The 72,089-nt window shown below is 37.1% G+C and overlaps 3 protein-coding genes across 6 annotated transcripts; 1 reads left to right on the top strand and 2 right to left on the bottom strand.

The window, feature by feature from the left end:
* The first annotated feature begins 34,226 nt into the window (after positions 1-34,226).
* On the top strand, positions 34,227-39,941 carry LOC107829936 (uncharacterized). Of its 4 annotated transcripts, none has more exons than XM_016657418.2 (10): positions 34,227-34,604; positions 34,836-34,912; positions 35,059-35,188; positions 35,796-35,853; positions 35,937-36,061; positions 36,141-36,233; positions 36,971-37,243; positions 37,928-38,148; positions 38,799-39,017; positions 39,603-39,941. In XM_016657418.2, exons 1-10 carry the CDS (start codon positions 34,574-34,576, stop codon positions 39,726-39,728), a joined length of 1,353 nt encoding a protein of 450 aa, XP_016512904.1. In that variant the 5' UTR covers positions 34,227-34,573; the 3' UTR covers positions 39,729-39,941. The 4 variants fall into 4 exon arrangements, with proteins under 4 accessions (XP_016512904.1, XP_075107819.1, XP_016512897.1 ...); XM_075251718.1 differs by having other exon boundaries at positions 34,286-34,604; positions 34,836-34,941; positions 36,971-37,227; positions 37,933-38,148; XM_016657411.2 differs by having other exon boundaries at positions 34,286-34,604; positions 34,836-34,941.
* Positions 39,942-41,884: 1,943 nt separating this feature from the next.
* On the bottom strand, positions 41,885-52,539 carry LOC107829957 (FKBP12-interacting protein of 37 kDa). Its single transcript, XM_016657430.2, has 14 exons — positions 52,354-52,539; positions 52,199-52,241; positions 52,048-52,109; positions 48,910-48,977; positions 48,770-48,806; positions 47,829-47,916; positions 47,327-47,391; positions 47,161-47,238; positions 46,416-46,463; positions 44,474-44,527; positions 43,977-44,138; positions 43,694-43,763; positions 42,592-42,647; positions 41,885-42,494 (listed from the first exon to the last, which is right to left on the bottom strand). Exons 1-14 carry the CDS (start codon positions 52,378-52,380, stop codon positions 42,327-42,329), a joined length of 1,026 nt encoding a protein of 341 aa, XP_016512916.2. The 5' UTR covers positions 52,381-52,539; the 3' UTR covers positions 41,885-42,326.
* Positions 52,540-61,879: 9,340 nt separating this feature from the next.
* On the bottom strand, positions 61,880-68,854 carry LOC107829966 (notchless protein homolog). Its single transcript, XM_016657436.2, has 13 exons — positions 68,594-68,854; positions 68,237-68,318; positions 68,055-68,144; positions 67,006-67,131; positions 65,773-65,900; positions 64,704-64,903; positions 64,291-64,354; positions 63,461-63,571; positions 63,237-63,374; positions 62,980-63,122; positions 62,845-62,899; positions 62,589-62,645; positions 61,880-62,509 (listed from the first exon to the last, which is right to left on the bottom strand). The coding sequence occupies exons 1-13, from the start codon at positions 68,759-68,761 to the stop codon at positions 62,426-62,428; spliced, it is 1,446 nt and encodes a 481-aa protein (XP_016512922.1). The 5' UTR covers positions 68,762-68,854; the 3' UTR covers positions 61,880-62,425.
* Positions 68,855-72,089: the final 3,235 nt, after the last annotated feature.

Raw genomic sequence — 72,089 nt, 5'->3', positions numbered from 1 at the left:
AGAATTATAATTCTGAAAATTCAAGATTTGATGAGAGACAAATTGGGCTTATATATTGGTAGATCAGTATGTTACAGGGCTAAAATGAGAGTGATAAGACAGTTTATGGGTGATTAGAAGTTAGAGTTTCCAAGACTTTATTATTATGCTGACATGATAAAGCAAACAAATCCTGGGAGCTCATGCTAGATTAGAACTGACACAAAAACAACACCTGAAAAGAATCTATTTGTGTATTTTTATGTCTAAAAAAGGTTTGGATAGAAGGGTGTAGGAGGATTATAGGCTTTAATGGTTACTTTCTTAAAAAGTGCTTGTAAAGGTGAACTGCTAATAGCAATAGGGAATAATGGCATTCAAAAAATATATCCAATAGCATGGGTAGTTGTAGACCAAGAGACCAAATATTTTGGAGTTGGTTCATAGAGCGTCTAATTGCAGATCTGGAACTGGGCAATTGATAGAAATTAACTATCATGTTAGACATACAGAAGGTATCTTATTACCTGTATTTACTACTTATTGATTTTAATTGCTTATGTCTATTTTGATTCAACTTCATTATGTTTTGCAGGGGCTTGTACTAGCCATTAATGAGTTGATGTCATGTGTTGAACACAGGATGTGTGCCACGCATATTTGGTCCAACTGGTCTAAGAAATGGAAAAGAGAGGAGAGAAGAAAATAATTATGGAGATGTGCAAAGTCATCATTTGAGGTAAATTTAAAAATGAGTTAGTAGCTTTAAGCATGATAGGGAATAACATATGTGAAGATTTGTTGTGCTATGATAAAGAGTATTGGTGTATGGCGAATTTCACTTAGCATGCTAAATGTGATGTAGTAGAGAATAACATGTTTGAAACTTTAAATTCTTGGATATTGGGACCTAGACACAAGTAAGTCATTAGCATGTTAGAGGATATTAGACACAAGATTATGAATAGGCATGTAGAGATGAGGAAATTTGTTGAAACTTGGATTTCAGATATTTCACTAAGTGGTTAGGCTACTGTTAGAAGATAATAAAGAGTATTCAAGAAAATATAAGAGGATATGGAATAGTGAGAATGGGTTTGAGATTGAAGAGGGTCAACTTAGGTTTATTGTTGGCATATTGAGGAAGACCTATACGTGTAGGTCTTGGCAATTATGGGGGATTCCATGTGCACATGCAGTATGTGCTTATTACCACATAAATAAAGAATGTGACATTCAAGTGAAAAAATGGTACATGAAGCACTACTTTCTTAGGGCCTATCAATATGTTATTCAATAAATATCAAACTTGAAAATGTGGCATGCTACCAATAATCCCACCATTGAGCCTCCAGAGCCTAAAGTAATGCCAGAAAAACTCAAGAGGTGTAGAAGAAAATCTAAGAAAGAACCTAAAAAGAAATATGGCAAATGGTCAACGAAATAAGTAAAAATGACATGTTCAGGGTGTCATCAACAGGGACACAACAAAGCTCATTGTACTGTAGTTGTAAGTTAATCCAATTCTTAAATTGATTGCATACCATTAATAGGTTATACTTACCAAAATAATTCTTTGCAGGCTAGATTAGGACAGTCAAGCCAACAAGCACAAACCAGCCAGCAGTCACAGTCCAACCAACAAATACAGTCCAACCAACAAGTACAGTCTAGAATAATCCTAAATGTAAGTTAACAAGCATACCTTTTTTTTTTTACTAATATTATGGCAACACAAATGCATGTGACTAATGTGTCATGATATTGTGACATTCCAACCTAGTACAACTTCTGAACGACTCATCATGGGTGGAAATGTTGTGACAAGTGTAGTTGGGATTAATATTGATATTGGTTTTCAACCACACGACCTGAAATGGAGGGGCAGAAAAGCAATTACAACTGCACAATTACAACATATGAGCGCATCCAGTAGAAAAAGCCAACCATCAACAACTCCAGTCAGCAAAAAATCCTCAAGAATATTGGCACATGAAAGAGGAGCTGCTGATAAGTAGTTGATATTAGGATTGTCGTTGTTTTGAATATGTAACAAATTGTTAGATCTAGAAGGCAATTTAAAACTTTTATTTTGATAATGTAATTGCCTATGACTACTTATTGATGTTTATTTTGAAGCTCGTATATGAGCCACTTATCTATAATATTTTGGAGCTACTAGTTGCAGTGGGCATATAGTCGTTGACATTTTATTGAATTGTTCTCATAACTCATTGAAAATTATGCATAAGGACAGCTTAGAGTAATGAACAACGAATATTGAAATTCATATTAAGAGAACGAACAACTTGTTACATTACATAATTTGCACAAACATAAGGTGAAAACTCTAGATTAACAATGATCAATAGGCCAAACCAATACTAGAATAAATTGCATATTACAAATTACAAATTACAAATTACTGAACAAAACCTACCCTAAATCATCCATTAATACATAACAAATTACTAAAAACTAGATAGCCTTAAGCCAAGTCCAGCTTATGTAAAGCAACAGTAGAGCCACAACTCACTTCAACCGAGCATTTTGTCTTTCAAATTTGTTAGCTTTCTTTAAGAGACCACAAATAACCCTCATTGGTTGCTCAGACATATGATCATCATGTCACATAAAGAATTTGCATGCACCAGATGCCTACAAGGAAGAAAGATGTAACTTGAGATTGAGGATTCCGAAAATTTAAAAAAAAATTGAACAAAAATACTTACTTTTCCCAAATGGCAGCAGTAGAATCTGCGACTTGGGTATTTATTAGTCTAACAAGTTTGAAACTTTGCAACATGCCCACATCGATATAAGTATACCATATTCGGCAGAGATTATGTAGTGCAAAAAAGAAAACAAAGAAATTGAAGCTTGATTTGATGTGAGGAGAAGAAACTTGAATTTTAAATTGTAGCGAGAAGAGGAAAAATTGAAGCTTGAATTCTTCTATTTCAATTTAGTCGCACATTTACCATGGGAGAAGAAGGGGAGAAGATGAGAGGATTTAGGGTTTATTATCTTTGGTATTCTGTTGGGATAAGTTAATAAAGGGAGGGGATCTTAATTTTTACCGTTGTGGAATCCATGTCAGCGGATGTGGAAGAAGTCACGCGCTCAGTTTGGTTGTTTCTCACGTCTTGTGCCAAGTAAGCGGGCAAAATTAAATTGACACATAGTTGTGCTATTTAATGTATTTAATAGGTATATGCCTTAGTCGAGGTAGCTAGATGAAAATATTGAGTAAGTTAAAGTAGCCGTATATATATTCCGCCTTAATAAAAATATTTTTTAATCGTTATTAAAAATAATAGCTAATGAAATTTATATTTTATATATATAATATATTTTTAGCTAACAAATATAATTAATTTCGACCCATAGACTAATTTTATATTTTGACATAGTTAAAAGGTACCACTTATTATTAAAATCCAGCCAGCTCTTCCTTGAACGACAAAGGAGATCAATTTTAACAAATATGTTAGCACTTTACAACGGTGCTTCTGCAGTAACAACCTGTTGCCGAACCCCAAACCTAATCTATGTGCTTGTCAGACATTTTTAATTGTAACTCTAGTTTTGCTTCAGGATTGAATTATTTTCTATCATTTTCAATAACTTTTTACGGCATCCAAATTTATACCAAATACTTAGCTCACATTTGGATTTGCAAAGTTCCTTTTTCTTTCTCTTTTTTTTTTTTTTTTTTCCTTTGAGAACCTACAACTTTGATGTTAATTCTGCATGCAAGAGCTTGTCACGTTATTGGACTCGATTTAAATAAAGGAATAAAATTGTGGTAAGTTAAAAACGAGTCAATTTGAGAATTCTCACTATGCAGATACGGAAACTTTAAGAGTAATTGTTGTACAATTTTGACGTTAAAATTTGAATACAAATCATGAAAAAGTCTCTTCCTCATAGTAGGATCTCGTCTATGACATAGTATAATATATTGCAAACTCGTATTAATACCCACAAAACTCATCAACAACAATAACGAAACCAGTGCAATCTCATAAATGAGGTATGAGGATGATAATTTGTACGCAGATCTTACTCATACCTTATAAAGATAGAAGACTGTTTCCGATAGATCCTCGACTCAAGGAACATTGGACCCACAAAACTCATCACCACATGATATTCGAAGTTGTAAAAATCAATTTTAGATGTCTCTCTTGTCAATGGGATTATTTAAGAGAGAGGTAGAGAACTCAGTTTTAGGGATTGTTTTTGCAATTTTTAAAACATGAGAGAATCTCTGATGTAATAAAAAGAGTTGGAAAGGAATGTCTGTAAAGCCATCACTAGCAGAGGCTGGCTCGCTGGTGCGTCTGGATTTGATCAGAGTCATCGCTGACTCATGTACTTAGCCTTATTCTAATTCAGATCACCAGAATCCCAGTCTGATTTTTGTTCTTAGCTAACTAATTAAATGGATTATTTCTTCACAAATTTTGTTTTTTGTTAAGAAACGAGGCTGACTAGTCAACCAAAAGGGCATGTAACATACTAGGAGCCCGTTTGGACATAAAAAAAATTATTTTTTTTCGAAATCAGTGTTTGACTATAAAATTTTCAATTTTCAATTTTCACTTGAAAATGAATTGTGAATTTTTTTGAAATTTTGAAAAACTTCAAAAAGTTGTTTTTTAAAATGTTTATTCATATCACTCAAAAAACTTCAAAAACAACCCCAAATTATATTCATGTCCAAACACAACTCTAATTTTCAAATATCATTTTCACTTGATTTTTTTTTTTTTTTTTTTTTGGAATTTTACATTTTTTATGTCCAAACGCCCAATAAATATTTGCTTTTAAAATTTCAAAATCATTTTGAAAAGGACTTGACTTCATACCTATCGTGACAGTAAATAATTTTTACAGCTGGGATCATAAAGAATTACAATTCGAGATAAACATAGTATTAGTTTGATAGAACAAATTAGAGAGTGAGCAATTTCCTGATTGTTTATATACAATCTTGGTATTATTTTTATATAACTTCATGTGGTATAACAATCTCAAAGTTCCTAATTTTGCGATAAAATAACAAGATAATACATATGCCCTTTTCCGAAACAGTTGTCCCAAAGTATTTTAAGAAAGCTAATGATAAAATTATAAATAAAAGATTTATCCAAATTTATGTAGCTTAAACACACGCACATATTATACTATATCTCGTATATTCTATTTTAGTAAAATAAATCAAATATTTACGAATAAAAGTATATCAACTAAATAATCTCATCATTATTTAATCTTCTATTTATAATTCCAATATAACTTATTCACAAACTAAACTATCCTCAGATAATTCAAAACCTAATTAAACCGATAGTTTTTTTTGTGTGTGTATAAGTTAAGGCATTTAGCTGTGCGCGAGAGTATATTTTTAAATTTTAGTTAAGTATCCGCTTGCATGATTTTGTTATACCATCATATTAAATTGATATTTAACAAGTAATTCATCATACATATTTAATCAGTTAACCCGAAAAATAAAAATATGTAATTAAATATAAGTGGTTAGTGGTAGCAATAGTACCAAAAAAATTTACAATATATATATATATATATATATATATATATATATAATTTAAATCTGTACTTCTTTTTTATAACAGAAACCCTATATAGGAGGAAGGATAAAGAAAGGTCCGATGACAAGCAAATATTGCCTCTTAAAATATGAATTAGCACTTCTCTCAACTGCAACAACTCATTTCTCACTTATTTTTTTGATTCGCCATCCATTTAGCGTAATGTATTACTAGTGCGCTACTGGAAGAGGAAAGGGTCATTTATAAATAAATAAAAAATTGATGAATGTTTTACTTCTATGCATTATTTCTCGGTGCTCGTTTACATAATCATGTGCGAAGATATCATGTCTTCATGTGTACCCTAAATCCCAATTTTGTCCAAATACTTAGCGGGCGTTTGGACATAAGAATTGTAAAATTCTAAAAAGGAAAAAAAAAATTCAAGTAAAAATGGTATTTGAAATTTAGAGTTGTGTTTGGACATAAATATAATTTTGGGTTGTTTTGAAGTTTTGTGAGTGTTTTGAGTGAAAATTTTGAAAAACAGCCTTTTGGAGTTTTTCAAATTTTCGAAAATTTTCAAAATGTATCTTGAAGTAAAAATTAAAATTTTTATGAACAAACGTTAATTTCAGAAAAAAAAAATGAATTGTTTTTGAAAGAAAGAGAAAAACTTCTTTATGTGCAAACTGGCTCTTAATTGGTTTGACTAAAAACACCACATGTGCGCTGACATGTTTCAACTAAGACTGATTAATTAAGATGGTAAACATTTAGTATCAAATAAAGAATTAACCATGTTTAATGTGATGCAATGATGGAGAATTGATTTGTCAAAAGAGACTTTTCACCGGCCATGCTTTTGCATTGCATCTATATAAACGTCTCTGTCAAAACCCATGTTACCTCACGAATTTATCGAAAAGCTAATGTTTTCATGTATACTATTAATGAGGACCAAAAGTAGTAACATATCATCACTAAAAACACTGGCTTTTTGGGGCAACTAAAATAAGATCAACCTTTCATGTCTTGACACTAAGCAACACAAGTTTCACATCATTGTGTTCTCTGCTTTAGAGAAAGGAGGAAAATATCATTCATATTACTGTTTCTGTTGGAGTAATTATACGTGTTCAAATTTACCAGTTTTTCTTCCTAGATATTAATTGAACTTGCTCAAGACACATCAAATGCAGTGTGATTCTTATGTTAGTTGCCTAATAGGCCAGGTACGTGTCCAAAAAAAAAAAACATAGATATCCCTCCAGTAAGATTCAAAAACTTTAGATGCAAAACGAAATTAAAAGAATTTCCCATACTTGTTGCTTGTTAGATAAAGAAATTCTGAATTACTAATCTTAACCTTTGTTTTTAAATTTTTTCTTCGAAGGAAGAGTAGGATTGAAACAAACTTAAAACACAGCCGGTGTTTATATTCAGTTCATATATAAATACATAACGTACATGAATTGTTATCAGTATCACTAAATTATATTTAATTAATATGCCTTTCGCATTAAATAATATGATTGGTGTATACTCAATATGAATAAGGTTTTCTATAGAATATTGTGTCAGATTTTTCTTACGCTACCACAATTTCTCGAGTACCTATTTAATTAACAAAAATGAAATAATCATTCATATGCTTTGTCTTTATTGTCAATCCTTTCTTCATGTTTAAGTTGTTTCAGGAGTTCATTGAAATATACAAGACTATAAGAATGTGATCAAAATTGATAGTGATGATACATAACCTTGTGTTGTCCATTTTACACCTAAAGACCAGGTAAATTAAAAGTGTAAAACTCCATGCTAGGGTCCACAAAATCAGAAAACTGCAAAAGTTAAGAATAGGTCACTATCTGGCAAGGACCATTTGGTGTTGACGTATGAGAGCTCAGTCATCCTAATCTTTTTACCAAGAATGTTCTGAGTTAGTAGTAAATGCATGGAATGGAGTAGGCTGATACACGATTCTTTAATTGTTCAACTCAACCTAATAGTTTCGTTGTCAAACATAAGTATATGAGAAGATTAAGTATAATTTAAACTCATAATTTCAAAAGTGAAGTAGATCCAATAATAAAAACTTGAGAGCTGAACCTATCAATCCTTAAGTCTGAATCCGCTTTCAGTGGCGAAACTAGAAATTTGCTCAAGGATGTTGAAATTTGAAAGAAAAGGAAAAAAATTATCCGACAAAGAGTATTCAACATATGTTATATACCGTCAAAATTTAATAGTTTACCTATATACGCAGTGAAAACAGCCTCTTGCAAAATTGCAGGATAAAGCTGCGTATGATATACCCCTTGTGTCCGATCCTCCCCCGGATTCCGCGTATAGCGGGAACTTAATGCACCGGACTGCCCTTTTTTTTATATACGCATTGTAATTTTCCGACAAAAGGGGTCAATTGATCACCCTTTTAAGACATGTAGCTTCGCTCTTGTCCGCTTCTTCATAGTTTAAATGATATATTATACAAATATGGACTTAGATTTTGGTGAAGTTATACATCTAGCCGTTCGATTAAAAATATTTACAGCTGCTAGTTAATATCCACATATAATACGTATATGTATACAATATATTTATGCCTGCCATTTTTTTGGGTGAGGCTATGCAGTGTAAAAATCTATTGTAGATTTTTGCAGTTAAGGCTGGTCACTTTCTTTGTTGGCCCAAAATTTAAAAGTGGTCCTATTTAGAAAGAAGAAGCAAAGGCTAGAAAAGCCCTACTGGTCTTAGACCTTGACCCTCGAGGCCTCACCTATGATGATTAAAGGAGCCTATCATTAAATGAAAATGGTCCTCCTCAACTTGCGCCATTGTCTCAGGCCCATAACTACTCTGAAGTTGCCTACTATCTTTTGACTAAGGTCCCCCTACGTGGCTATAAGAGTAACCTCTTACTATTTCTGAAAATTGAGATGTTATTGTAGAAAACTTGGAAATGTCTACTTATGGTTGAAGTCTATAATATAGTAGTACTTAATATATACTGTTATCAGGTTTTTCAGCTTGCTAGAATTTTCTTTAATATGTATTTGTGAATGGTGTGTCATGTTATCATTTAAGAAGAGAAAATGATGGACAAATACTAAAGGTGTTTACCCTAAAAATCGGATAACAATTGAATTTATACGTGGTTTTAAGGATACGTGACATAATTTGATACAGAGTGATAAATCAGATCAATTAAAGATAAAAAGGTAAATGCAAACCACGCAAGTTTGAGCAATCCTAGCCTTGTGAGATTAAGGCAATTAAGGGCTCACTCCCCCGAGCTAGAAATAATATAATTGATAATATTATTGATGCTGCAGTACAATGAACTATAGCAAAGATAGAAATAACAGTATATAGCCTTTTGATATGAGTTACAATGTCCCTTATGAATTATCAAGTCCCCCTTATATAGTAGGGGAGATCTATATTAGGGGAGATATACCCTTTGAGATATTATTTTATTATTCTATAAAAGGCAAAAGTCCTTGATTTGCTGACCGTTAGTTCCTTTTTTGAGCAGTTCCGTAATTTCCGCCACAATGATTGGTTAATGGCGAGAATTACGGACCCCTGTCGGATGAGTTGGCAAAGCTTTCTTCCATTCCAACTCTTGCTCTTGCGTTTTAAGAAAACTTCATCATCTTCATCTTCTGTTTTTCTGGTTTTAAGCTTAAGAACTTCATTTCTTGTGAGTTCTTTGAAATTTCTTCATAAGTTACCTGCTAGTTACAACTCCTCTTTTACCAACATCTTCTTCTTTCCTCTATTTAGAAAAAAGTGGTAAAGACTTCAAAATCAGTTCCTAAAAATGAAACCCTTCTTCCTCGAAACCATCTGAAAATGTTTCACCTGCTGCTGCTGAGGAACCAACACCGAAACCCTCTCTAAAGTCATTTGTCCCTTCGAGGTGCCCAACCGGGGCCGACTTTAAGATCGAGAACACCCCCTTGGTATTGGGTCGGTGTGAGCCGGTCTCAAGGTACATATGCATTATTATTGCCAGCATCCTCGATAAGGTTAAAGAGGACTGCCACCAGAAAGATAAACTTGTTGTGATACCTAACCCCGAGGAATGATCACCACCTATGTGGAGGATTTTCTAAGTGTTTACACTTACCCTTTCACGTTGGTTCCTTTAGACCCAGTTATCGTAGCCTTTTACAAAAGGTACGAGGTAACTCTCGGGCAGATTCACCCCTCGTTTTGGAGGATTATAATTCTTCTACGTTTCTTTGTGAGCAAAGTCGAGGGGTGTCCATTTACTTTCGACCACCGCATGCGCCTGTATAGCCCTCGACTTTACCGAAGGGGGTTAATCAAGCTCGCACGTCGAGCCACTAAGCCCATATTATTGAGCATCGACGAGTATTGGGACCGGGGCTAGTTGAGCCGATTCGTTCGAGTGAGGACCTCGGACTTGATCCCTACTGCGGATATGCCATTTCCTGATAAATGAAATATGAAATGTAAGTATAACTTCGCCTTCAAGATTTCTTTTATTGCTTTTCTTTTTCATCCCTTCTCATCGATGCTATGTGATGATGCAGGTGCTGCCCAGATGCCAAATGTCATTCCTCAACTCAAGGAGTGAGTCGAGGGCATTGTGATACGGAGACCTTATTCCGAGCGCTTATGGCGTGAGCTCTCGAAAGGCCGATGTGAGGCCCGTAATCATGGTGAGAATTTTTTCTCTAAGTTACATTTGATCTTACTTTCACATCGTCGATTTTTAACTCGTTTTACTTTCCTTTCGCAAGTTTACCGAAAGATGTTGAAATGAGGCCTACATCTGGTGATGATGATATCTCCGCCGAGCCCCCTTCCTCGAAACAGGATAAAGAGAAGAAAAGGAAAGAGGTTTCGAGTTCCCCGGGCCCTGAGAAGAAAATGCCAAAGAAAAGATTAGCTCATAAACCCAAGGGAAGCACCAATGGTCGAGCATTGTCTAAGGATTCACTCCATCGACTGAGGGATGAATCCGAGGGGGAAGGTGAAACTTTTGATTTTGTGACTAGTATGCCGTCGCAGCTCGAAGGGCAAGAGGCCTCTGAACCAGGGAGAGGCGAGGCCGAATTTCATCACGTTTAGGAGACCGAGGTAGAGGCAGGATTTGAGACTCCCCGAGATTTGGGAAAAGCCCTCACAGGAAGCATTCGGCCCGATAGAGATTATTGACTGGCCCTCATTCACAGAGTCGATGTTTAACGAGGCCCAAGTTGCAAAAGAACGCCCCCTCGAGGGGTTCCATAGATCGAACTATTCTTTCCGTGGTTTTTTTGACGGTGTGGATTCGACGGCTACGGAGGACGCCATTGGATTTGGAGATATAGAGATACCAAGGAAGAGCTCTCACTCGGAAGTAAGCTGGCCTTCCTCCAGCTCGAAATTGGTTGATCGATTCCCTGCCCCGAGTGCATATCTTGATCGGAAGCGCACCATTGTTTTTTCACTTCCGTAGGATGCCCGGGTTCTCTCCGCCTCTGTAGGGGTGACTAGTTATCTTCGGTGCTTGGTGACCGATGATGATCAAGATAATATGAACGAGGTTGATGCACCGTGTCTTTTCAATGAAGCGCAACAGGCGCTAAATTGGGTAACTTCTCGTTTTTCTAACTGAATTTTTGATTTATACTTAGATTATTTCGCAGATGTTTTAGTGTTTCCCTTCTTGCTCGTAGGATTCGGTGCTTCGTCACGAGGCTTTTTTGAGGTACCGAGATAACCTGAAGCAAGTCGAAGCCGGAGTTCGATAGCTTATTGAGAAGAGATACGCCTTTAAACTTCTTAGTGAACAGCTCGAAGGGGAGACTAAGAACCCTTATGCCGAGTTGGAAGTGGCCCAGAAAGATCACGCTGACTTGGTCGAGCAGGTAAGAGTTTTTGAGGTAAGTGATGATGAATTTGGTTCAGTGATTAATGGTCAAAATCCGCAGGTCCAGCAAAAACTCGATCGGATTGCTCAGCTCCGAGCTGCAATGGACATAATCAAAGCCGAGACTGATGAATGGATAGGCAAAATGTATCGCAAAGCCTCAAAAAAAGAGGCTTTTCGGGCAAAACTAACTTCGGCCGAGATTCTGCTAAGAGCGGCAAAGGAAAGGGCCAAGTTTCAGACAAAAAGGTTGAGGAGCTTTAGTCTCGGCTCGGTTCGGTTGTCTCAGATCGAGATAATCTGGTCAAGGAGTTCAAAACGACCAAATCGGAGATCGTCGTGGCCAAGTCCGAAGCCATTGAAATGGTGGCCCAGTATAAGGCTGATGCCAAAGCTGCTCAAGACCAATCGAAAAATATAGCCGAGCATACGAAGTGGCAATCTCGAAGGCAGGCCCTCGAGGAAATTCACGCTTAGGGTTTTGACTTATCGGCCGAGATCAAGGATGCCAAAGTGCTCGAAGCCGAGGCTAGGAAGCTGGCTTATACCGAGGAGGAGGATTCTGAGGAATCAAGCAGATCCGAGGATGGAGAAGACCCCGGGAATCTAGATGACGAGGCGGGCGCCGACCAAGATCAGGCGACCTCTGTTTGATTTTGTTTCTTTTTGTACTTAGTATTTTGTGTCGAGGTTGCTTTGCCTTTGTAAAGACAACACTTCATAAATATAAATTCTCTATTTTTGATAATTTCTCGAGTTATTCCTTTGCTTTTCACTTTACGTTTTTGCAAAGATTGAAATGCCTTAGCATTAAATAGTCATATTCGAACAGGCTTTGCCTTTGATTTTATTATCTCTAGAGCATCATAGCATATGGTATGTCTAGGAACTCTTCCGAATACTCATATTTTTTGCCTTTAAATTCGGGCATTGTCAAATATGCTTTACGCCCCCGAGTGTTATTAACTCGAAACAGACTTAGCCTTTATATTAGAGAATTACCAAATAAGCTTCATGCCCTCGAGTGTTTTTAACTCGGAACAGCCTTAGACTTTAAATTCGGGCTTTGCCAAATAAACTTCATGCCCTCGATTATTTTTAACTCAGAACGGCCTTAGCCTTTAAATTCGGGCATTGCAGAATAAGCTTTATGCTCTCAAGTGTTATTAACTCGGAACGACCTTAGCCTTTAAATTCGGGCATTGCCAAATAAGCTTCATGCCCTCGAGTATTTTTAACTCGGAAGGGCCTTAGCCTTTAAATTCGGGCTTTGCCAAATAAGCTTTATGCCCTCGAGTATTTTTAACTCGGAACGGCCTTAGCCTTAAAATTCGGGCAATGCCAAAGTGGAAGTCCCCGAGTAAGAGTGAATGTTCGAACTTGGATTAAGGTGGCCCTTGGGTGTCACGCCCCGAACCTGGAGGCGAGACCGGCACCCGGTGCCTCACATATCCTTGCGTACCAACTTGCGACTAAGGGAATCTGAACATATAATTTCATACTTTGGCCATGGGCCACATTGCAAGACAATTTGCGAAGCTAAATATAAAACTGAATAGAAACCAACGCTGACTAAACATCAATATAAAGCTGAACCGGTAAAGCTGTCATAACTACTACAGCTGACAAACCAACAAAATATACATACAAGGCCTACAAGCCCAACAAATTGCACTAACTGACAGGTTATGTCTACAAGCCTCTACTGATGGATGTACCATGATCGGAACAGGGCCCCGACCTGCCCATAATCCTATATACATATATACACAAGATGTACACAAATTTTCTAGACCCGGCAACTTCGAAGGACGTGGAGCTTACCTATAGAGCTGAACTCGGGAAACACCTACTGAGGAGGTCTACCCGCCTGTCTGTCTGAACCTGCATGCATAAAATGCAGCGTCCCCAGAAAAGGGATGTCAGTATAAAATAATGTACCGAGTATGCAAGGCTATAAAATAACTAAAAGCTGAAACTGAACTGATAATATAATAACTGAAAGTAACTAGGAGTCAAAGATGATCTGGAGATATACTTACCTGTTGATATTGACTCAACTCTCTCAATATAGTAAGTAAAATAAGTGTTCGGGCCTATAAGACTCAGAACGTGTAATTGCTCCGCCGTAGTAGGCTCGCTCATAGGCGCTCGACCATACTAGCCTTTGTATCTCGGCCATTCTGGGGTCGCTCATAGGCGCTCGGCTACAGTAGGCTAGGTATATAACTTACCATCTGATTAGAGGTTGCCCAATAGGAGCCTGCCCATCGATTATAGCTCGATGGTGGGGAAAATACTGTAATACTGTATATATATAGACACTCTGCTCTCTTGACTGAAAAAAGACAATACTCAATTAAATATAAAGTCCCGATAAAGGAGAATACTGTAACTTATGTGACTAGGATAATGTATATAAATTCGGGAGTATGAACTTCTCTTTATGCCTCGTTATCAAACACATGTAGTTACGAGATCATACCAAAATAAAGGAAGGGCTTAACCTTAACATACCTGGAGTAGGGAAAAATCCGTATGATATTCTTGAGAAGGATTGCACCGTACTCCCTTAGAATCGTAAAATCCCGTTGCTATTATAATATGGAGCCTCGTATGAATTTCCAAATTCTCTCACCTTCGTTCTTGGCTTTGCCTTTCTGTATAACTACCTTACCAAATGAATTTTGATATTAATTCAAGATAAGTGTAGGGATGACTAATATAACTTCCCTTTCTAGTCTCACTTATTTATAGTTCTCTGAGAAGTATGCCACTAATTTGTAATGAACTTATGAATCCTTCTTCTTTGGATTGTCGAGACATTTTACACAAGAAAATGAATGAAAATTATCAAGAAGATGATGAGAAACAAAGGCAAATAAATGACAAAGACCAACTGTGGAGATCTCCGAGTTTAGGATATTCTGTTTGCAAGGAATGGCTAAGGACATTATCCATGTGTCCTCCTAATTTAATTGCCTAAGTCAAGAGTCACTATTAACTTCCTCCACTTGCTGCCACGTGGGGGGGGGGGGGGGGGGGGTGGGGATGGGGGTGGTGCTTCGTCCCCCACCTAAAATTATCTACAAATCCTTAATTACATGGTTAATTTTCCATTAAACCAATAATTAATCAATTACTCATGTAATTAAGAATTATCTCAAACTACTTAAAATACTACTCATTTTTAATACACCTTATACATCATACTATCATGGTCATATGGTACCTTGTATGGCACTAGTCCATAAATACGGGGTATTATATCTTGGACCGTATTTTATTCCAAATTGCCAAACTTCGACGAATCTCATTTTCTTCTATTTGCTCACCCTCTCTCCTTCACGAATTTGCTCATCACGTGTTTGAAATAGCATAATGCTTATAATCCCAAAATAACCTCATTCCCGAACTTACGTCGATTAATTTACGACGAAATTTTAACGTATGAAAATGCGAGATGTAACATCCTCCCCCCCTTAGAAACATTCGTCCTCAAATGTTTATTCTTAGAGACTTTGGGAAAATTTTGCTAGAGTCTCCTCCGTACACTAGATTAAAACCAACCTGTACGCAGCCAGAAAACATACTATACATGCCCCACATGGCCAATGACTACAAATAGCAATACTTGGCCTCACACATCTATCCATTATAAATTCTGAAAGTAAAAAATAAGAGCTTATCTGATGACCTACTGGCCTGAATAGAGATGTGCTGAGGTATCCCACTTCGAGCCATATCTTCAGTTTGAAATAGGTGGGGGTATTTAGACTTCATTTCTTCCTCCGCTTCCCACGTCATCTCTTCCACATTCTTTCTTCTCCATAAGACCTTCACGAAGGCTACCTCCTTATTTTGTAGCTTGCAGATTTGTCGGTCTAGGATGGAAATCGGAATTTCCTCGTATGACAAGTCCTCCATAATCTGTACATCATCCGTGGGTACCACTCGGGTAGGATCGCCAATGTACTTCCGTAACATAGATACGTGAAAAAACGGATGGACAGACTCTAATTCCGAGGGCAATTCTAACTCATAAGCTACATGGCCCACTCTCCAAATGATCCTATAAGGCCCAATATACTGTGGTCTAAGCTTTCCTTTCTTGCCAAACATCATCACACCCTTCATAGGTGTCACCTTTAAGAATACTCAGTCATTAACCCCGAACTCTAAGTCTCGTCGCCGCACATCAGAATATGACTTCTGATGACACCGGGTTGTCAACAATCGCTCCCGGATAAGCTTTACTTTCTCTATGGCTTGTTGAACGAGGTCTGGCCCATGTAACCTAGATTCTCCAACATTAAACCACCCTATAGGAGATCTGTACTTACGCCCATACAAAGTCTCGTACGGAGCCATCTGGATACTGGAGTGGTAACTGTTCTTATATGCAAACTCGATAAGAGGTAAATGTTCTTCCCAACTTCTTTTAAAATTTAACACACATGCTCGTAACATATCCTCGAGTGTCTGAATTGTGCGCCCAGCTTGTCCATCAGTCTGTGGATGAAAAGTTGTGCTGAGATTCACCTGACTCCCTAGACCTTTCTAAAATGACCTCCAAAAATGTGCTGTAAACTGGACCCCACAGTCATATATAATAGATACTAGTACTCTGTGTAGCCGCACTATCTCCTTAATATATAACTTTGCATAGTCTTCTGCTGTATATGTAGATCTGACCGATAGGAAATGAGCTGATTTTGTGAGCCTATCGACTATCACCCATATGGAATCGAACTTATGATGAGAACGAGGTAAACCCATGATAAAGTCCATGTTTATCGCCTCCCATTTCCACGTCGGGATCTCTATAGTCTGTATTAGCCCTCCGGGCTTCTGGTGCTCTACCTTCACCTGCTGGCAACTAGGACACTGAGCGACAAACTCAGCAATGTTCTTCTTCATATCGTTCCACCAGTACACATCCTTAATGTCATGATACATCTTTGTCGACCCAGGATGAATGGAGTACCACAAATAATGTGCTTGTGACATAATCTTGTCTCGTAGCTCTGCCACATCTGGAACACACAAACGACCCCTGTATCTAAGAACCCCATATCCCTTGAGCTCTAACAATGACTTCTTCTGCTGCGGAACTCGCTTTCTCAACTTGACCAACTCTTGGTCCTCGTACTGCCTCTCCTTTACTTCAGTTATGAGAGATGATTTTGCAGTATTTTGGAGTACAACTCCACCATTGCCAGAGTCTACTAACCGAACCCCCAAACAAGCCAATTGATGAATCTCTCTAGTTAATTGTCTTTTCTCGGCCTCTACATGTGCTAAGCTACCCATGGATCGACGACTTAAGGCATCTGCTACCACATTAGCTTTTCCTAGATGGTAGAGAATGTTAACATCGTAATCTTTTAATAACTCAAGCCATCGCCTCTGTCGCAAATTCAACTCTTTTTGCTTAAAGATATATTGCAGGCTTTTATGATCTGTAAATACATCAACATGAATGCCATATAAATAATGCCGCCATATCTTAAGTGCATGGACAACTGCGGCTAACTCGAGGTCGTGGGTCGGATAATTCCGCTCGTGCTTCCTTAACTACCTTGAAGCATACACAATTACCTTCCCATGTTGCATTAGGACACATCCTAACCCGACACCTGAGGCATCACAATACATGGCATAACCATTTGGACCCTCTGGAAGTGTTTGAACTGATGCTGAGGTCAACATATTCTTAAGCTCTTGGAAACTCTGCTCACAAGCCTCTGTCCACTGAAACTTAGTTGCTTTCTGCGTCAACTTCGTCAATGGTGCCGAAAGAGAAGAAAAACCCTTTACGAACCTCCGGTAGTATCCTGCTAAGCCTAGAAAGCTACGAACCTCTATCAGAGTGGTAGGTCTAGGCCAGGATTTCACAGCCTCAATCTTCTGAGTGTCTATATTTATACCCCTATCGGATATAATGCGCCCCAAGAATGCTACAGACTTCAACCAGGACTCACATTTAGAAAACTTAGCATATAATTTACTATCACAGAGGGTTTGGATTACCGTTCGCAGGTGGTCCTTATGCTCATACTCTGAACGTGAATAAACCAGAATATCATCAATAAATACTATAACGAACAGATATAAAAATGGTAGGAATAGGCTATTCATCAAGTCCATGAATACGGCAGGTGCATTCGTCAACCCGAAGGACATGACAAGGAACTCGAAGTGGCCATATCAGGTCCTGAACTTGGGAATATCTTTCTCCCAAACTCTGAGCTGGTGGTACGCCGACCTCAAATCTATCTTTGAAAAGCATCTAGACCCCTGCAACTGATCAAACAAGTCATCGATCCTTGGAAGTGGATATTTATTCTTAATAATTACCTTGTTCAGCTACCTATAATCAATACACATCCTCAGCGAGCCGTCTTTCTTCCGCACAAACAGTACCGGTGCACCCCAAGGTGAGGTACTGGGTCTGATGAAACCTTTCTCCAGAAAATCTTTTAACTGCTCCTTCAACTCCTTCAATTCGGCATGTGCCATTCTATACAGAGGGATGGATATTGGTTGAGTTCCCGAAAGCAAATCGATGCCAAAATCAATCTATCGCTCTAGAGGAATACCTGGAAGTTCATCTGGAAATACATCTGCGTACTCTTTGACTATTGGAATAGATTGAAGTGTAGGTATCTCATTATCTGCATCTCTAACTCGCACAATATGATAAATGCACCCTTTTGCGATCATTTTCCTTGCCTTCAGATAGGAAATAAACCTATCTATGGGTGTCGCTGTATTACCTACCGATTCAAGGATTGGCTCACCCGGAAAATGAAATCTGGCTGTCTTTGCTCGACAATCAACTGTGGTATAGCAAGCTACCAACCAGCCCATGATAGCATCAAAATCCAACATCTCTAGCTCAACTAGGCCGGCTGAAGTCTGACGACCAGAAACTGTCACCGTACACCCTCGGTAAACCCGTCTAGCAATAATCGATTCTCCGACCGGTGTAGATACCGCAAAAGGATCACTTAGTATTTCAGGCACTATACCAAACTTCCCCACGACAAATGGGTTAATACACGATAAAAGTAGATCCTGGGTCTATCAAGGCATAAGCATCGTGAGAGCAAATGGTCAACATACATGTCACAACGTCTGGTGAAGACTCCTGGTCGTGTCGACCCGCTAAAGCATAACTACGATTCTGGTTACTACCTGAACTGGAACCTATACCTCTGCCTCGACCTCTACCAGCCGAAGACTGAGACTTGCGCCCTGAAGGATGCACGGACATAGATGATCATGTTGCTGAATTTGCTAGTTGTGCCATACCCCCAGAATCTCTATTTGGGAAATCTTGCATCATATGCCCCGGATGTCCACATGTATAACAAGCATCGGAACCGGCTCGACATTGGCCTAAGTGTCCTCTACCACAGATGTCACACCGCGGCAAAAATGACCATGTCTACCCTGAACCTCGTTGTCGCTGCAAACTCGACGCCCGTGAACTCTCACCTGGTCCTGACTAAGTATAGCGGTTATACCTGTAACCCTGTAACTGAGGTGGCAGAGGCCTAGGTGGCCGTTCGAAGTACTGGGGCCTATAACTACCCTAAGATTACTCCTGAGACCTGGCAAATCTCATCCTCTTACGCTGTCCTGACTCAGTCCTCTCTGTACCCTGCTGCTGACGCCTACCCCTTTCTACATTCTGGGCGAATGCTTGAATCCGGGAGATATCAATACTATCCTGCAATGCAGCAGTGGCACATGCCTCGGTCAACTCTGGAGCTAATCCTGCTATAAATCTGTGGATCATATCCCGCATAGTAGCAACTATAGATGGTGCATATCTGGCCAATGAGTCAAAATGGAGACTATACTCTCGAACACTTATATTACCCTGCTTGAGGGCTAGAAACTGATCGACTCGAGCCTATCGGATCTCCCACGGTAAGTACTGGTCAAGGAAGACATCTGAAAAATTCTCCCAAATAGATGGAGGTGCATCAGTCCCCTGGACCTCTCCCATCCCTCATACCAAAGGATGGCTATATCTCGGAGTCGAAAAACTGCTAGCTCAACTGCCTCTTTCTTCGTGGCATGCATAACCCGAAAAATCCTATGAAGCTAATCTATGAAATCCTATGGGTCCTCCCTCTGATCTGTCCCCGTGAACTCTGGGGGACTCAAAGCAATAAATGTCGCGCACCTTTTTCTCGCAAAATCGGGCTTCGACATGTGACAACTCTTTTAAGGAGGTATTAGAAGAGAAGAGTCTCCACCTAATATTTTTAAGGTGCATTAGGGCACCTATTTGCAAATGACTCCTGTTTAACTGGTCAACGCTACCAAAGATCGGGTAAGGGCTCAAGTTACCTCAAAGAGAAGGTATTAGGCTCCTCGAGGTTCACAACTATGGGTCCCGACCGAATTTACATTATATGGATTAGTCTATGTGATCAAGTAAGCAAAGAGAGTACAAAGTCTAAGAATTTTATTACAAAGAGATCTTGAATAGGGAGGTACAACTATTTTTTTCATTCTAATAGAAAAGAAAAGAAGGGGGGTCCTAAGTTTTTTAGCCTAAAAGATCACCCCATGCAACATAAATAATATTTTGTAACTCCTTTGAGATAGGGTATTACTCATATTACCCAGCGGGCACAGACTATCATCTCCTGCTACCCGATTACTATGTTAAAGTTGTTTACCTTAGAGTGCTCTAATTCAATTCTAAGTCATGCCCTATGTGTGCACTACCCATCCCATATCTATGGTCCAGGAGGCATTGGACCTCTATTTAAGGCACACTTAGACAAAAAATGCATGCAAACAAATTCTAACATTAGGCGTTAGATAGTTTCAGAATTGAAGTGAATTAAAGCCATTTGAGCCCTATAGACATGGCTTCTATGTGACTATGCATAAAACATACAAGCGGTTTCAAAGGCTAGGCGTTGCTTATCTCCAAATAATTATACGATTGTTGCATGCTGATTTGAGATTGCAGACTTCCAGTTATTTAACCTATAGATGCTGTGTCTAGGTGTGAATCACTAAGTGACAATGAAATCTATCGGAGGAAAGCCCATAATTATTCATGCTTTCTAACAATAGCATACGTGAAACAATATTTGAGCGATTTAACATTAAAAAATTATGGCGAGTAATTATATCCTATAGGCAGGATCTCTAACGTTCAGCACTTAGAGCTGATTTTATCGTCATACCTTAATCCTATAAGCATATTTTCTAGGTGACAGTGGCAAACAGAATAGTCAAAATACTGTAGGCATGATTTCTAGTGAATGCTGATGTGAATTGAAATCAATGACATTTATTCCTATAGGAAGGTTTTCTAGTAGAATGTCGCAGTAAGCATAATTGCAGCACTTTGAATTCATGTTTGCTAGCAGATTTTTGTGTGTGTGTGTGTGTGTTTCCCCTAATGGTATGATTTCTATAGTGCACATAGTGATGGAATAACATATATATATATATAACAAGTAAATCATTGAGTACTATATGCATATTATCTACCCATTTGGTATGCAAATATTAGAAATCTACCCATTCCCCACTTTACTAACACCCCAATTGTTTATACAAAGTTATTACAGGCCCATTAATGAGTAAGATACAAATGTTATACAAATAATGACAATAGGCCCGCAACAGGCCCAAATAAAATACCCAGCACTGTCTGGGCCTTCAGCAATTCTCACACAGCATACCCAGACTTCTAACAAGGATCCGTATTCATCAACACAACCCCAAAATCCATATAGGAGCCCAAAGTCAATTCATATAACCATATTTCCAAGCATTGCATCATTTAAACCAACCGACTTAGATGTACAACAGATAATAGGAAAAAAAGGGTTTGAATGGGGGTATTTTAAGTTTCAGGGAATGACTAAGGACCCAAATCCTAGTGTGTCAGAGTTCACAAGGGCCTCAAATGAACCCCGAGCAATGCTCACACTAGGGAGTTCAGTAGTAAAGCCTAGGTAGCCTTGGCTTTCAGTCAGCTAAGAATGAGAAATTTAAGAGAGCATAGGTAACAAGTGAAGGAGAGTGGACCAAGGTTGAGAGACAGGAATTGAGGGATACAATTATAACTTAAAATAGACATGGCCAAGTTGAGCATATAGAGCGGATAATCGAACATATCACAGGATTTAAAATCAAGTTTAGTAAAGATTTAGAAGCAGGTTCAACACTTAGCGCATAGGCAGTCACATATTGGCAGAGTTAAGGAAAGAACAAGTTTGCAGGATTGACAAAGATTATCATGCACACATGCCCAATACCAAACAAGTGAAAACCTAAAGGTCCAAATTATGCTAAGTATATATCCTAGTGTCATAAAATAGCCATGTTAATTTCACATCAGACAATAGAACTGCATTAGACATGATGGGGCAACACAGATTATGACAATTACTAGTGGATCAAATGAGCCAAAAACATACTGAGGGACATATTAACAAGGAACTAGTCATGGTTGGTAGAGAAGGATCTTAACACAGACTTAAAACATACATAGGTAAGATTACCATTACAGAGATTCAGAACATAATGGGAAAACAAGCTCATGTCAGATAGTAAATGTAAACATTCAGGTTTTGGACACAATAGATTAATTAACTAAAGAAAGTACAAATTATGCAGATGAAGCATATTCAAAAAATAGAATTGACATTTTAAGCAGAACTAAACACTAAAGAGATGCTAACAAGTGCAAAGGTCACGCACAATAATAGTTCAGAACACATTGCTAAACGGATTTAAGAGAATCTAAATTGCTCAAATTAGGCAAAAGCATGTTTCAGAGTAGCCACATTATGTGAAACTAAATGCTAAAGAGACCTAAAACGGAGGTAAAGCTAGCAGAATTGCACACAAGGGCAGTCCAGAAACATATTAAGCTATGAATTTCAGAAGTAAGAACGTATGCGAATCACAGACACATAAGAATGAAATTGCAGAAGTCCAGTAACTTACCAGTTAAACGAATGACAGTAAAGAGCAAAAATTCCACAAGAACCCACACTCTCAATGCGTCAAAGTTCCCAGGAACTTCGAAAGAACTCCGGGCAATGCTCGCACCAAGAGAAGGCTGAATAATAGAGTCTTAGTGGCCTTGGCTTTCAACCGGCCAAAAACAGAATACAGAACAAGAGAATAGCATAACAAAGCCTCAATTTCTTTAGCGAAAATATGTCTATTCCAGTCTGACCTAAAAGGGGAATGGGGATGGGTTTATATAGCAGTAAAAATTGAACGAACAAACAAGGAAACAAAATAAATCAAACATAGAATAAGGAGAGAAGGCAAGCAAAATGAGTTCGAAATCAATTAAGGAGAGAATCCGGTAAACCCTAATTTTTTTAGGGAAAGTGTAAATCACACAAATTCAAATGAAATCAGACTCACATGGTATGGTATTGAGTGTATATAGACGGAATAATGCTCAAAATCAAAGATTTCAACCACTTTGGTTCAATCTCGAGAGATCTTGCTTGCCAAACGCAGGCAAGTACCTAAGTAACACCACAAATGGATAAATAGTACCAAAAGGTTCCAAACATGGTAAGAAAATAATGGTCGAACCCCAGTGGCATTAGGAGAGGGATTAAGGAGGGAGGCGGCTAGGGTTTCTCAGAGAAGAAGAGAGAGTAGAGAGGATTTAGGGGCGGCGGAAATTGGGAATGAGTCTTTGGGGGTTGGGCTTGGGGATATAAGGAGAGATGGGGATTTATTATGGGCCGTTGATCATTCAAGATCAACGGCCAGTATTGAATAAGAAATGGGATGGGTTAAATGCAATAGGTCGCGACCGAATTTTTAAAGGGTTCATTTGGTTGGGCTCCTGAAGAGTGAAGTGGAGTGGGCCAAAGGTTTGGGCCTGATTTTGGTCCGGAAATAGCCTTGTATTGGGCTGTAAATTAAATATGCAAAATTATTTTAAAAATAATTCATAAAAGAGATTAATAAATAATAAAAACATCATTTATGCAGTAAAATAATTTAGAATACTAGCTTGACATTATAAAAAATATAAAAAATTCTTTTTAGCACAAATAATACAATAAAATGTAATTATGCATAGAATATAGGCTATTCTTTGCAAAATTATGTAAATAGCCTAAAAATACAAAATATAATTATATAAAATAAAGTAAAATATTATGAAGCATATATATATATAGATGTAGAATAATAAACTGAATGATTGGGTCATTATAAAAATAACTTAAAGGATAATTTATAAATATTGAATGATTTAAATGCAAGAAAAATTGATTTTGAAGTCTTAAAATTATGAAAAATTATGGGAAAATATTTGCATAAATCTTGTAAATTAAATAATAATGCAAAAGGATATTTTGAAAGTATATATATTATTTGAAAAATATATGAGGGCAAAATTAGGTATTAACAATAAACTCTCGGACCCTTGAACTCCCAGACCCCTTAGAAGATCCTACACTAGCGGATGCCCTAGCCTATTGCTGGGTAGCTACCAACTGTGTCAACAAATGCACTGCACTCTTCCCTGATCCGATGGAAGTGGAGGGGGAACTGGATGTGCGGTCTTCCTAGGAATCTCCTCAGGTGGTAGAGGAGTCAGTAATGGCTGGGTAGGGGTCTCTCCCTGGGCCTCCGATTGGGACCCATCCACTAGGGGTACCCTGTTGGTCCCCTCACCTACTATTGTATCTCTCCTCTGACTAGCCGTAGTCTTCCTAGTCACTGTCATCTGTGCATGCAAACGCCAACACGTAGGTTTAACTCAAATTTCCTATAACTCAGTTCTATAGCACGATTTAGATTTGAAAGAAGGGTAACCAACTCCTAAATGCCATGTAGTCCCCTACTTATATAATGTGGTACACAATACATCTATAAACAAGACCCTACTAGACACGACTTGTAGACTCCCTAGGACATAACTACTCTGATACCACTTTTGTTACGCCCCGAACCTGGAGGCGAGACCAGCACCCGGTGCCTCACCTATCCTTGCATGCCAACTTGCGACTAAGGGAATCTGAACATATAATGTCATACTTTGACCACGGGCCACATTGCAAGACAATTTGCAAAGCAAAATATAAAACTAAATGGAAACTAACGCTCACTAAACATCAATATAAAGCTAGGCCGGCAAGGTCGTCATAACTACTACAGCTGATAAACCAACAAAATATACATATAAGGCCTACAAGCCCAACATACTGCACTAACTGACAAGTTATGTCTACAAGCCTCTACTGATAGATGTACCATGATCGGAACAGGGCCCCGACCAACCCATAATCTATATACATATATACACAAGATGTACTCAAAACTTCTAGACCCGTCAACTCCGAAGGACGTAGAGCTTACCGATAGAGCTAAACTCAGGCAACACCTACTAAGGAGGTCTACCCGCTTGTCTGTATGAACCTGCACGCATGAAATGCAGCATCCCCAGAAAAGGGGACGTTAGTTCGAAATAATGTACCGAGTATGCAAGGCAATAAAATAACTGAAAGTTGAAACTGAACTGATAATATAATAACTAAAAGTAACTAGGAGTCAAAGATGATCTGGAGATATACTTACCGGCTGATACTGACTCAACTCTCTCAATATAGTAAGTAAAATAAGTGTTCGGGCCTATAAGGCTCGGAACGTGTAACTGCTCCGCCGTAGTAGGCTCGCTCATAGGCGCTCGACCATACTAGGCTCTGTATCTCAACCATTCTGGGCTCGCTCATAGGCGCTCGGACATAGTAGGCTCGGTATATAACTTATCATCTATTCAGAGGTTGTATATAGATATAGACCTGATAAGGGAGAATACTGTAACTTATGAGACTAGGATAATATATATAAATTCGGGAGTATGAACTTCTCTTTATGCCTCGTTATCAAACACATGTAGTTACGAGATCATACCAAAATAAAGGAAGGGCTTAACCTTAACATACCTGGAGTAGGGAAAAATCCGTATGATATTCTTGAGAAGGATTGCACCGTACTCCCTTAGAATGGCAAAATCCCGTTGCTATTATAATATGGAGTCTTGTATGAATTTCCAAATTCTCTCACCTTCGTTCTTGGCTTTGCCTTTCTCTATAACTCCCTTACCAAATGAATTTTGATATTAATTCAAGATAAATGTAGGGATGACTAATATAACTTCCCTTTTCTAATCTCACTTATTCATAGTTCTATGAGAAGTATGCAACTAATTTGTAATGAACTTATGAATCCTTCTTCTTTGGATTGTCGAGACATTTTACACAAGAAAATGAATGAAAATTATCAAGAAGATGATGAGATACAAAGGCAAATAAATGACAAAGTCCAACTATGGAGATCTCTGAGTTTAGGATATTTTGTTTGCAAGGAATGGCTAAGGACATTATCCATGTGTCCTCTTAGTTTAATTGCCCAAGTCAAGAGTCACTATTAACTTCCTCCACTTGCTGCCACGTTGGGGGGGGGGGGTGCTTCGTCCCCACCTAAAATTATCCACAAATCCTTAATTACATGGTTAATTTCCCATTAAATCAATAATTAACCAATTACCCACGTAATTAAGAATTATCTCAAACTACTTAAAATACTACTTATTTTTAATACACCTTATACATCATACTATCATGGTCATATGGTACCTTGTATGGCACTAGTCCATAAATACAGGATATTATAGCTTGGACAGTATTTTATTCCAAATTGCCAAACTTCGACGAAACTCATTTTCTTCTATTTGCTCACCCTCTCTCCTTCACGAATTTACTCATCACGTGTTTGAAATAGCATAATGCTTATAATCCCAAAATAACCTCATTCCCGAACTTACGTCGATTAACTTACGACGAAACTTTAACGTATGAAAACGCGAGATATAACATTGGGCTCGATAGATTTAGCTTTAGGAATTTCCTTGAATGATGTAAGAAGTACTTTAAAGGACAAGATGTTTATGTGCAAGGAAGAATCTTCTTTTATATTCTTGTGCACAATAGTTGTACATATATACATGTTTTGCGCCAGGGCTCGAGCGGTCTGTGTGGGCACGGTTCATTTGACCGTTTGACCTTACAATAAATCCTTTCTTCGTTAAACTCGATATCTCCGAGGGTATTGCCCCTAGTATTCGAGGTTGACCGAAGAGAGGCCTCGAATGCTGTTGTGATCATTGCCACCGACTTTCGATTCTAAATTAGCATGATTTACTTACTGCCTCATTAAAAACCTTGTCGAAAAACCCATTTGGGATAAAACCGGTTCAAAGAAAAAAGAGTGCAATGCGTGCTTTCAGACCTAGGATCTCATATCAACCTTTGTAGGTTGCCTACAAGTGTTAGTTTGAAATGTAAAAAGAAAAATAAAAGAAAGAATTGGGGTCATACCTTAGCAATAATATCACTTTAAGTGATTTATATTCCAGTTGTTCGGTAATTGCTCGTCGTTCATTGTTCCGAGCTTATAGGATCCTTTTACGGTGATCTTGATAATTTAGTACGGTCGTTCCCAGTTTGGGCCCAATTTCCCTTCGTTCGGGTTTCGGGTGTTCAGCGTGGCTTTTCTTAGTACCGAGTCCCCTGTATTGAAGTGTTGAAGGTTGGACCTTTGATTATAATACCTTTTGATCTACTGTTTTTGGGCGGCCATTTGGACGAGGGCCGCTTCGCGCCTTTCATCTAATGGCTTCAGGCTCGTATTCATAAATTCGTCGTTTGATTCCTTAGTGGCATATCAGAGTCTGATGTTTGGTTCTCCGACCTCTACTAGTATTAAAGCTTTGCTGCCATAAACCAAAGAAAATAGGGTGGCCCCGGTACAGGATTTTGAGGTCATACTATATGCCCATAGGACCTCGGGTAGCATTTCCTTCCGTTTTCCTTTTGCGTCAGTTAAGCTCTTTTTTAAGGATTTGGAGTATGGTTTTGTTGGTAGATTTAGCTTGTCCATTCACACTAGGGTGATAGGGAGTGGATAATATACGTTAGATCTTATGGTCTTCGAGAAACTTACTTACTTTGCTGCCAATAAATTGTTTCCCGTTGTCGTATACAATCTCGGCTGGTATCCCGAACCGGCATATGATGTGGTCCCAGATGAAATCAATGAATTCCTTTTCCCTAACCTATTCGTATGCTTGGGCTTCCACCCATTTAGAAAAGTAGTCAGCCATAAATAATATAAATCGAGCCTTAACGGGTGCCCATGGAAGGGGGCCGACGATGTTCATTCCTGACGATGTTCATTCCCCATTTCATGAACAACCAAGGCGACAAAACCGAATGCAGCAGCTCCCCAGGTTGATGAATCATCAAAGTGTGTCTTTGGCATTCATCACATTTTCGAACGAACTCCCTCGCATCTTTTTCCATGTCGATCCAATAGTAACCAGCTCTGATTATTTTCTGGACCAGCGATTCGGCCCCCGAATGATTTCCACAGGTACCTACGTGGATTTCCCTCAGAACGTACTCAGTATCCCCCGGACCTAGACATATTTCAAGTGGACCATCGAATGCTCTTCTGAACAGGGTTCCGTCTTCGGCCAGGCTAAATCGGGCTGCTTTTGTACGCAGGGCCCTCGACTCTTTTGGGTTCGAGTGCAATTTTTCGGTCCTGAGATATTCCATGTACTTGATCCTCCAGTCCCAAGTTAGGCTTGTCGAGTTGATCTCGGCGTAGCCTTCTTCCACCACCGATCTCATAAGCTGCACAACTTCTCCCAAATTGAGCTCGTTGTCTTCAACCGACGATCCCAAGTTAGCGAGGGTATCGGCTTCGCTGTTTTGATCCCGAGGCACATGTTGCAAAGTCCATTCTTTGAACTGATGTAATGTCACCTGTAATTTGTTCAAGTATCTCTGCATTCGTTCTTCCCTGACCTCGAATGTTCAATTAACTTGATTTACCACAAGGAGGGAGTCACACTTGGCTCCAATCACCTCTGCCCCCAAGCTTTTGGCTAATTCAAGGCCTGCAATCATGGCCTCATATTCGGCCTCGTTGTTAGCCAATTTCACAGTCTTAATAGATTGTCTAATTATATTACCTGTTGGTGGCTTTCGTACGATACCAAGTCCGGACCCCTTTGCGTTCGAGGCCTCGTATGTAAAGAGGGTCCAGATTCCAGAAGATGTCCCTGAATTAACCAATAACTCTCTTTCGACCTCAAGTATTAGGGTCGGCATGAAGTCGAACACGAAGTCCGCCAAGATTTGGTACTTGATGGCGGTCCGAGGTCGGTACTCAATATCGTACCCACTTACTTCCGCTGCCCATTTGGCCATTCGGCCCGAGAGTTCGGGTTTATGCATAACGTTCCTTAATGGGTAAGTAGTTACGACACATATGGGGTGACATTGGAAGTATGATTTTAGCTTCCTAGAGGCACTTAGCAAAGCGAGCGCCAGTTTTTCTAGGTGAGGGTACCTAGTTTCGGCCTCAACTAAGGTCCCACTGACATAATAAATTGAAAACTGCACACCTTGCTCTTCCCGAACCAAGACTTCACTTACCGCTACTTCCGAGACTACTAAGTTCAAATACAGTTGTTCGTCTATCTTTGGTGTATGAAGCAGCGGTGGGCTCGATAAGTATCTTTTGAGCTCCTCCAGAGCTCGTTGACATTCCGGAGTCCATGAGAAGTTATTCTTCTTTTTTAACAGTGCGAAGAATCGGTGACTCTTGTCGGACGACCTCGAAATAAATTGCCCAGTTAGCTTTTGCACGGTCTTTACATTGTCAACGATCGTGATATCTTATATGGCTTTGATCTTGTCGGGGTTGATCTTGATTTCTCGGTTGGATACCATGAACCCGAGGAATTTACCTGATCCAACTCCCAACGTGTATTTTTCCGGGTTCAGCTTCATATTGTACTTCTTCAATATGCTGAAGGTTTCTTGCAAATGTTTTAAATGGTCCTCTGCTCGCAGGGACTTAACCAACATATCGTCAATGTAACCTTCCATCGATTTTCCTATTTTTTCATCGAACATCCGAGTTACTATGCGGTGGTGTGTGGCACCGGTGTTTTCTAATCCAAACGGCATTACATTATAACAATATATGCCATTTTTAGTGATGAATGAGGTTTTTCCTGATCATCTGGGTCCATCCGTATTTGGTTGTACCCGGAATAGGCATCGAGAAAACTGAGGATCTCGTGGCCGGCCGTGGCATCGATCATACGATCGATGTTGGGCAAGGGAAAAGAATCTTTGGGGCATGCTTTATTCAAATCTTTGTAATCTACACATATTCTTAGTTTATTCCCTTTTTGAGGGAATACCACAACGTTTGCTAACCAATCCGGGTATTTAACCTCTCGAATGGACCCTATTTTAAGGAGTTTAGATACCTCGTCCTTGAAGAAAGCATGTTTGACCTCGGACTGGGGCCTCCTCTTCTGCTTGACCGGATTGATTTTTGGGTCCATGCTTAGTTTGTGAGTGGTTATCTCTGGTGGGATCTCTCTCATATCAAGATAGGACCAGGCTAAACAATCTATGTTAGCTATAAGAAATTGAATAAGCTTTTTTCTGAGCTCGGGATTTAACCCCGTGCCCAAATATACATTCTGATCGGGTAAACGCTCGATCAATATAACCTGTTCCAGCTCTTCGACCGTTGATTTGGTTGTGTCGGAGTCATCGGGTGTTATAAAAGCTCAGGGAACCCCGTAACCATCGTCTTCATAAGTCTTCTGCTTATTCGTTTGAGTCTCAGCCTGTATCGGTGATTGCTATTTGGCCTCTTGGTTCGCGCTCGAATTTGGTTCCTTCGACATTGTGGATGTTAATATTGGAACCACTTCTTCGACTGCAAACATCTCTCTTGTTGCCGGTTGTTCCCTATAGATTGTCTTAATCCCCCTCCCCCGGGGTTAGGAATTTCAACACTTGGTGAAGAGATGAGGGAACTACCCTCATGTGATGGATCCATGGCCTTTCGAGGAGGGTGTTGTACCTCATGTCCCCTTCGATCACATAAAACTTGGTCTCTCGTATGATCCCGACGGTATTGACCGGTAACTTAACTCTCCCTTTGTGGTTTCACATGCCATGTTGAACCCGTTTAGGATTCGGACTGCATGTACGATTTTGTCTTGTAGACCGAGCTGTTCTACGACCCTCGACTGAATTATGTTGGTCGAGCTACCTGTATTAATTAACACACATTTAATTTTAGTTTTATTTACTAGTACCGATATTACCAGTGCATCATTGTGAGGTTATATGATCCATTTTCACATCCTCGTTGCTGAAAGACAAGATTCCATCCGATATGTAGTCTTGAGTTTGTTTCTCCCTGGTGATGGACACTCTAGTCTGTTTCAATATCGGCTATTATGGGATATCGACTCCACCGATGATCATATTAATGATGTGTTGAGGTTCGGTATCTTCTTGTTCTGTCGGTCTATTAGAATCCTTGTTCGTGAAATGATTCTTGGTCCGGTCGCTCAAGAATTCTCGAAGGTGCCCATTGTTGAATAATCGGGCTACTTCTTCTCTCAATTGTCGATAATCTTCCGTTCTATGACCGTGAGTTCCATGATATTTTCACATATGGTTGGGATCCCTTCGAGCTGGATCGGATTGTAAAGGTCGGGGCCATTTGGTCTCCTTGATGCGCCCGATAGCTGATACAATGGGGGCAACATCGATGTTAAAGTTGTATTATGATAGCCTCGGCGCTTCTTTAGGCCCGATGGGCCTGTCGAAGCTGTTTTTGGTCATGAGCCCCCAGTTGCGTCGACTTTGTTCATTTCTCCTTTTGCTTCTTATGGGGTTCCGCCCGGACCCACTGCTCCTCCAATCTTCATTATATGGCCGATACAGATCCCTATTTGATCCTGGTTCATGATCGGTGTCTCTCTTGACTCTGCCAAGGGTTCTGGGGGATAAACAGACTCTGAAGGGGCACCAAGTTGATCATCTTCGACCCTGATTTTTGATTGATACCGATTGTGCACATCGGCCAGGTAACGGCAGGGTACTCAATGAGATTCTGCTTCAATTGTTGTGAATCCACCGAGCTTCGAATATTGAGTCCCTGAGTGAAAGTTTGAATGGCCCAATCATCAGCGACCGGCAGCAGATCCATTCGTTCCATTTGAAAACGGGACACGAATTCCCTGAGCATCTCGTTGTCCTTTTGTTTGACTTTGAAAAGGTCCAATTTCCTGGTTTCGACCTTGATGGCATCGACGTGTACTTTTATAAAAGAGTCTGCAAGCATAGCAAATGAGTCAATAGAATTAGGAGGTAAGTTATGATACCATATCATGGCTCCCTTTGATAAGGTTTCCCCAAATATTTTTAGTAGAACAGACTCGATCTCATCATCTTTCAAGTCATTCCTTTTGATGGCACATGTATAAGAGCTTACATGCTTGTTTGGATCGGTCGTCCCATTATACTTAGGTATTTTGGGCATATGGAATTTCTTGTAGATCGGCTTCGGAGCCGCGCTTGGAGGAAAAGGTTTTTGCACGAACTTTCTAGAATCCAGTCCTTTCAATATCGGAGGTGCTCCTGGATTTGATCTACCCTGGAATTGTAGGTTTTCACCTTTTTTTCGTTTGCTTCAATTTTCTTTTCCCTTGGTTCTATCCGCTTTGTCAACTCATCGAGCATCTTTATAATTTCGGGGTTAGGGCCCGATTCTTGCTCATTCGACCTTACAGCGACCGACTCAGTTCTGCAGGTGACTTCTCGGGGTGGATTGGGTTCAACCTTGCTTGGTGCCTGGCTTTGGCTCTGCAACTGAGTTATCGCCACCTGTTGGGCTTGCAGCATTTCGAAGATCATCCTTAGGCTGATCCCGTCTTCTTTAATATTTTACGTGTTTCGAGTTGCAGATCGGGCTCCACCATGGACATTATTTTCGGGCTAGTAGGGAGGTTCGCGTCGATGGCCACATGTGAATTAACGTCAATCGGATTCGCAGTCCGAATTCCAACGGGGTCAACGGGTGGACCTACGTTACCGGGCTCCACGTTGTTATTCTCACCTTGATGACCAGACGCGTTGTCGATATGCAGGTGTGCTAATTGAGAGTTTATCATTTTTAGCCTGAAATCAAAGACACTTTAAAGAGCAAGTGTAAAGTAGTGTGTGTTATGGAGATTTGTATCAAATAACCACTATTATCCTTGGCCTCACGGTGGGCGCCAAACTGTTTACCCTAAAATTCGGATAACAATTGAATTTATACGTAGTTTTAAGGATACGTGATATAATTTGATACAAAGTGATAAATCAGATCAATTATGGAAATAAAAGATAAAAAGGTAAATGCAAACCACGCAGGTTTGAGCAATCCTAGCCTTGTGAGATTAATCTCCCCCGAGCTAAAAATAATATAATTGATAATATTATTGATGTTGAAGAGTAATGAACTATGGCAAAGATAGAAATAACAATATATAGCCTTTTGATATGAGTTACAATGTTTCTTATGAATTATCAAGTCCCCCTTATATATTAGGGGAGATCTACCCTTTGAGATATTATTTTATTGTTCTATAAAAGGCAAAAGTCCTTGATTTGCTGACCGTTGGTTCCCTTTTTGAGTTGTTCCGTGATTTTCGCCACAATGATTGGTTAATGACGAGAATTACGGACCCATGTCGGATGAGTTGGCAAAGCTTTCTTCGAGACCGTTAAAAACATGACCAGTCATGCCTTCGGCAAACTCGAGGGCAAATCGGATGGTTTCAATGGCTAATTTTGATAGTGCTTTGGGTTCAATCATAATTACCACGTGTCGATCTTTGTTGGTGATGTTAGTCGTCAGATCGGTCTTTGAGCTTGACTTCACCCGATTACAGATATTTCGGTCATGGCCTAATCAAGGAATTCGGAAGTTCGATCGAATATCGAACTCGGTTTTACCCGTATACAAAGTAGATAGTGGCTTGCTAATAAATATTGCTAATGAAAGAGCTTATTTTTTTTGTTATTCGAACATATAGAAGAATATTAGTACTTGTCTTTCATTTTTTAATTCTCCTCTTTCCCCCGTTAAATGCATTTATAGCTTACCGAAAGGGAGTATCTTTTTCAAGAATTATGAAGTAAGTGGAGAAGGAAAGCAAACATCTCCATTTGTGGGAGGTGATAAAGGGCTGCCACTATGAACCGAAAAGTTTTTATGTTTTTTCATTTTCTTTAATCTGGAAAGAAGTAGGTTATTGAGATCCTTATAGAATATTCACTAAAAAGTACGTCACAAAGTTGTTAAACTCGAAGTGATGACAGACGAATATCACGTTGGACTAAAGCTTTTTCTCTTTCTAGATCCATCTATTGGTGCAGCAATTTCTTTCTTTCTTTGTTTTACGCATCCTTGATTACATTATGCACAGCACTCTGCTATTGTCAATCAATCAAAATCAATTGGATTCAGTTATATATATCTCGTTATGATGAGTTCTCATAGTCAAATTATGACGTTATACAACACTTAACTAATAAAAATGGCTGTTGTACACCAGACTATCTGTTGCATCATGTATATCACGTTATGTTACGCTAATAGTAGATTGTAAAACGACTCATATTTTGCGGCCATATCCCCACTATCTTGTTGGGTTGGGCTACTCCTGAAATATGAGTCCAATTATTCCATGGACCTTAACGCACTCCATCTTTACCAAATGGGCCACAGAACAAGGGTGAAGTACACAAATAGCCCTTAAAGTAAATGGTCTTGAATGTTTTGTTCCCTTGTTCCATGGGTAGAAAGTTTAACAAGTGCAATATTTTTATCTTTTGACCTTAAAGTTCTGTCTATAGAACAAAAGGCTTTGCAATTTTTTGACAGAACAATATCCATTATCATAATAGCCCTATGGCGCAAAAGTGGCTAAAACTAGAATTCATGATCCTGTACGTTTATAGAGACTTCAATTTTTACCTGGATGTAGATTTCCTGGAATTCTGAAGTAAATGAGTGCATTAAAATTGAAATAATCCTTCACATCATATTGATCTCCAACTCTACCTCAACAAGTAGAATTTCTCAATCGACATTGAAAGCTTAGTAATGGGGGAAACCGAGAAAGAAGAGCTGGAGGAATCCGAGCAAAGCGAAAATCAGTTCGTATGGGATGAAAGTTCTCAGCTTTACTACCACGCCCGGTACTGTCTTCTTTTTTCGAACAATTTCCGTGATTCATCTCCAATTCCATTCCTTTTTTCTCTTTTCCGCTCCTGAAATTAGGGCTTAACATTTTATTCACTTCTGAATTTAATCTGAGTTTCGTAGAATTTGGAGTTCTTTTAGCAATTATATTAATTACTTAAGATTAATCGTTATTTCTCGCGTTCATTTGTAGCTAATATGTGTGACCTTGGTCTGGTTTGATGCAGCGCTGGATTTTATCACGATCCTCAAGCAGGCTGGTACTACAGCTGTAAAGATGGCCTATATTACAAATTCGAAAATGGTACTTATGTTCTCATGGAGTATTCTCAGGTTTTTCTTTTTTTTTCTTTGGGTTAAGCCTTCCAATTTACGACATCCAAACGTTAGCGTAGTAGTTGATTTCGGAGTGATTTGTGTTTGTAAAGCTCGTTTATTATTTAACGTCAGGGTGGTTCTCCTGAAAAGAATGGTTGTGAGGGCGTTGCACCTGCAGAGTCTGACAAAGATGAGATAAATGCAGACATCAGTGAAACTGTGGCTCAAACAGTTGAACCACTTCCTTTTGAGCTCTCTGATGGTGAATAAGTTTGCCTGCCTGTCTATGCTTATGTATAAGATATTGTGTTTTGTGATGAAGTTTGTTGCTGCAGTAAATATACTTTGCTTATCCATTAAGTTTCGAGCTATTCAAACTTTTTGTTGCAACTTGGTGGGTGCGAGTAGTCTAAGATACATAGATGTGGAGCCATTACTAGGAATCGGTTTCCCTATAAACTGTGAAAAGTGGTTTCTTTGGTTACATACTTCTGTTGTCCATTTGGAGTTAAATGAATTGTAGCAGTTTCTTCTGAATTATTACAGGCTGAATTATTATCGAATCAGTTTTGCTCATTGTTTGCTCATTGCTGATCTATTTAACCTGTGAAAAGTGTTTGATGTAAGATGTTTATTCATGCAATTTCTTCACTTATGATATCTGTAAATTCTTATGTTATTTTACTTTGTGTATCAGTCCTTTGTCACCACCAGTAGGGTTTTCACCCTAAGTATAATCGTTGTTCTTCGAATTGCGACCTACTTTCAATAGAAAACTATTTGGGCATGATAATCCTTATTTTTGGTAATTTAGAAGTCATCTGCACTTGACTGTCGCTAACTTTCTCTTTCAATTTCCCTCTAAGCAGAGCAGTTGGAGAATACCGATTGCAAGCTTCCAGAAAATCCACCACCACCCTCAGAGTGGTAAAACAATGTGTTTAGTTATCTTGTACGTTTGTTCTTGTAGTAATTTTTCTTTCCAACTGGTGTAATACTTCTACTGTCAGGCTTGAAGAAACTCTCATTGAACTTTATCTGGCAAATTATTCCACTCAAGCTGCCAATAGTACTCCTGACATGACAGTTGCTCCAGAAACAAATGAAACAGATAGCTCATATTTGTCCGCACCTGGTTGGTTCAAGATTTCTGCTTTGCTCAAAATATGATTTGAACTACTGTATTGCAAGTCATTCTACCTTGGTTGGTGCAGGGAATGATAGCACATATGAACTCGAGGAAGGTGAATGGATACCAGATGACTGGACAGATTCTGCTGATCCAAATGCAGATGTCATGGATGAAGGTTAGTATTGATTTTGGTACTCGGCATTTCTTTATTATATATAATTTTTCTCACTTGGAATTAAGCATTAGTGTTGAAATGTTGATGAATTGTTGCCGGAATGCATCTGGGCGTGGCAAAAAGTTTGCCTATCGTCAATTGCTTCCTTTGCTTTTCTCTTTTTGTCTAGCATTTTGTTCTATTGACAGGTTTAACTCTTAGTGAGATTGAGGCATAGTAGTTGTTGTATAGGTTTAACTCTTCTCCAATGATATAGTAGTTTAGAAATTCAAGACTTAGTAGAGGAAGATATAAAAAGGGCAGCCTGGTGCACGAAGCATCCCGTGCTCACGCAGGATCCAGGGAAGGGCTGCACCCCAATGGGGAAGATTTCCTCATAAAAAATTATTTGGGGTCTCCGGAGAGAACTAATGATGGTGAATCTGTCCATTTTCGGAGTTCAGATGGAACAAGTATTTAAAATTATTTGGGGTCACTGGAGAGAACTAATGATGGTGAATCTCTCTCTCTCTCTCTCTCTTACTTCTTTTTGTAGTTCGAACAAAGTGGGAGTTAAAGAAAATCTGACTATCTAAGGGATTCCTCTGTGCTGCAACTCATGCGGAAAAAAAATGGAATAGGCAAGCAAGGAAAGAAGAAGGATTTTGGGGATTTTGAAATAATATGATGCATATTTTGAACTTCTTCATTTTCATAGTCTTGTATGCATGAAATTGACTGAAGTTTCCTCAGAACAGGCGTTTGTTTGGAGGAAGAAAGCTGGCGAGCCCAGTATGGTCAAGTTGAACGACCATTTGAAGATTCTCTGTCACATATTCAGGCTGTTGATTTGTGGGACTGGTCAGTGGTTAAAAAGATCAGAAAAGGTCGAAAAAGGAGGGTGGCCAGGCTGGTTGGACGACTGGTGAAGCCCACTGCTAAGTTGCATCCATCAATGCCCTCGAGTGGCCATCTTCTTAAAACTGCTCCAGTATGTGAAGTCCATCTTGATCTGGTACGAGTTACATCAGGTTTGCATTGTCAAATTTCCATTTACAGGGAATCTTCTGCATCCTATGCAATTACACATATCACTTACTGCTAACATGTCCTGTTTTAGTTGAGGTTTAGAATATGGCCAGTTAAACTATTGTGATATACTTTTTAAAAGAATCTCAAGTAACGTAATTCCCTTTCATATGTTCTCTTTATTCAATCTGTGATATTTTCATTCCATGTGCTAGAAACTTCCTTTTTATTTTGTTACATGTGAGCGCACTCATGCTGCCCTGGCAAAACTTAATGGCCCAATAATTTCTTTTCCTGTTTCTGTCATCAGCATTTATGCATTCACATTCATTCGTGATCGTTCATATTTTAGGTCAAGTCATGTAAGTTATAGTATGTATATCTGGACAGTAAAGGAGATGTAATGAGGTGCAACTTTGAAGGAATAGGGATTTCGGCATTCTGAAATAAGCTTGCACTAAAAGGAAGTGAAAATTGCAGATACAATCATTTATTTCATTAAATCCACCGCATCAGCAAATTCACAGAATGCTTGTGTAGAAACTCAAGTAAAGAAAAATTCTGTTTATGTGCTGTCATAAAAAGATGTTTGTTTTCTTATCTTGAGTATGAAATTTTAATTAAGGCATGGGCCATCCTAGTTTCTATCTTTGCCGGCGTTCTATCATAATGTTTCCTTCCTACAGGTCAGGTGTATAGGTTGAGAAATCCTAGCACACAATATCTGGCTTCTTTGTCCAATTATGATTCTTCCAATCCAACGAAAAATTGGCGCTTTCCACAAATGTCAATCAGCAGAGAAATCCAGACATGCTCACCAGTCACTGAAAGATATAAACCCATAAGCACAGGGCTACCTGGTGAGGAGGATGTGTGTCTGCGATTAGAGATCAGTGCGCCTGAAAGGGTATTTTACGTCCACTTTATGTTTCAAGTACTTTACAATTTTTCTACTTAGAGATGATTTGGGTTATTGGTCATTTGAGATCAAGTTCCTTTATGCAGTCAATTAGGGTGAGTTCTTTAGCAGATTTAGTATCTTAAAGCTCTAAAAATGAGTTAGACCTTTTCGAAAAGAATTACTATCCATAATTTGCTGAACTAGAAAATTTGTTATCGGGGAAAAGTGGTAAATTGTGTTGAAGTATTTAGATGATCAGCACAGCTAAAAAGAGTGAAGATAAAATAACATGTCACTACAGCTAACAAACAACATAAAATGAAATATCGAGACAATAGTGCTAGTGCTGAGCTGTGTTTGGATGGATGATGATTTCATTCTCATTAGTGATAAAATAACCAATCGAAGACGAGGGAGGGATGATCTAGTGGTAGGGACCCTCCATCTCCAAGCGTAAGGTTATATGTTTGAGTCACCAAGGAAAAAAGTGGGTAAGGGCCATTTGGGGCTCCTGGATAGAGAGGCTTTTGTTCAGTGGTTGGGAGAATTCTACCATGTATGTTCAGTGGTAAGGGCTTTTGTTCAGTGGTTAGATGGGCATGCACTAGGATCTATATCTTACCTATCTGTTAAATTGTGTCATTTTGTCATTCCAGGACAGAGACCCTGTGTACAGGGACAGAGCTGCAGAAAGAAGAGCATTGCATGGCGGGTTTGGTGTTGGTCCAGGGCAAAAAAATTCACCCAACTGTGATGATTCTGTTCCTTTGGATACATCTGCTGGTCGAGAGGAAGCTCTTTCTGAATCCTTGAGCAATTCATTTGGAGCTGGTAGCTATGCCAGAAAAATTTTGGAAAACATGGGCTGGAAGGAGGTATAATTTAAAACTTTCACTGAGCTCAGGAATTATAATTTTAGCTACAATTGTCATGAGGTGGTTTCACATAACTTAGAAATGCTTTATCTTATGACCTCAAGAAAGTAGAAACCCGCCTAGACTTTTACCTTTCTATGACAAAAGATAAAAGGAGATTCACCTAGACCAATACTCCGAATGTTGTTCTATTTCTTTCTTTCAAATTGATCGACTATCTCTAGGTGTCCATCCAATCTTTTCACTTGTGTGGAAAAGGAAACTTTTCCTTGTTAATTCATTAGAAGGTTGCTGTGGGCCTCTTTAACTTTAAGGTTGGACGGCTTTCTTTGCCCCAGATTGGCGAATCACATACCATTCCCGCTGAGTCTTTGAGCGGATGTATTCAGAATCCGTCTTTTATCAAAAAGAAAAAGTTCCTACCATCTATATTTGAAAATTATTAGATTCTCTTTGTGGGTAATTTCAGTGCTATGTCTAATAATGAAGATAATGTCACCTCACGATTTGTGAAAGAAACTGCTTAAGTGAAATTTGCAAATGTACTAATGGTATTGTCACTTAATGGCTTGGCTGTTTGCACAGGGGGAGGCACTTGGCCGCAGCAACAATGGTTTGATCGAACCATTACAGGCCACAGGAAACAAAGGTTCTGCAGGATTAGGGTGGAACGATGAAAGAAGAAAGCAGTTGATGTACAGTTCTAAATAAATGAGGGATGTAATTCCTTGTTGGCTGTCTGGTAGAATGTAATAATCTAACTTCACTTGTCTGCTCAATCAGCTTAGTTTACTATTTGTTGCCTTTTTACTTGTCACTTATATGCTTAGGACCTATTTTATTGAACACTGTATTGTTAAGATAGATTAAAATATCACTTAAAAATCATATAAAAAGTTGTTGGACCAAATGTTAGAAAAGAAAGTGTCCCAAATTAGCTTCCTAATTTTTGGTGTTGGGTTGTGCGAAATTCTGCCCCCTTTTTCTTCTTCTGAAATACTACACAAATAACTATTGATTAATAATAGTTTAATAGCTTTACAACTATTATGCCCTTTTTGCCGATGAGTAGTTATAATTGCATATTTGATACAGATATTCGAAAATGATATATATCTGATACGACTATCTAAACTTCAAAATGGTACTTCATGGGATTATCCAGTGGAGCGTATTGTTTATATCTGTTTTTTAATATTTAGTTTTGAATTCAAATTTAAAACTTTATCTTTCACTTATCAATTCAAAATTTTTATTACAATTCTTATCGATTTTGTCTAAATTAGTTTTGTCCTAATTTTCCCATGCGTCCTTTTCTTAATGCGCTACTTGGCTTAACCACATTGAAATCTATCATATAAGTTAACACTGCTAAAGACTAGAACTTGTTATTTTAAAATTAGATCCATTTTCTTATCGGATAGAATAAATGGGTATAAGGGACATGTGTTAAATGAGTTTTCATATTAATACACTGGGTTTGTTATTGTTGTTGTTGTTGTTTGTGTAGTTGTTATTTTTTTGGTAACAATTGTGAATATTACCATAACAAAAAAAAAGCTTTACACCTAAAGAGCACCTAGTTTCACAACCATCTTCTAAGAAGAGTATTGCAAACCACTAGGCCTCCGACTGCATCTAATTACAAATAAGTTTCTGAATAATACTCTGGCATCTACGTGCTTTCTTTGACAATTTAACTATCTCTATTCTCTCTATGGTTTCCTGCTTGATCTGTCTCACAACTATCTTTGTATGTACATTTATTCCTTTGAAATTTTTTCAGTTTCTGGCCCTCCATGCGTGATACACCATTGCACTCCACACTGCTGTCACCACTTCCTTTTTTAATCTTGGCCAATGTCTTCGATTGATCCACTCCAGCACTTGCTTTACCTCTCCCAGTTGTATAGCAGTTCCTAACCATGTCATTAGTTGTTGTCGAAGTTCCTTTATCCAAGAGCATTCTGCAAATAGGTGCCTTGCAATTTCCTGTGTCTGGTTCTCACATAAGCAACAATTAGTATCTTAATATGCAACATGATCATCCTATCTTTGGTTAGCAACCTTCCTTGCATTGCTATCCAGAGATTAAGCTTGTGTTTTGGTTGGGAGATGGCGTTCCATATAAGGTCAGCTTCTCTTACTCTAACCTGAGGTCCCAATAGTGCATTATAACTTCGTGTAATAGAGTACTTCCCATCAAGAGTGAGTTTGTATTTGTCCTGGCTATACCATGCTAACATCTTTTCCCTTAGTGAATTAATTTTCTTCAGTACCAACTGCAGTCCATCGGTGGCAGATATTAAAAAGTGTATTTTTTAATATGACATGCCAAATGGATGTTCTTTATTTTTTTTTTAGTCAAAAATCAATAGTTAGGTGACTTTGTTGTCCCAAACAAAACAAAAATAACTTTGGTAATGAAATTAATTCCCGTTTTATACATGAAAAGCTTCAAATTCTCTAAACATTTGTGTTCTTGGACTTTCGTCAAGGTACAAAAGAATCACGTCCAATCTTGTTTCAAAAACCATGAGACACCTAAATTGTGATCGATTAAGTTGTAAAGTTGCTTTGATTAATTAAAACTTTTAATATTTTTATTAATGAAATTAATGTTTTAGATCTTCCAAAAATATATTGTTAGTAAATTAGTTTAGACTTTGTCGGAAATATCAAAATAATTAGAATAATGAACATAAATCGGGATGACAATTTGGTTTTGAAGCCCATTTGCCGGTTAGGCAGTATTGTCGTCTTTCCATATATTGATGAAATGAAACGTGCTTACTGCATAATTGAAGAGGAAAAAGCAAAGTGGAGTGATTTAACGATGCACTTTGCCACAGCTAGATTGGCTACACTTTACAAAAAGAACAACCCTCACAGTGCCACACAATAACACATCGGCCAAATTGCAAGTTAATACTTGTAAAAATGTTCTGCGTTTCTCTAATGTTACCCAAAAGAGAACATACTGGTGCTGGTGTGATGGATAGGGAACTAAATACACGAACTGCAGCTACCAGTTGGTATGACTGTCTGCAGCTTATCAGTTGAGTAGATATGGTCATGCCTTGTTACTTTACAAGTGCATTTGGAAGTGAGTGTTCTTGTTGTCAGGTCGGCGGCTTCATCTTCCATTTGCTTTGTTGTTGTACCATTTATGGATAAATAATTAATCGATAAAGAGTAGCTTCACATATGAAGGTAAAGCACCGAACGCAATGACCAAACAAAACTTTTGTTGGAAAGGAAAAATAAGATGTGTTACCATACAAATAGCACTAGTCTAATTCCAGTAGCCTACTCATTCTCTGCCTGTGCTTCTGTAGCTGTCATTCCCTCATCACTGGCAGTTTTATCAGGAGTTAATTCGGTTTTCTCCATCACAGTGTTTCTTTCATTCAGCTCTTCCTTCAGCTTACTGATCTCTTCATCCTTCTCTTCAAGTTTCTCTTGCAAGATTAGTACCTAGGACAAATACGATTAAAGCATTAAACTCCACATCCTTCAAAAGTCATCTAATACCGACTTTCACTCTAGATAAAACGGAAACTGTGTAAAGCACCATTTCATTTGATCTTTCCACATCGTTTGTCAGTCCCTCTATCTGCTTGCACAGGCCTGCAAGTGGGAATAAAAATTGTTAGATATTGAGTGAATCAATCTACTCATCATTGCATTCTCAATAAAGATGGCAAATCAACAGAAACTAGTTAGGTTAGGTCAGACAAAAAGGAATGCCGATGAGAGCTAGAAGGAAAATGAACGCATGTCAAGAAAACCCTACAACAAAATTAGCAAAGATATAGATACCTTAGGCAACAAGGGTGCTTGATGCCTAATTATGTCGTGTTTCTTTTTTCCCCACAAAATATATGAATGTGAAAAATCAAATACTACAATCCACCATCAACCTGCTTCGACTTCATTAAAATAAGTTCACGTAACAGAACTAAACTACACAGTTGGAAAGATCTTACTTTTCACCCTTCAATATGTATATTGCATCACCCAGGGGGGGGGGATGGAAACTAAGGACGAGAAGGCATGAAGACCCACCCTTACAGAAGCCCAGTTGCTCCATAGTGCAAGATCTACAAACAAATCGTGAGCACTGGCAAGAGCAGGTTAATGGGTGATCCAGTGCAGGAATTAAATGTTTCTCAGTTTGGGATTGTACAACTCTCTCTGATTATGATATAACTCAATTCTATGTAAAAGCATGCCTTGTGTCTGGCATGACTTCACTGTCGCAAGAATAAGGGCATGCAGATGCATGGTAACCACACAGATCAGGTGACAGCAGCTGGTTTCTTTCTGGGTACAGAGAAGATATGCATGTGAATCACGTGGTAGTTCCTTGTCCAATACTTACTGAAGCATATAAATTCTACCAAAAAGCAAATTATAATGTAAGAGTGACTATGTATTTACTCATGTAATGTCATGAACCGGAGGAGTATACGCAAATATTACCAAATGTTTCAACATTTAAAGCAAATCTAAACATCCTCACCAATACTATCAACTACACTGATCATATCTAGAACCTGTTGTACCAAACAGACCAATCAATCACAATAAAACAATCAGCAAACAAAAAATTCCTATCCCGATCAAAGGGCAAACAGAGGCGTATTTATGAAGCAACTTGAAAGAACATTAACCTTCAAATTGACTTTTGAGTTCAGCATTCTGAGACTTCTGCAAAGCCAGTTTCATTGTTAATTCATGCATCTGCAAGTGAAGAAACAGAACCTCTGTAACATCTCACATGTATCACCTTTAAAGCAATCATCATAATTAAACAAACCTGGAAAAACCAAGCTAAGCAACTAGGTAACCTATGAATAGACTAGTCTCTTCCATCTCTAAATTCAGTTGTGAACTAATTAACTAAATGAATTTTATTTTTTACACACTTCACTGATCAAGATAATCATTTAATACCTTTCCTTCATTAGCCTGGTTTCCAATCTCTTCATTTTCCTCTTGCAGTGTCCTACATTTAGCCATTAGCATCTTCCCCATTTTGCTTTGTGGGGTAAAATTGACTGCAGCAATGTTATCATGCAACTCCTTCACTTTCTTATCCTTCTCCTCAACCAAATTCTGGCATTGCAAAACAAGAATAGATGTAAGCAGGAGTGAAATCAGGATGAGAAATTCAAATAAACTACACGCCAAAAGCATCCAAAAATTTTAGCACCAACATGCTTTATTCATTGGCAAAAGGATGCATCATCAGAGCTCATAGAGCAATTCAAAAGGTAACCAGGAACTATGTCACCAACAGAACACAGCCCCAGTAAATAACAAATTCCAGCCAGCCATCATAGAGACTTGGAGGCACAATGAAGTTAAAGTATGGAACCACTAAATAAGCGTATCAAACTCCTCTATATACATTTCAACTTGAAATTAAAATCAACGTCCAGATAACTTACCTTCAGTCTAGTGAACTCTTCATGAATAGCTGGATCTAGCAATAGCTTCCGTGCCTGTTAATATACCCCCAAAAGAATAAGGAAACTGAGCAAAAAGTGAACCACCAACAAAGAGATTAAAAGCAAACGTGAACCCAATTTTTTTTTAAAAGCCATGGTATAAGATGTGAGTGTGTGTGTGTGTGTGTATGAGAGAGAGAGAGAGAGAGAGAGAGAGAGAGAGAGAGAGAGAGAGAGAGAGAGAGAGAGCACTCAATGCAGATACATATCATAGCAGAAAAGAACACAAAGCTGCAAAAGTGTATTCAGCAAATCATAGTGCTGTTCTCAGAAGATAAAAAGTTAGAAAGAAAATAGCGAACAAAAAAATCAGAAAGGATTTTATTCCATAAATCTGGCATTGCAACGCCTAAATTTCTGGAAATTACTGGAACTAATTATATATTCCTTGAAACTTTCTTCTTAGTACCATCTGTAATCTGTTCTCACCTACCATGAACATCTATTAGGCATCATCGAGTAAATTCGAATCCAAACCTTAGAGAAACTAGTTAAGGGGGCATCCGGTGTGTGTGCATAATTTTGGTTCAACTAGGAAAGGATATAAACTTTAAAAAAAAGGTTGAACTGATGTGACTGTGAGCATTACTGTCAAAGGAGAGTTGAGCTACAAGGAAATCACCACCATTAAATACAATAACAATTTTAACATCTCTGATTTTTTTTCAAGTGTTATTATGATGGCATCGTTGGAAAAATAGTGCCGGCTCCACAAAATTGTGATAAAGTATAAATATACTATGTTGCTCGGGCTCTCCAAAAGTGATCCCATACCCGTGTCGGATCCTCCAAAAATGCACTAAATTTGGAGGATCCGACACGCACCCAACAATATTTTTGAGGAATCCGAGTAACATAGTAAATATATGTCCCTTAATTAGGAGTATAGATAGTAAAGAACAAGTACCCACTGAGGACTAAATCTTTTTGTAAAGATTAAAGATCCAAAACTCAGCTAGTAGGATCTACATTAGGGTTAGGCAGAATGATTCAAGCAGATACGAGGTCCAGGCCACCATTTGCAGTTTCTAAGCAGTTCTATCTTATAGGGCGATTTGATGTTAGAATATGCTGCTCTTACTCTTCAGTTCTCTTTGCTCCATTACTCTGGAGGTGAAAATGAACTTGCATCAAATGTATAAAAAGTTACACATGAGGGTGCACCAGCTAATAAAGTTATTATTTAAGCAAACGGCATAAAATTATCAACGCAACATCCAAATGAACCAGAAAGAATAAGTAAGTTTAAAAATTGAGATCTAGGCGGCCATGATAATCTGTTGTCCTCGTTTTGGCAGACAAAACTAAGCCAAGATAAAAAGAATGAGGTGGGGATGTAGAGTGAAACTAATTTAACCTGTGGTAGAAAAATTACCACCCTCCGCCGTATACAAAGAAACTATGCGTCACAAATGACCCCAAGAAAGGAGCGGGACTTCTATTTTTGTTAGAGGGTAGCCAGGTGGGAGTAGAGCTGAACCACTTCCCTTGGTTGACAGTTTCATAATACATATCAAACTACTTGAACATTCGTTTAGATTTCAGCAACATTCAGGTTAAAATGCTTTACTTCCTCATAACTCATCAAGCAGCATCTAATAGCATCATAATCAAAAGTCTAACCGAACTCCTAAAATGCTACTCCTGTACCAAGCAACCTAAAGGAGTAAAGTGTAGGAGTAAACCTAATGTTACTCCTGTACCAAGCTACATACAACACAGAGATTACACAAATTGCACTCCTTTTTAAAGGAGTAAAGTGGAAAAATCACCAATTAATTGACAAAGACAGGGCCCTCCCTCCTTCCCTCCCTCCCTCTGTGTTTATATTATAGAGCACGCAGACAACAGATCTATGAATAAGAAAAGATACTATTACTACCTGCATAGATGGCGGCTTGAGTTGAGCTCTAAGGTCCCGAACTGCAGACTAAAACATTTACCAATAAGAAAAGTAAGAAGAAAGAATTGACCAGCACAACTTAAGGAGAAAGCTATGAATTGGATATATGCATTTTAAAATAAAAGCAACAAAAGATAAGGTAAAAAACACCCAACATTCTATGCTTTCACAAAAAGGGTCGTAAAAATTAACACACTCAACATTCAGCAACAACATTCCACCGCCTTCTTCCCCAGCCTCGCCCCAAAAGAAGAAAGACATGACATCTGATCAGCTGTCAAGGATAAAACTAGATTTCATAACATAAGGGCATTGGATTTGATCTTGTCATAATATTGCTAATATCGATTAGAACACGGATCTCTCCAATTGACAGAATCGAGAATGAAAGATCAGTTGACTAGCAATAGACTTGTTTACCCTAAGATGTAGGTTGTGAGTTTCATTGGGCACCATAAAGACGAGAGATTTTCTCTGAGTAAAGCAATTTACAGCTGGAAACTCAGATAACTTTCAACCAACTCAGTTTTCATTTTTTTAGTGAAATCATTTTCTTTTGCTCCATATATGTTTCTCTCGCCGTACACTAAGATAACATGTTTCTCTAAATATCCTGCCTATTTTTGTTGAGAGAACAGCAATGAAATCCAAACACATACAAGATAGTTCAAAATATATATGTAACAGATGCAATCTATCTTTTGATGGCCATAGACAACTTTACCTTCAACTCAGCTATCTCCTGCTCTCTTTTGGCAAAAGTCACAATAAATGCAGACTCCTTTTTTTTTGCTCTTTCCAACTACAGATTGCAAAGATGAGAAAATGATTAGAAAAGAGTTTCAATAATTTTATTAGCAGTGAACAAATAAAGAGGAATAATCAAAAACCTGTTCACGCAATGACTCCTCTGATGATCTGAGGTTCTGAAGATAACTGACCACAAACTTGGGTTCTGCAAATAAGAGTAGAGTTAATTCTGTTCATTGGAAAAAGACAAAAAGTTACTCCCTCCATCTCAATTAACATGAAAGAAACTTTCCATTCTAAGGGTGATCCCAAATGTTAAACGTGACACTTCAAATGATAACAGATGCATTTTGAACAATTCAACTTTAAGCAACGATGTGATGGTGGAAGCATCACAGTAGTCTACTACTCCTATTACTTTAACAAACAAGTCAAACTTTCCCATAAATTCAATACCCTTTCAAAACCATATCATACATCAAATGGGACAGAGGGAATTATAGATATACTTTTTCTTTCCTGTATGACTCAAAGAAACAGCAGCAACTGGGGAAACACAGATTTGTTTTTATTTAAAAAAGACCAGAAGAAGAGAAACAGGATTATAGGTCACACAGTACAACGATGCTGAGAAGGACATACCAGGTGTCATGCCAGGTAGTATGAAAGACTCCTTTTCAAACGCAGACCGCCACTTTTGTATTTCAGATTTTGCAGCTTCAAGTTCTGTCTGAAACAAACATAAACAGTTGAGTCAGTAATTAGTTTAAGCCATTTCAGTCAGAATTTTAGTCATTCAACAGCATAATTCAGGCTCCATTAAGTGTGGTGCAGTTCCCAAAAGTCCCCACACAAAGTTTGAATATTAGCGTTAGCATAAGAATCAAGGAAGGCACAAAAACATCAAAAGAAGACTGAAAACTGTGAAATTAGAAATCTTATCCCCTCGGGCATTTTAAGGACATATGAGTAGCAGAGTTCAACTCAAAAGACCAGGCTGGAGAGGGAAGAACTATTTATGTTGATGAAAAGATGGGTTGTCAATAAATCATCACCAATTATGTTGCTTGGACTCTCCGAAAATGTTGCCGGGTGCGTGTCGGATCCTCGAAAAGTAGTGCACTTTTGGAGGACCCGGCACGGGTGCGGTAGTATTTTGGAGGGTCCGTGCAACATAAATATTCACCATCAAGGCAACATGTTAATTAAAGCATATTTATTATCTGACAGGCAAAGGAAGAAAGAGATCTTATCCTGTACTATGAAAGCATCTAAAATGAATTTAAGAACGAATTGAGTAAAGTATCAGAGAAAGAACAAAACAACTTCCCATGAAAGGCACTATATGCGCTTACTTCTAAGCTAATTAAACCCTATATATATTTTGAATATTAACTGAGACAAAGCATGATAATCCAACATACCACAAGCGAAGAAAACATCTAGATTTACGAGCTCTGATAATAAATATTGAAAAAAGTTAAAAATCACACAGCATCAATATGCAATGTTGAAAAAAAGGATGACAGGTTGTTTTGAATATAACCATGAAAACAAAAAACAAAATCTAAAACGATATACACCTGACATGATGCAAGGGTGTCCTTACAGTCCTGAAGACTGCAATGTCAAAGCACAAAAGACAGTGAGAAAGTGGAAAAACATAAGCAACTAAATCCAAACAAAAGTTTACAAATATGGAATAAGGGTCAAATTACCATACCTCTCACGAAGAGACAAGATCATCCCTGTCGCCACACCGGGTGCTGTTTCTTCTACTTTCAAGTTACCCTAGTATTGAAAGGAGTAAATGATAAATATTAACTTGCTAATAGGTCCCTAGGACACATATTAGTTTAATATGATTAGGCTTAAGAGAGCAACCCACCTATCATGTGAGAAATCATGGAAGATAGTGGTAAAATTGTTTTGTAAACTTGCACATCAGTCCAAGTTCAATATTCTTGAAGGATTTGAATCCTTGACAATATCAAAAAGTGCACCTTATTATGTTAAATATTTCGCAATGTCCCAAGAGAAGCATGTCTTGTAAATTTAACAAGGAGAGTGATTATGAGCAGTACAACTGCCTGTGTAACCTATTGACTTTTCCCCTTGATCTTTGTTTCTTCTTCTAATTGTACTACAACAACAATTATGCCTCAGTCCTAAACAAGTTGGGGTGGGCTATATAAATCATCACTGACCATGTACCCCATTTAAGTTTAACTCATGTCATTATCAAACTAAATAAAAAGACAAAATACATAAACCGACACTTAATGTTGCCCCCAACTACCAGCTGAACATTCCAACTTATCCAATAATCATCTAGACACCTCAACTCGCCCTCAGTGTATCTCGTGGACACCCGAATCCGGCAAACCCCACACGTGAAGGCCAATCACGGGTGACGTGTCAAATGACCAAATGACATGATGACACGTGTCATTTACAAAAAAATTGCCACATATCATTAAAAAGGGAATTTGCAAGAAGTATACAACAACAACAACAACAACAACAAGGTGCCAGAACAGAACCCCTCCCTCCCCATCTTCATTAATTCCTATTTAAGTTATATTCTTTTTCTACCATTTTTAAATTCTAGCTCCCAGCACTATAAAGGCAATAGCCAAAAGATGATGAGCGAGTCGTTCAGCTCCAAATCTGAAGTCGAGTCACTATTTTTTTAAGAAATTCAGGCCCGATTCTGAAAGAAAGATGCAGAATAACTTTTTTTTTGATAAGTTAATGTATTTCATAGAAGGCATCAAGAAGATGCAAAATTCAGAATTTACAGAGCAAAGGAATACAGCAAAAAAGAAGACAATTCTAGCTCTATTACAAAAGGTCTAATCTAAAGTTAAGGAGCTAACAAAGTCCAAAAAAGATTCAGGGGAATTGACAGGGGGAGAGATTACTCCAACTACAAAGACATGTTAAACACCTAGCCTTAAGAACATAATTTGGAGTAGTAATGCCTTCAAAGCATCTAGTGTAGAAAGATGCAGAATAACTTGTACATATGTACTTTTTAGAAGGCCAGAGTCGAGTCAACCCAATCCAATTTCTCCAACATGTGTCAACCGAAGATGGAAGCAATGTCGTCAGCGATTGGAGTATAGCTGTCGGTTCTTCGTTTTTCGCTTTGCTTAGTCGCCACCATTCTGGTGTGCTTCCTTCATCGTTTTGTCCCTATGCTTCTGGGTTATGCTAATATGGTTCTCGATGAATTGTTATGGCATTGTAGTCGCTATTGATTTATCTTGTCAAGAATGAAAGAGTGGTGGTAGATTTATGGTGGAAGGTGGTGGCGCTGGTGTTAGAAATGATGTTGGAGGAGATGAAGTTTTGGATGAGGTGGAAATACTGTGGGCAAAAATGGAAAATGTAGTGTAGGCCCCACATAAAATAATCTAATTCCGAAAAAAGAGAGAAGACTTTAGTTAACACTCTTACGCGCCCAAGTCTAAGTGAAGCACTCCTCTTTTGCCATGTCGGTGTGAAGTGCATAAAAGACACTTCCGCTAAGAAGATGTGTCTAGAAGGTCATTAGATAGTTGGAATATTTTTTGGCCAACTTTAAGTGTTTGTTTATGTATTTCGCCAAATAAAAATAACATGGAAAAATAAGTCAAATAATATAAATAGTAGCAGTAGCAGTAGCAGTAATAATAAAAAATTTCTATATTTTTACTGGCATATAAATCTATGATAAGGTCAAATACTCTTAGAAAAGCAATATGTTAAAAACCAGCGTACTAACAAGAGTAAAATCTATTTTCAACTAGTAGATATCACCTATATATATCTTTTTCTTCCATTGTGCTCTATCTTTACTCTTTAGCTATATCTACAATAATTTCAAGGAATTATAGGTCTTTTGAGACAACTTCCCTTCACGTAATTTTAGGTCTACCTCGTCCCCTTTTAATAATTTCGCTCACCATAGTTTCATTCCTAGGGACCGGTGCATCTGTAGGCCGATGTAGGACATGACCATACCATCTTAAGCGACCTTATCTCATTTTATCCTCAATATGTGGTACTTGCACCTTATAGCGAATGTGGTCATTTTTAGTCTTATCTAATCTTGCATAATCGTACATCCATCTAAACATCCGCATCTCTGAAATACTCATCCTGTGAAAATATTAGACTTTAGCAGCACAACATTCACTACTATATAACATTGTGGTCTTCTAATTCTAGTGAGTATAAAATCATTTAACCATATAATTCACGGTGAAAATTTATTAACAACTATTGCACCAAGTCCATTATTTAAGTGGAGAAGCATAGAGGGGCAGAACATCATCCCCCAAGTTTTAGAGCTGAAATAGAGGATTTCTCGGTCATTAGAAAAATACTTAACAGTTTAGCAAGTTAGGAATAACCAACTTTAACGACATCTTGCAAAAAAAAAATTAAAAGGAATTTTACCAACATCTTATGACAGCAATAGGACCACTGCAGAGAAATTGCATAACCTTTTCTCTCAAAAGCCATAATCTCCTTACTTCACTCACCTCAAAGTCTATCATCTAATCTAGCTAAGACCACACCAACTTCCAATCATGTAAATCACGTCCAGAAAGTTATATTTTTCTATATTGGCAATTAAAATGAAATTAATGACAGTTTCATGGTCATTATCAATACTTAGAAATCCAACGTTAAACCAGGCTCAGGCTAAACCAAAACCATATTAAGGCCGTCTCCAATTTCTCCAATTCATCAAACCGCACCTTGACTATTCCTTTTTCCTAGAACCATAGTTGGTTTGCTAATTGCTAGTATGGCTGACAAGACAACTTAAATTACATTAAGTAAAAAACAAAAACAAAAAAGGCAGCACCTTTTTAGAGCCAAAAATATCGTCTTCATCATCGTCAAGGTCTCCAAAGCTTCTTTTGGTACCTAAAATCACGTTTTGAAGTGTTAAAGGCGAAAAATATACGAAAAAAGCTTGCAGTAAAGGTGGCAATGGCGGGGAAGAATGAGCAAACCTGAACGCCTAGTACCGGCGAAATCTCCACCAAAATCGAGGTCCTGACAATTCCCCAAAAACGAAAATTCTTCAACATGGTATTTTATACAGGAAATACAAGTAATTCTATTGGACAAGAAAACCCTAGAAATCGAAATAGAAAAAAGAAGTTACATCATCGAGGTGGTTATGGGACGCCATTGGCGGAATCAATTCAAAAGGTCTGGAATTTAAATTTGGAACCCTAAGCTGTTGAAGAAGGCTTCAGTGAAGTGCAGGGGAAGGAGGAGGAATGATTTGCTGCGTCCGGTTCTAACTCCTCCGTAGAACAACTTGCACGTGGCTTCTCTACTCTTGCGTCCAAACCAAATTTATTTCATTAGGCAAAAAAGAGTAAATTATAGCTTAGCCCCTAACCTTTAAGGATTAGGAAATAATACCCGTCCACCTTTTGAATGAGAACTTAACCTTATTATGTAACTAGTGTTAGCATACCCGCAACCCCTCGTGTTAATTAAAATAAATTTCTAAAAATAACATAAAAATATTTTAAAAAATATATTTGCGTGATAATATAAAAATTTGCAAGTTTCAAAATGATAAAATTAATCATATTTAGAAGTTTGATCTACTCTAGTGATTTTTCCTTTAGCTTGTTCTTATACTTGCTTCATTGTATAAAAAAATAAAAATGGACAAAAAAAATTGAGTATACGTCCATTCTAGGTCTTTCTATTGTTCAAAGGAAAAAGAGCGTCCTAATTGCTCTTCAAATTCTAAAATATTGCCTACCCCCTACCTTAAATATGAATTATCATTGATTCTTCTATATATTTTTTTTTAATCAAAATTGTGTTTTTCATACATTTTTTTAACGTGCTCTTTACAGCTTGTTTGGATGGTTGTTACGCATTGTATCCTATTGTATTGTTATTCCAAAACCATGTTTGTTTTGATTGTTTATTTAAAATTGATTGTATCGCATTGTTAAATCCATTGTTCATCGTTTCCTTTTTTTTCAAATAAACCCTTACTTATTACTCTATAATTCTATTTTATCATTTAATTTTTTTTTTTAACTACAAATCTCCAACCTATTGACCTACTTTGTCTTCTTCCATCTTTTCTAGACTTGGTTTGCCCCCTTTTTTTAACCTCCATTCGATTCTTTGTCTCTTTTCATTATTTTAATTTTTTTTTTGTTGCTAATATTAGTTAACCTTTTCTTTCCCTAGGTTTTTGCTCTTGTTTTCAAGCTACATAATTAATGATAAATTAGTAGAAAGAGGATGTCTTAAATTATTTTTACGTGTAATTCTTGATAAATTTTAATTAAAATAATTGGGGGTATTTTAGTGAACTTATCAGTTACAGTACATTACGATACAGTCAAACCAAACAACAAAATGTTATTTAACAACAGCAAACGATACAATCTATTCAAACGTTGTATCCATAAAATGATACAATACAATACATTATAAAACGATGGGTAACGATGATCCAAACATAGCACTATTAGCATAAAAATTACAGGATGGGTTAGTTAATTTAATTTTATTAATTTACTCCTTTTTCACAGAATATACATCCATGAAAAGTAACATATAAGAAATATTATTATGTTACATATATAGTTCAAATAAAGAAAAAAGTTTATGTGAGGTAGAATTTTAATTGACTTTAAATTCTTAAATTTTAGGACTTCTTACCTAGTTCAATTAAGTAAATATTTAACAATCAAAATTTTAGTCGATTTCAAAGTACTAAATATTAGGATAATAATTAAATGATCATTTTATCTAGCGCGAACTTTATTTTTTAAGGGTAAAAAAGGTGAACGGCAATTCGCTAAGGACTCTCGTATTTTTAATATAGTACTAGTCTTTATGTTCGTGCAATGCACGAGATATCTTGTCCAAATATTAAGCACGTACCAAAAGTAATACACTTCTAATTGCATAAACTACTTGTGTGTGTGTGTGTGTGTGTGTGTGTGTGTGTGTGTATATATATATATATATATATATATATATATATATATATATATATATATATATATATATATATATATATATATATATATAGAGAGAGAGAGAGAGAGAGAGAGAGCATGAGTAGTTAAAGCAAGTGAATGATGTGAATTCGAGTTATTTCATGAAATATAACACTCGTATATATTGAGCTCGTAGTGGTACCTAGCAATTCAAAAGTCTCTCTACGTGTGTGTATATATTTATATATATATTCTTACTGATCCGTTTTTTTTTTGGTTGTTGTTGATCCGATTATTTAAATTGTGCAAACCACATGAAAAAACTGATACATTACCTATTGGTGTTCCATTTTCACTTAGACTCAAAGATCCTCTAGCTTGATGTGATCAGTTGCTATTCATATATTATACCTTACAAATATATGACGTGTCCTAACTCTACCCCTCTTCTGCTGAATGCAATAAATATGGCCAGGACAATTATCTAAACATATTTACTAAATATATCATGTTGTCACTTCATTACTTAACTCTAAAAGTTAAGCATATATTCTACTTGAGATACATGGATACATATTTATATTTTTGTTTAGTCAGATTATTTTAAGTAATGTAATGAATACAAAATTTCACAATGGTCATTATCTATTATGAAATATTTTTGTGTGATTACTCTTAAAGAAATTTCTTTAACCTTGAAGGGCATAAAACTCTGACAAAATTGCTTTTATAAGTAATATAAAAATAATAATAGATAAATAAGTAACTATTTAATTTGACAATATTGATGTCTTATTATTTGCAAATATAAGTGTTAGATCAAATATAAGTCCTACAACTATCAAGTTACAAAATCAATGAGCCAATTAATTTCTACCAAACTTTCTTTTTACCAATATAATCTAAGAATTAACATCCTCGCAATGGTTGAATAATTTTTCACTTGATATTAGATATAATACAAGAGGGAGTTCCTTCGCCTTGCACAAAGCTCCTTCGTGGATCAATAATTGTTACCTATTATTTATAAAAATCTGATTTTGTTTAACTTAATATTTTAAAGAGCCATAGTGAAGCGTGCTTTCTTGGAGTTCCCCTAGCCATGCGATGAAATTTTAAAAAACTAAGAGATGGATATAGCCATTAGAGATAGAGGGGAACAGAACTGGTAGAATTTCTTATACCTATTAAAAAACACAGAAACCTTATAGACTTTAAAGTGAGAAAATTATATTTTCATATTAAAGTGACGATAAGTCCTTTTCTCACAAGGGATATGAATCTTGAAAAATATATTTTATAGTAAAAAATTCCTTAATTAGCGGCGAAATCGTACTTTGTCTTTAAAAAAAAGCATCAATAAAGAATGTGCTCCGTCGGAAATCAAACTCATAAAAAACAGTAGAGTAAAAGATTTTGGCAATTAAAAATCGTGATTAGCTCCATACCATTAAAAGTGTCTTTGCATGTTTCCATCCAAGTGCACTTCCGATATTAGCTACAAATTTGTTGCTAGTACCAAAGACACAAAGAAGAAGAAATTAAACGCAAAACTTACATCTTCATAGACAAAAAATAATATTTTGTCATATTAATTTGTCCGTGTGTTGTCTTTCAACAAATTACAAACAATAGTCTTTTTCAAAATTCTGCACATAAAACTTACAAAAAATAATATATATACATATATATTTGTGTTCACATACACCCAATATATATTTTTATATATAATTAAATTTAGACAAATCGACCCAACCCTACAGACGAGAATCTTGCCAACATATAATATGTAGTCACACAGGTTTAAATTCGCATACATTCAATATAAAAAATTAAAATAAATAAATAAAAGCAAAACCACTCAACCAACCACAAGTGCTAGATAAGGAAGCATTGTAACATTGCATAAAGTGAAAATATTACCAAAGCTTGAACAATTCCTTTGTACTCCTTTCTTTTTTCTCCCTTAAATTCAGCCGCCACTTTTTTTTATAGAAGGAAGTATTGTAACATTGCAGAAAGTGAAAATATTACCAAAGCTTGAACAACTCCTTTGTACTCCTTTTTATTTTCTCCCTTAAATTCAGCCACCGCCTTTTTTTGTTGCTAACCTCAAAAATAATCAATTATAACGACTCGGTCGGTCGTTTTGAGAATTTAAGTCTCGTTCGGCGGCATAAGGTCTTGAACAGCTTCGTATTATATGTATTGACTTGCATGCGTGGTCGAGTTAAGTTACCGGATGATTCAGAGTCAAATCGGAAGAAGGATTCTAGTTTTGGAAGCTTAAGCGGTAAGAGTTGACCGGAATTTGACTTTTGTGTAAACGACTCCGGAATGGGTTTTGGATGATTTCAACAACTTTGTATGGTGATTTTGGACTTAGGCGTGCGTCAGGATTTGGAGGTCTGTGGGGTGATTTGAAGCATTTCGACAAAAGTTGGAAAAAGTTGAAGTTTGGAAGGTGGAGAGGTTTGACCAATAGTTGACTTTGGGGATATAGGGGTAGGAATGCGATTCCGAGAGTTGGAACAGTTTCGTTATGTCATTTGGGACTTGCCTGCAAAATTCAACGTAATTCCGGGTTGATTTGATAGGTTTCGGCACGAATTTTTGAAGTTGGAAGATTTGAAAGTTTATAAGTTCGATTATTGGCGCGATTTACAGTTTCGGCGTTGTTTGATGGGCTACGGGCCATTTTCTTCTATTTTTGAACTGCTGAATCTGTCATCTGGTTTCTCTTTCGCGTTCGTGTATGTTCCTTCGCGTTCGCGAAGAGTAATTTTGGAGGAAGAAATATTTGTTCTTCGCGTTCGCATGCCTCATTTCGCGATCGCAGAAGCCTGCCTTCCCCGTCTTCGTATTCGCGTCAGCTCCATTGCGTTCGTGTAGTAGAAACTAGGAGCTGGTGACCATTTCCTCTACGCGTTCGCACTGTTCTATTCGCGAATGCGTAAGCGTGCTTTCCCTTCCTTCGCGTTCGCGTGCCGCTTCACGCATTCGCGTATCCCAGTTCCTGGGCCATTATTTTCCTTCTTCGCAATCGCACATTTTTGTTCGCGATCGCACAACACCCATTCCGGGCAGTAGCCATTACCTCTTCGCGATCGCAGCTCTTCTTCCGCGATGTACAAATACCTAGGTAGAATATAAAGTTCTCTATTTCGAGGGTTAGCCATTTTTAACATTTTGGGAAATTCTAGAGCTCGGTTTTGAGCGATTTTTTATGGGTTTTTCAAGCAAATTGATTGGGTAAGTGTTCTTCACCTATAGTTTATTATGTTCCGTAATTTTATCTATATTTTTATCATTTAATTTGTGTTTTGGGTTGAGAAAATTGGGGATTTTTGAAGAAAACTTTCAAAATGAAAAAACATGATTTGAGGGACGAATTGGTATCGGAATTTAATAATTTTAGTATGGTTTAACTAGTATCGGAATGAATGTTCGGGTTTTGTAAAATTTTTCGGGTTCCGAGGTGCGGGCCTGTGGGACGATTTCTTTTTTTTATATTTTGATAAAGATTGAGGCTTTATGATCCGAAATAGTTTCTTATGAGTTTTATTTGTGCTTTGAAGTTATTTTGGTTATATTTGAGCCGTCCAGAGGCCATTTCACCGAGAAGTTTATTTTGAGTATCGGTTTGTCTTCTTTGAGGTAAGTATCTTGCCTAACGTCGTGTGGGGGAACTACCCCTTAGGATTTGAGTCTCTATGCTAATTGTAGTCCGTGTACGCGATGTGACGAGTACGTGCTCGGACTTATTTGTGGAAAGTTGGCCTTTTAGGGTTCTTAGGTTCTTGTATTTACTGAATATGCAGTTGTTTTGTTATGAATACGTTTCTTAATTACTGGTTTCACCTTTACCTGTTTTAATTAGAGTTAATTGCTTCATGATCCACTCTTGTTGTTTATTTGATTCATCTGTGCCTTAATTGAATTTGTTATCTCTTTTATTGTCATGTTATCTTCCCCTAACTGCTTATCTTTATTTGAAGTTATAATTATTTCTTCTGTAATTGTTCATCCTTAAGTGAAACTCTGATTATCTTTCTGCTGCTTATTCTTAATGGAATTTGTTGTGTCTCTTTCGTAATTGTCCGACCTTAAAAGAAGTTTAGATATCCTATATCTTAGTTGACTTGTCCTTATTTGGAATCATTCGACTTGTGTTAGCTCCCTTGTTGTTAAACTGTACATTGTGGGCAGTTGTTACATATTATTTTCGTCCTTGTTGAAATGTTCTTATTATGACTAACATTCTCTATTGTGACTACTCATTGTGAATTAGTTCATCCGTGTATTTGAGTTCTGAAATTTCTGAGTTGACTTATTTGCCGTACCCTTGCATTATTGTCATTGTTGTTGTTGTACTTGTTGTTGTGACGCACGAGGTTTCTGCCGTGCGGTTGTTACCATTGATATTTGCACATGCGGCGTGACAAGATGGGATATATATATGTAGGTTGCGCATGTGGCGAGACAAGGTGGGAACATTATTATGCACGTGTGGCGAGACAAGGCGGGTACTTACTATATTATTGCACACGTGGCGAGACAAGATGGGCTATGTCAGGTATTGATCTATGATGACTTGTGATGGCCTGGGGGCATTTTTGTTGTTGATGTTTGTGTAGTGGTACACTTACCTGTGTGAGTTTTATCTTGTGAAAAGTTATGAAAAAACATTCTACGTGTTGTCCATTTCCTTTCCTATACTTACTAGCTGGCATGAACCATGTTATGACACTTGCACAAGCATACACGTAGTTGAGCACTTTTATCTGTTAAGAGGTTTTACTGATATTGCCGAGTATAGATGCACACCCTTGTTACTTGCCTTCTATGTGAGAATGGCTCTATTTGGCACGTGAGTCGTCAGTGCGGTTATGAAGCGTAATGAGGGCACGGGATGCCCAGTATTAGGGTTTAGGTATTGGGACCCGCGAGTTATGAATAGTATGAGGTTCGGTACCTCGTGGAGTTTATTGACTAAAAGCTGGTGTGAAAGTGGTTGCTTTCATCTAGCTGCTACATGCCCTTCTTTTAGTTGTGTTCATCGGATTTAGGATGTGTTTTCGTTCGTTCTCCCATGTCATTACTATGGTATTCCGCTGGTAGTTGTTGTTTTCCTTTCTTACTGAAGTTACCGTATTATTTGCCATTTCGCGTAGTCCTTATGCTGATATCATACTCTGTTGTTCCTATACTTATACTTGTTCAGGTTTTTTAGTCCAGTAGGTGTCTTGACTGTTTCTCGTCACTACTCCACTAAGGTTAGTCTTGATACTTGTCGGGTACCATTGTGGTATACTCATACTACACTTCTGCACATTTTTGTGCAGATCCAGGTATTGCGAAGCCAGTTGATCAATAGCTAACAGCACAGATTATTGTTGTGGAGACTCAAGGTAAACCTGTTGCTGCGTTCGCAGGCTTCAGAGGCACCTTCTGATTTGTATTCATACTGTTTACTTTATTTCAAACAGTTGTATTTAGAAAATTATAACAAACTCTGTATAACTTATAACTTGTACTACCGGTTTTGGGAATTGTAAATTTTGTAGAGATTTATATTTCAAAAATTGTTACATGTTATTTAATTATTGTTGTTATTCACTAAATGTTAGGCTTACATAGTCCCTAAGATTAGGTGCCATCACGATACCCAACAGGGGAAAAATTGAATCGTGACACAAATTTCTTTGACTATGATGCTAAACAGTTTTATAGGCATATGAATAATGTGAATCCTAATATTAAACAACTACGCAGAAGAATATGGTTCATAGTGTGCATCTCATATAACTTCATAGAAGAATATGAATCCTAGTGTATATCGTATATAAATTCTAGTTATTACAATAATATTCAATATGGAATAATTTTTTTTGGAGAAATATTTAATATTGAGGGGCATAAAAGTCCGTTAATATTTCAGAGATATTTTTGTTGCTCAATATTTAACATAAATTAATAGATAGATAGATATAGATATAGATATTTTATGTAAGAAGAAAGTGTTATTGTCTTTTTCTTTTTTCTTAAAGGTTTTTTATTAATCCAAAATTTGTCAGAATGATCCATGAGCTGAAACAAAGCTAAGAATTCTCTTAAGACGCAACTACAAATTGAAAAAGTTATGCAAAATAAGTAAGTGTGTTGCCTCCATATTTAAGCGTTGAGGTACTTAACTCGCATTTTAATGATATTTAAAAATATTTACAATATGAATTTTGCTAAGCCTTTATCTTGTTTATTTATCATGATGTTTGTTGGGGATGTTCAAAATCAAACCGTAACCGCTAACCGTATCACAAAAATGGTTTAATGGCTTATTGGTATCAGGTTATCAGATTAACGATTGGTGAACATATTGAATTTTTATAATTAACGGTTTATCGGTTCATGGGTGGATTAATTAATTTTCTTATCGGATTAACCGTTAACCCGTTAAGAATTATTATATTTATATTTTTACCCATTATGAAGCAACTTCTTAGCAGCGTGAGCTTCAAGGACTAGACAAATACAGATAGTTAAATATCTTTCTGCTCAAATAAATCATTTAACTTGGTAACTGAAGCAAAACTATATCTAGAATTTATGTTAACTGAACTTCTATTACAGGTTAAGGATCCCCAATTTATATTTTAGCTCGCTTGTTGTAAAAGAATTAAAGAAGAAAAAACTACCATTAACAATGAGAGCTTCATTAGAGTACTGGAATGTGATTGTGATTGGATCGTCTATCTATTGTTTAATGTCTTGCTTAGTTATGTAATTTTATTGTTTATTTGATTTAGCTGATAAATCGTCCGATAATAGCTAATTTGATATCAATCCGCCCAATATCTTATCGGATAATTAGAGAATTAGTATATTTACAAACCGATAACTCATAAGCCGAACCGTTAAGCGTAAATATCCGCTCAATCCAGCCGATAAATAACCTTAATGTTGGTATTATTTAAAGGTTGAAACAATTTATAAAATGTCGATAAGGATGCCATTAAATCCTGAATATATTATGATATTTGTTGCATTGACCTAGCAATGTGCTCTACAAAAAAAAAAACGAATATTGTGGCGACTAAAGTCGCACTGAAACTAAGAAAGTTGCCACATATATATTTTTCACCGGAATATTTTACATAAGGGGATAATGTTCCAATTTAAAAGGTGAAGGGGTATTGTTTCTCAACTTTAAAGGTTAAGGGGTCAAAGTGAAATTTACTAGAGAAAATGATATTATATAGCCGCTCTCAAAATAATAGGTGAAAAAATATTATTATTTTTTTTGTATATATATATACATTATGTATGTTTCGACTAACGTAAATAGTTTTTGGCGCGGGCTAAAAGTGAAAAAAATCCAATTTACTTGCAAAAAAAAGGTCTTACTTTAAAATTCTAATTTTCTAAGAAATGCTTCTTAGAAATTGTAACAATTTGTGTTTGACCAAATTATTTGTGCACTTCTATTAGTATTAAAAAAAAAATTGTATTAGCGCAATCTTTTCAAAAAGTGTCAATTTACGAAAAGAGCATATATAGATTTACTTTACGCTTAATATTGGCATCAAAGTCCAAACGATTGCTTGTCTTGAAGTTGAATGGGGGAGTTGGGCAGCTTTAACAGTAAAAGAGTAAACACTAATAGCAATATAAAAACATTCGCTTGAACAATGAACGAGTAGACAATTTTAGCACACTATAAAAGGCATTCCAATTACACTAGTCACAATAATTAGTTTCTATGAGTTCGCTGACCAATCTCAATATTGCTATAGGATAGTGCGTGCTGCGTAGCAATGATAGAATAGTAAGAAACTTCCATTGGCAAAGGAGGAAAAAAAAGGAAGACAATGAGATTTCATCTCAAGCTGTATGTGCAAACATATGGAGAGAAAAAAGCTAAGGTCAACTTACATAACACTTCTGCTTCTTGCCTACAAAAAATGTAAGACAGCTTATAACCAACATATAGGGGATATTTGCAGTGGTGATCAATAAAAATTGACAATACTCCAACAAATGGTTGCTTCCTGCACTCTCTGTCTACCGTCCATTGAAGAAGATATTGCTGCAAACTTGAAGTTTTCTCCACCGACTCTAGAATAGAGTCAAAAAGAATTTAGATTTTAACTTCACATACTTCTGAAATGGTTCTTTGAGGCACAATTATGATGCAATATAGGTTCAGTGGGCGAGTTCTTTAGACACGACGAAAGACAACTTATACATTTTCTAGCCCATCCATAGCTTCAAAACTCTGTCCTTGCCACCAGATGCTACTTTTTCACCGTCTGGACTCCAGTCAACCGCAAAAACCTTCAAAGTTCAGATAGACAAGTTATTTAACAGTTCTGTGGAAAAGGAAAGATTGAAAATGCCTGTGGCGGAGGCTTACCTCATCAGCATGACCGGGAAGGTCTTGCTTCAACTTTTTTGTCCGGATATCCCAAACCTAAATAGAAAAGACATAATAGTTTCTTAACTATCTTGCATTTGGAAGTTTCTTCGAAGAAAACTATTTCACTTGACACTTCATGCTCGGCAGAAGTTGTAACCCCACAGAACAGGTATAGGCAATACCTTTGTGCACAGATAACCCAAGATAACTTGTTTTTAATAGGGCAAGAACAAAGAGAAATGCAAACCCATACCTTCAAGGTTGAATCTTTGCTCCCACTCAATAGGAGCCTACTGTCGGCCGACCAGCTGTGCAGAACACAAGGATAGTAACTAATGGGTTGACTGTTAAAAATGATGGAAGATTGAGTTTTATGGCAAATTCTAACCTTATCTGATATACAGGTCCAACATGGCCTCGAAATGCAGCAACAAATTTTCCTGTGGTACCATTCCATAATTTGACTGACTTATCAAATGAAGCACTTGCTATCCATTGACCATCCGGAGAAAAATAGACGTGATTGACCAGCTGCAAAAATTGAAATTCAAGGCTCGATGCTTAGAACAAAAAAAAGGCCATGTTTACTGTCAAAGCGCGCACACACAAAAAAACCATCCTTTACAACAGAGAAAGATTGTCAACCTGTTGGTGACCTGTCATGCGAGTTTTGGGGTGCTTGCTTACAGCAGGCTCCCATAGAAACATGGTGAAATCATCTGATCCTGAGACCAATCGCTCAGGGGCATTGCCTCTCATTTTGTTGTACCTTTCAAGCGCTACCTGGAGATGAAACAAGAGCAACGCAGGTACTGTGAGGATGGGAGAAACTACAAATTGGAGCAACAAAATAGCATCAAAGAAATTACCTTTTTCATTTCCTCGGGAGACGAATACTGTTTACCGGTGTGATCAAAAGCTCCACTTCGAAGAACATATTCAGTGCTCAGCGCCAGAGAATTTACCCAATGACCATGACCCTGCATAGCATGAAATGGTAGGAGCATAAATAAGAAACTTCCCTTCTTGTCCTAATCTCCGGGACTTCTTACTCCATGTTCACAAAACAATAGCCAATAAATCTACATAAGGATTTTTTCATGGATGCAAATGGTAATGTCTTTTTTTCTTCTCATAAGGTAAATAATTTTTAATAATTACTGGGAATAATAATGTTCGAAATTGAAGCTCGCATAAATCCAAATTTTAACAGTATATCACATGTGAACAGATCAAAAGCCATAGCTTTTTTGAGACACACGAGGATCAAAATTTATTTGAGCTACTAACATCCTAAAGGTGCAGATTCAATCCCCCCCCCCCTCCTCAAAAAAATAGAAATGTAATGGATCAACACCAAGAGGACAAGTTGATAAATAAGAAACAACTGGGGACCTAGGTAAGAAAATATATAGGAGTATACCCACTCCACCTAACTTAGACTGAGTGTTTCTTAAAATGAAATAACCATAAAACAGGTACTCAACAAATTGTCTACAAATTCAAATGACAGTATATCACAATCCTCACTCTTGAGCAGCCATAAGATTAAGAAAGCTTCTCAAGGAGATACAAAAAAAAGCCCACCAAGCTCATATCAAACCTCACTGAATGCAGGTGATGAATAGCAATACAAGTCACAGCACATGCATGCGAGTAATTGAAAAGTCACACAATAATAAAAAGTTATAGACTTTACCTTCAATTCACGTATTAGCTTCCCCTGAGAGGTTTCCCATACCTTGATTGTACAATCCTGAGATCTGGATATGAACTAACAAATGTTACTAACACCAAATGAAGATTTTATAACTAATGTTTGAGTTCAACAGCTCGTTGGCTTTCTCCCTCTCTTTTTTTTCTCTCACTCTCTATCTCTCTCTAGATATAATATATAAACATACACACACACACACATTATATACACCCAAACCACCCCACCCCTCCCACACAAAAAAAGGAAAGAACTAAGCACCAAAAGAAAACAGCAAAAGTTCAAGAAATAGGTATCATCAAATGGGCAAATCACCATAAGTTGATGCTCTCTACAAAGATCAATATACTACATAAAAGAAAACAAACTGCAAAGCGAAATGCTCTAAAGAAATATACCCAGTGTAAATAACTCCATCTCCACCCCATTTTACACATGTTATTGCAAGTGTATGTCCACTGAGACAAATAAGACACTTTCTGGTGGTAACATCCCATATCCGTGCATCGCCATCTTTACTTGAACTTACAAAGCGGCGACATGGAGCACTGAGGTGTACAGGTTCCCAGGAAATACCAGTTATCCATTTCTTGTGGCCCTGCAACATGGAGCTCAGATTATAGACTCTTCAAAAATTTCTTTTAACAGTTCACAAAGCAGTACGACAAGTTACAGTGAGCCTGTTACCATCAGGGACAATTGTTTTCAGCAAAACCAACAAACGAAAGACATGCATGGCACACAAAAAGCCACAACTTAAGTCAAGAAAAGTCAGAAAATAGAGGACCTATGAGTAGTTTCTTACTTCAATTACATTCAAGGCCTAGTTACTTCAATATCTTCATAGGGGTACATGTAGGTATTCCAAAAATTAGAAGACGACAATATCCAAATTAAAAATGAAACAAACATGAAAAATTTGAACTTAGCCACTTGAAAACCATTCTCGCAACTATCTGAACTTGACATTGCAGACACACTAAAAGTCTTAAAAGACAACTAAAGAAATTAATGATTAATCAAATTATGCATATACATTCTCTGACATCTACTTTGCATGGTTCAAATAAAGATACACCCAATTCCGAATTTTAGACACCAACAATCGTAAGCATATTAGCCTAAGTGTGCAACAATGCTCACTTCTTACAAGATATACAGCATTCAACCTGACTAGTAAGCTGGTTTTTAGCCACAAAAAAAAAGAAGGAAAAGAAAGTAGAGCCCTTCTGTAGACACATTTCTGTACAGACAAGTAATTAAACTTCAATATCAGTATTCTATCTTCAACTTAAAAAAGAAAGATTACCAGGATTTATCATCACTAAAGCACAATAGACAACAGCTAACAAAGAAAATGCTGTTTTAGCGGGGATCTTGACCCACAAAGCCCAGCAGGCAAAAACACATCAAAAGTTCATAGTTATGTAATCTAAAACAATACAAAACACATCTCAGATGACTTACAGTAAGCGGATTCCCTAAAGGCTTCCCAGTCTGAGGGTCCCAACAGATAAGTTCTCCAGCCTTACTTCCACTAACAAGATGCTTACCATCTGGTGACCATGCAACAGAAAGAACCCAGTTTTTGTGCCCTGGAGCAAAGAGAATTATAGATCACTATTTATACATAGACATTATTATTAAAAAGATAAAGGGAAATGTTTGTAAGTCCATGATTCGGCAACTTGTAGGGAACAAGCAACATTGACAGATTTATTTTTTGAAAAGGACATTGACAGAATTATATTATAAGAGAAAACCTGTTTCTTTTCACTTTTCTTATTGTTGGTTAGCAAATGCAATACAATTTGGTTATATGGGTTGCTTGCAGACTCATAACTAGTATTTGATGCTGATGTAACAAGTAAAATTTACTCGCATCCGTTATGGCAAATGTTTTTGAATTTTCTCGGCATTAAACACTATGCCAGGTACTGCAGCAGAGCTGCTCTCTTGTTGGAACAGAAAGGGACTGCAAAAACAACAAAAGAAAGCAAGGAATACTATCCCCACGGTGATCTGGTGGTGCATCTAGAAGTAGAGAAATAGAAGGTGTTTGGACGGACAAAGGAACTCAACCCTGAAGATTAAGTCTGACTATGTTTTGTTATAATCTTCTTGGTGTAAACCCAAATGAATAGATGATAGTAAAACCATGTTACAGTTCCTGGAATCTTTTGTATAGATAGCCAGGTTTGTTTTCTTTTTATATTTAACCAACTTTTTGATGTAACTTTCTTAGTGCATGTTTTCTTAACATCAAATAATATTTACCGGTTTTAAAAAAAAAAATAAAGGCAATCCCTGCAGAATTTGCGGCAGAGGAATAGAATAACCAAAGCTATATGCAGAAGTTAATGACCTTTTCACAACCCAAAGTATTGTCACTAGGAGAGCTAATGACACAATATTATCTGACAAGAAGCATGACATATTTAACAGTATCTAAGATGCATTCAATGTAACGAAACTAGAATTTAAACCAGAGAGTGTGAGAATGTGAAGGGAAGTTGGGAATATCTTGCATTACTCGCAGCATATTAAAAAGTTATTGTTCTCATAAGTGATAATCAGCTAAATAACATCTTGTCAGAGGATATACGTAAAGACCTTTATCACTCAGTTTCTATATTTAATGTGAGATGACAAGTCAAAAGCTGAGACTTCCACGGGTGCCAGTGAAACTAGGATTCAAACCTTGAAGTGTAAACAATGGCGTCTGGGTATTTAGATCCCACAAACGAACCGTAGTATCACCAGATCCACTCGCCAACTGCCGTCCATCAGGACTGAAGGCAACTGAAAGTACAGCTTCAGTGTGACCTGCAAGCACAAACCCACATTGAATAAAGCAAATGTGAAGGTCCCAGTGTGACCCGAGCAGCTGTCGAGTACAAAGGAAAAGAAGATTGAATGGAACATTAGACAAAGACAAACAAAATTTAAATAATGATAAGCCATCAAAGGTTAATCAGTCAGACCAAGAAACAGAAGAGTATATGAATTGGTTGTGGATCATAGACTAACAAGACTGGAAAGCTTATTGCATGAACCAAACGCCTCTCAAGTGGAAAGCGAAAGCTTGGCTGTAGAATGGATCAAGCGTAGAAGCTTCATCCAAGGGGGTTTTCACCATCACACAGAAACATATCAATACCCCATTATTTTGGCAACTACTACCCATTTCTTTTCGAATCTTCAAAATACCTTTTCCAAAAGTACATTCAAATTTGGGAAGAACTGAAAACTTAATTTCTTCTACAAATCATTGTGCACTCATAAGCCATAGACCTAACCCATCAAAACACGCAGCTCAAGCAGACCTAATGTTGCCAACATGATCGTTGGTTAGTGACCCGTCAATATGATCATTGATAAGTGACCTATCAACATGATTAACTTTCCTCCATTTTTTTAGATTACTTCTGTTTTACTCACACAGAACAATAAAATATAAACTTGAAAATTATCAGTTACTTCCTCTAAAAAGAACCAGAGAAAAAGAAGAGCACCAATATATCTTCACTCTAACAGGATATATAGAGTAAAAAGTTGTTAGGGTGAGAAAGAAGACTGTTAATTCTTAAATTAGTAACTGCTCCAAATAATCAAACTCCACTGCAGTCCAACCAAAACTAACCAACAACCATTGTTCTTTTTTCTATAGTATCAATTTACCAGAGAGAAAAATCACAAAGACAAGATGCTAAGTAGCATAACGACAAGAGAAGTGAATAATCTTGTACCAGCAATTGTGGCCGAACAACGAGTGACAGGACGGATTCGAAACACTGCTTGTGGTTGATACACTATTGTCAAGACTTTTTCCACAGATACTGCAATGAATTCACCAGTGTATCTCCATAAATATTTAGCGAAATGTCACTTATAAGCTCAATAATTATCACAACTCTCCTACACAAGTTACCTTTGTTCTTTTCTAAGTATGCTCCAAGCTGCACCACAAGCTCTTCGTCTGAGATATAAAATGCATAAGGCAACCTTTCCTCCTGACAAATTCCAAAAATATCCCATAATTACAAGTTATCTTGAAAATTGACGCTCTTGAAATGGTCATTATTCATTAATACCATGATTCCTCGTATTCAGCACTAGCTCATTCATTAAGTCGTTCATATACAAATTTTAGAATATCAGTGTTTATTATTCATTTTGTTTTCCACTATGCAATGGAGGCTAACAATAAAACTAATATACACAATTGATATTAGAAGTTTTAGTTTCCTAATTTTAGAATACTAAAAGAAGGTTTGGACTTGCTTACATTGCTGAGAAGCTTATTGACGACTTGATTAAGCTCTTTTGGGCCAGCGTTTTCAGGGAGGTATAACGCAGCACCCAACGAATTGCCGTCTGGGTCAGCCAACTGACAAATCACACTGTTTATTGCTTCTCTCTCTGCCGCCGCTTCCGCTTCCATTGTTTCTGCCATTAATTTTGCTTTGCAGATTTTCTTGTTACACTGCTTTTGACTTTGAGAGGATGAGAGGTTTTAGTAGGGTTTTAAATTTTCTAGCTTTGCGGGTCAGTACTGGATATTAGCAAAACTGATGAAACTGGAAAATACACACCTTAAGCTTTCTGAACTTTGCACTTGGACCCTAAATTTTTCCACCTTTCTGAACTATACACTTGCGTACAGTTCTGTATTACAAGGGGTTGTTTGGTTTTGGATTAAGTTATGCAGGGATTAATATTATATATATGAATTGTAATGTGATGATTAATAATGCAACAATCATACATGTATTAAATAATGTCATATAAAGTTCATTAAATTAGAAAAGCTTTATTTTCTAAGTTACTAATCTTATTTATAGGTGTTATGTATAATTATCTTTTAGCTAACATAACAATATAAAATTTCTGTTAAATAATCACTGTATTCACGTTAAACTCATAAAAATTTAAAAAAATTCTTAAATAGCCGTCCATTCAATTATTTTTCTTTAAAATATTACTCATTAGTACTATATTATAAGTGTGAAGCCCAAAGTTGAGAACTGAATTACCAAAATTCCCATCAAAACTAAACGACCATTTTACCCTTTAAACTCAATCTCATTCCTACAAGAGTTCCTACACAGGTGAATAATTTCAATTAAAATATAATACAAAATAGTAAATTACCCCTTTAAAAACAAATAAAGTAGATACATCGCATTAGGACCAGCTCAAATTTGGTGATACTTAAAGTCCATTAAAACTTTAATATACGTTGCGGGAGTCGAAACATTTCACCAACTTCAAGATTTGTATTACCCATTTTGACATGTCTCTTCTCACATTCTTTCATCGTCTATCCCACACTTGCATTAGTTTTTATATTTTAGTCACTACTCCCTCCCGTCCATAATAAGTGATTTTTTTGCTTTTTTTTTGTGGTCCAAAATACGTAATTTTTTCAGATTTCAAGAATGAATTAATTATTTTTTTCCTACATTGCCCTTGGAGTAAATAGTGTTGGAGTATGTATTAGGAGTGTTTATGTGAAGAGATAGTAAAGATTAATATGATTAATTTCATTGCTAATTAATGTTAAAATATAAATTTCTTAATCTGTATGAAAACAACCAAAAAATCACTTATTGATTGTCGAGCTTGGAATAAAGAGAATATAGTAAGTTTTATTTTCTTTTGTTCGCCAGCTTTTGCCATGACAGATGCTAAAGAAACAACGTGTTATCTTCTTATACAAAAATCACTTGTCTTGGCCACAAGCAACCATTATGGTCATTAAGATTTTAGACCTATTTCCACTTAATATTGAGGTATGTGGATTTACTACTAAAATTATTGCTAACATGATGGCTATTGGATCCACATGTATTCGCTTTGATCGAGAATGTGATTATATATATATATTCGGACAATAATTTTTTTCTTTTAAGCCTTCTATATACGGTTTATTTTAGCTGCTTTGGAGCCTTTTTTTCTTTAGAGGTTTGAACTCGCTCTATACTTGCTACTTTTTAGTCATCTTGAGATAATTCTATTGGTTTGATCTCATAGTATATTTTTTTCATTTTTAAACGACAAAATTATTTTCTTATCTTAGATGAATATGTCCAACTTATACGGGAGATTATGATTCTACCTATAATTTCAAGAGATTTACATATGGATTCTGAGACCTAAGTTCTAACATCATTTGAAGGTGAAATCTTGCACCTAAAGATTAGCTGACTCAGTTATCTGATAGATTTTTCTTCTGATATAAAATAACTTTACTTTGCACTTGATCAAGTTGCCGAGTAGCTATGGTTTATTTTTAGCCATTTTGCCATGACTATAGAAAATTTGCCTCATTATTGTTTCTTTTTGTTTTTACTAATTGCACAATCCAAGTAGCAGTTTCACCTCATATATAACAAATGAAACTATGCTTTGATTTATCTGCATGCAAAATCGAGACTAATTAGATTTGTCTAAAATAGCTAAATGGAACGTCAGCATAATAATCTAAGTTTATCCTTAATGAAAGTTCAAGCAATAAAACATCTAAGCACTTTTGTGGAGCAAGGTTTCTTTCTTTATATTTTTTAAAGTTTTATTTTATAACGCAAATATTTATTTTTATATTAATATTTGTGTAATATTTTAAATTATTTACTAATCGATATAGGATATACGCGCGTTTAGTAGTTATTATAAAAGTGGAAAGTCCAAAACTAAAAAGTTAAAAGACTTAAATGCCCTTTTAAATAAATAAAAAACCAACATTTTAAATATAGATAAATAAAATATTTTAGTGAAGAGTTGTGTCTTAAGTTGAAAGGTTGCATATTTTCATCTTAAGTTGATTTTTTTCTTCCCTATAAATTGTTTGACTTTGCAATAAATAATTGCTTCCGAAATCAAATCTTTCGTTTCCAATGTGACTTGCACAGAAGTTTGGAAAAATATTTTCTTCAAAAGTAGCATTTTTTATTTTGAAATCGCAGGAGCACAATATATCGAAATTCTGTATACGACATATAGTGATTCTTCCATCTCTACTTCTTTATTTATACAAAGAAAAGAAATATAGCACCAGATTTATTTGAAATGAAAAATTCACAGTTGGGCATGTTGACACCGTTTCGTTAAAATGAGTGTCTCTTTGAAATTGAAAGAGTAACAAGGGTCTTCACTCAAAGTCAGAAGTGGATCCTGTGACTTGGATAATGAGTAATACACTGCCAATTTCTTTTCGAGGTTGTACAATAAATTTTCATTTTTTTTAAATGAAAAAGAAAAAAATGGAACTATGCATGTGGTATTTTTTGTCAATAATATGAATGCCTGGCTAGAGTGGTTATTTTGTTGCCAATGTTATACAAACACTACACCAAGAGGAAATGGCATTTTAAAATGGCAAAGGGTGCACAATGTACTTTTCTCGGAAGCAAATTTATATAAATATAAAGAATAGTGATATTTAAAGCCTCTGATTTGATGATGGAGTGCCCGACTTTGAAATTGTAAAGATGGTCAAAGCAAATACTATCAAATTAAAGTCACGGCCGATGCAAACAAAAGTAAAGATATATAAAGAGGCACAAGGGAAAAATTATATAAAATGCATTCAAGTATGTCAAGGGCTGGAGAAAAAATTTCATATGGCCTTGTTGCACGTAATACTGCATTTTTGTAACGACTCAACTGTTCGTTTTGAAGAAATTATCCCCGAACTCCTATTTACTATTCCCTCTAATTTATTTTTGGGTTTTGTGACTTGCCGGGAGGTTTTGTTTCGGTTTCAGAGTGAAATGCCACAC

This window comes from Nicotiana tabacum, chromosome 4 (genome assembly GCF_000715075.1).
Source record: "Nicotiana tabacum cultivar K326 chromosome 4, ASM71507v2, whole genome shotgun sequence".
Lineage (NCBI taxonomy): Eukaryota > Viridiplantae > Streptophyta > Magnoliopsida > Solanales > Solanaceae > Nicotiana > Nicotiana tabacum.
The sequence above is the reverse complement of the archived record's forward strand: the minus strand, read 5'-3'. Positions and strand labels throughout refer to the sequence as shown.

Bases quoted from the DNA above. Each gene is read 5' to 3' on its own strand.
- LOC107829957 (XM_016657430.2), bottom strand. From the start codon at position 52,380: ATGGCGTCCCATAACCACCTCGATGAT. The intron at 52,242-52,353 runs GTAACTTCTTTT...GGGAATTGTCAG, and splicing joins CCCATAACCACCTCGATGAT to GACCTCGATTTTGGTGGAGA. The intron at 46,464-47,160 runs GTAAAGTTGTCT...TAAATGTTTTAG, and splicing joins AGGAGATAGCTGAGTTGAAG to TCTGCAGTTCGGGACCTTAG.
- LOC107829966 (XM_016657436.2), bottom strand. From the start codon at position 68,761: ATGGCAGAAACAATGGAAGCGGAAGCGGCGGCAGAGAGAGAAGCAATA. The intron at 68,319-68,593 runs GTAAGCAAGTCC...GGAATTTGTCAG, and splicing joins TCAATAAGCTTCTCAGCAAT to GAGGAAAGGTTGCCTTATGC. The intron at 64,904-65,772 runs GTAAGTCATCTG...TCCATGTTGCAG, and splicing joins CTTTAGGGAATCCGCTTACT to GGCCACAAGAAATGGATAAC.
- LOC107829936 (XM_016657411.2), top strand. From the start codon at position 34,510: ATGGGGGAAACCGAGAAAGAAGAGCTGGAGGAATCCGAGCAAAGCGAA. The intron at 34,942-35,058 runs GTTTTTCTTTTT...ATTTAACGTCAG, and splicing joins TTCTCATGGAGTATTCTCAG to GGTGGTTCTCCTGAAAAGAA. The intron at 38,149-38,798 runs GTATTTTACGTC...TTGTCATTCCAG, and splicing joins AGATCAGTGCGCCTGAAAGG to GACAGAGACCCTGTGTACAG.